Source organism: Dermacentor variabilis, chromosome 11, assembly GCF_050947875.1.
Source record: "Dermacentor variabilis isolate Ectoservices chromosome 11, ASM5094787v1, whole genome shotgun sequence".
NCBI lineage: Eukaryota > Metazoa > Arthropoda > Arachnida > Ixodida > Ixodidae > Dermacentor > Dermacentor variabilis.
The window spans coordinates 90,920,272-90,992,360 of record NC_134578.1 but is presented as its reverse complement, the minus strand read 5'-3'; positions in this window follow the sequence as shown (position 1 = coordinate 90,992,360).

The following is a 72,089-nucleotide window of genomic DNA, read 5'->3' as shown; positions in this document are numbered from 1 at the left end:
ACCTAACAGGGTGGAAATCATGCGAGGTGTTAGGGCAACGGCGTTGTCGGGGACTACCGCCAGTCCCAGTTGTTCACGCTATTGGTTTGGTCGTTGAAAGTACAGTGTTCCTTGCCGTTCCCAACGTCAGCCTGTTGAATAAACTTACCCTGGAAGGGTAGTTGCAGGTAACCATCTCTGCGCTTGATAATTGAAAGATTGCTGCTTTGGATGCTGATGTTTCATTCTACGACGTCAGCTTCGCTCCTTTGCCTCTTCACGACCTAAAGATGACTAATCCTCCCGACTTCATCCAGGTGCCAGCTATCGCTGTCCACCACGTATTGGCGTCCTCTCTTGACTTTGAAGACTGCGTACTAGGTAAAGCACCTTTTGTGACTCATCAAATCTGCACTGATGGAAGGAATACTATACGTCGATGTTCACGACACGCATCCCTACCCGAACGTAAACTCAACAGCACGAAACTCTCCAGACTAATCATAAAAGATGTAATAGAGGCTTTGTTTAACGTGTTATCGTTTGAAATCCTTGCAGTCATTCATATGCGAATCGCTCCGTAACAATCTCTCAATTTGGAAGAGAAGGTCTTCTTGGCGAACCGTTCCTCAATGAGGAGGAAGTATCACGAAGGGGAAAAATCCCCGACCAGGATGAATTTATGAACTGTGAAGCGCTGCTACTGAGAAATCCCTGTGTAGCTTCCTTTGTAGCTTCGTTCTAGTTTCGGCTAGATAAATATTTTCCTTTTCAAGAGATCTTTTAAGCAACCTGCCGGTGGATGCTGCGTATCTGGGTCTCTTGTAAACAATTCTATGAAGAAATGTTTGGTTAGGTGGCTTCTGTATGTCGTATGATGATGTAAATGGCATTACAGGGTAAGGTATGATGCTCTGAGCGCAGAGCAATGGTCCACACCTAAGCATAAAATAAAAAAGTCAGTTTTGCCCGAAAGGGAAAGTACCGATTGCGATCGAACATTAGCACACAACTACACAAAGTAAGGATATCAATTTTACCAGCCGTATAAACTTGGGAACATTCGCTTACCAAGTGAATTAACAAACATGTTGTCAGCGCGCACAAGCAAACATGGGCACATCCTACTCGATGAGCGCGTACACTCGCTCCCAGGATGCCGATGTGGGCAAGCGCGGCCGCAGGAGCGAGCAAAGTGACCTTCGTGCAATCTATCGATTCCGCTCCAGAGCGGCGAGAAGAGAGCACGCACAAAGGTATGAACCATCTGCTGATCGCTTTCAACATGGAGCGCGCACGACCGCGCGCGACCGCGCAATGTACGTACTCGTTGGCGGAGTAGAATCTGCCCCCTCCCTGCCGTGCTCCCACCTCGTTTTCATCCATACATAGCTCACAAGATTGAGCCGCGATCTTCAGTTCCCCTTGGGCCCAGTCGAGAAACGCACTGTTGCAGCCGGACCACAATCCCGCCCTCCCTCTTTACAGCGCATTCAAGCGCGGAAGAGGCTACCGCTCGTGTAGCAGCCCTAGCGCGGTGCTCTCCAGCTGTGCTCCTTCTCAGTGATGTAGAAAATGGTTCCCGTTCACATCGAAACCCCCCGCTCTCTCTCTCTGTGTCTCTATCGGAGTGTGTCACGCGTTCACGACGGTAAGATGCCGCCCTGTCGCTACACAGCTGCCTACATTGAAGACAGGAAAGCTCTCGCTGGACGGGTCAACGATAGTACCCACACGCCTGAAGCTCGTACCACACAAAGCACGTGATAAGACGACGGCCGAAGCTCCCGAGGCAAGTCTCGCTCCCCTGCGTGATTTGTATCGGCCACAGCACTAGCCAAATGACGTGGAGCAGCGTTCGAAAGCTCTAAAGCGGAGTATGGTCACACAAAACAAACACGCGGATTCAGGGACTTCTGAAGAATACAATGCTCGCCTCTTCAGTTTCAGGGCTGCCATGGAAACCAGACCGGATCGACGTAATTCCGCGTGAAATAAGGTGGGATTCGGATACGAAATCAGGTAATAATAAATAAGAAAAAGAAACAAAATAAATACATAGAATCAACAGCTACTCATCGAAGCATTTAGAAAATCCTGTACGTCTACCTTGTCTTCTTCTTGGTCTCTTCTCGGTCGACCCTTTCTTTCTTTATCTGTGTATGCGACCCTAAATCTTTGCTTCTGGAGCTCCACCATAAGCACAAGAAGCAATTCTAAAGGACATTTTTTCCTCTACGTTACTTGAAAAGTCTTCGGATATATTTTCCTTTTGGTTCATGCAGCATTTAATGTCGCAGGAGGCTTAGATTCGTCTCAAGTCTGTACTTATACCATTACGGCAAGTGAAAGTCCGCTGCCACTTCGAATGACTGATGACGTTTATAATGGCGAGTCGCACATTTAAAGCGGCTGCTATATTTTGTTGCTTAGTGCACAAGGCTTTTTAATGTACCTTCATATTTGCTTCCTTTTTTTCGCAGCGTTCGAAGAGCCCCGCTTTGTCCAGGTTGAAGAGCACAGTGCAGAACTGGGTGCCTTTCACAAGAAACAGCAGGAGCGCTTGTATCGAGTCGACGAGGCGACGGCGTGCGACTTTCTTTACGTCCATTGGCATCGCGGAGAAGTATCTCCATTTGTTCCCCGGACAAGTTGAATCATCGGATGCGTACGCGGCGTACATGGCTCTGCCGGCCTCCATTTTGATCCCTAAGGCCTCCCCCTACAAGGACGTCTTGGAGAAGGCGTAAGCAGCTCCGACGTCATAGGGAATAGTCCACTTCAAACCGATTCTTTCGAGATTTTGTACCTTCATAGCACAAAAATCAGAGCCTCTACAAAGCTATTAATTGATACAGACTCAAATATAGGGCAAGATTTGTGCCGACTTGAAGAACGCGCAAGATATAGGGCTTGGGAAAAAGCAGTGGTGCAACGTTAGGTCCACGATATCACTGAATGAGAAAAGTAAAATGAGCACATTACTAACCAAATAGCGGACAAACCCCGTAAAAATTAAGGAGTAGGCAGAGGGACTGATGTTAGAGAGAAAAAAAACGGTTGAGCTCTAGTCTACGAGCTCATTGTTAGGATCAGGAGAACGAAATATACCCCAATTAAGGTTTTTTAAAGGCGGCTACAGCATTTGCAGGTACGACATTACTACAACGCGCAGGCAAGCACTCGCAACTATAAAAGACCTAAGAAAGGAGCGCCAGGGCAAACATGTCTTGAAAACTTAAGGTCAGGCCTGACGGACTGAATTCTCACAATTTGCCAAGAAGAAGAGAAAGAGCCTACATTCAAAATTATGGCAATAAAAAAGATTGAAAGAACTTAAAACCAGAAAAGCAGAAATCCTGCAAGCACAGAACATTGGCACTAACAAGTGGAATGCATCAAATTAAGAAAGTTAGAACGGTCACTACCAGTTTCAATTATATCATAATGGGATGAGATTCTTTCCACACGCTACTGTGCATGATGCAAAGAACCCATGCAACAAAGCTTCGATGTAGTTCCAATGAATAAATTGAAATTTCTTGGGTATGGAAAAGCGGCATTGGTAGACTTTTTAATAATGAGGACTGGGAAACCGACCGGCAACAGGATTAAATAATTGTGCTTATCAAAGATGGCAGCAATACTTTACCCCAATAGACGTGAAATTTTAAAACGCTATACCGCGTGACTTCGAGAATACGAGAAATACTAAATATTGTAACATTGCTTAAGGATAAAAAAGAACAGACTATGAAATTGGAATATCATAGGCTCACTAGCATGATTTCAGTCATGTTCAAAACATGACTGAAAGCGACACTTAGGAATTTATCATTTCACTTTCGCACTCAATAAATTGCGAACTGAGCGAATTCTCACCAATATGTACGGCATTTAAATATTTTGGAAGATCTTCAGATCAGGGACCGACGCTACTCAAAATTGAACTATTGTGTATCCGAGGAGTAGAGATACGTTACCGTTAGGAAATATCTGGAATGATTCTAAACCTTTATCAAAGAAACAAAGTTTTCCCAATAGATTTCAATACATGCTTTACAGACGCTTCGAAAATTTTAAACCGAAATTCGATAGCTGCGACAATAAGCGGGCAATATTAGCCAGGTCTGGTTTGCAGATAACATTATCCTGTTGGGCTATGCCACTGATCTGCAATTTAGGGCGCTTGACAGCGCATCGAGCGCAATGGTCGAGTGACGTCACTGGAAGTAAGCTGCCTTGTGCCGCAAGCCGGCGCTTTGCCACTCACTAGTGGCACTTCACATGCACGCTATCACGGCATTCTTTTGTTATCCATAAAATACCTGCATGCTGTGCCGTTAACTACCCTAGGAAGCCGGATAAAAAACTCCCACTTTCCCTCGAAAGGCGAGGCACTGATTGCGATAGCAAATTAGTGGACAGCTATACGGAGCAGGGATGGTAGTTTTATCGGCCGTATAAACTTGTGAACATAGGCATGCCAACTTAATTAACAGGGATTCTGTCAAGCGCGCACAATCAAACATGCTCACATCTCTCTCGATGAGCGCCTGTCAGAACTCTGGCTTGAGGAAACGCGGCAGCCGCAGCGAACGAAGTGATGATTGTGCTGTCTGTAGCTTCGCAAAGGAAAATCAGGCATCCACCCATTCGGAGCAATTGCTACAAAGGAAACCCAAACGGGTTCCTAAAATAAAAGCCTGACAGATGAAAAAACAACAATGGTGGTACTATGTCTATAGCTCGAAATTAGAGTGAGCGCCGAGAACACACAGCTAGGAACACAAGCTCCTAGACTCTGCCCCAAACGCTGATCGCTCTCACCAAGGAGCCGCGACCGTGCGCGGCAGCCACATATACAGTGAGCTCTCACTTGAATGAACTTTAAGGGACCAAAGGAAATAGTTCACTTAACTCAAAGTTCACTAAACTAAAAATTCGCTAGAATGTTGAAGAACATAGGGCACAGCCGACATCGAGTCAAAAGTGTGAAATGCAATGTAAGCAGTTATTTATATATACATACGAAGTGCGTAACAGTTACGTTGTTGCTTATCTCATAGTGTAAAAAGTCGAATCTGTAATTATCATTTGCACTAGTGCTCTTAAAGCGCAAGAAGTAACAAAGCTGTCCAGACAGTCTTTGTTTTTGTGCACTTCCTCTTGCACAGACGCGAAGTCTCGCAACTTTCCAAGGCATTCTACAGTCTCGGCTAGAGTTACAGTATTTCAACCTGTCAACATCCAGCTGGTGACAGATCTCTGTCCACATACCGGGGTCGATCACCTTATTGCACTGTTCCTCTTGCTCACTTTCTCCTCACAGTGGGTAAGGGCCGGATGTATGCCAGCAGTTTCTAATTGTAGCTGGTGCTACTGTCCACCAGGGGCCTCAAGTTCGTTCACCTGAAATATTCGCTATTCAGAAATTTGTTCAACTGAAATATTTTTGCGTAGTATGTATGAGGAAACCGCCAGGGATTTTCTAAAAAGTCGTTATTCTGAAATATCCGGTAAACCGACGTTCGTACAACTGAGAGTTTACTGTATATGCATTTGCAGCCGGAGGAAGACGCCGCTCCCCCGACCCCGGCGCCTCGCAACGTCGGGTGCCTCGCGCGCGACCGAAGACGGCGCGCTTCCTCGCCGCTTTCGCCTTTCTCGTGCGGGCGAGATCGAGCCGCGGTCCTCGGCCCCCCTCGCACGCTCTCGCTCGCACATGCAGCGCAGGGCGCGCGGCGACCGTGTTGCCACCCTTGGCCTTTATACGGAACCTCATGGCGACGGGAGAAATGCGCTCGCAGTGTCCACATAATTGCTATCGCAATAGTATTTCGTGTAGACATCCACATTTGGCCTTTGCGGCGCCGACAGCATCGCTAACATGGGTGGCTCGCGCTGGAAGCACTGGCAATTGAGAAAACGTTTTGCGGAAAAAGAAATATTGCACGCGTATTGGCATTACCGTAAAATCGCTCACCAGACATGAGTAGACAAGAAAACCCCCTAAAGGGCGGAAAACCATGAAGAAAATTGCTACGGCTGCAGTCTTACCCAACCAAGCAAACTAGTAAGTGCAGCCTACGTGCGACATCCGGGAAAAACCACCGCGCGACGCCGCACTTCCGCTGTATTCACCTACGCCCCGCAGGGCGAGCGGCATCAAGCAAAACATTGTGCAGGTCAGTGGGCTACGGTGGTGGTGAACTACGACGAACGTTTGATGTCTTTAATCCAAACAATCCTTATTGCCTTGCAACTAACTAAGATGATGAGGATACTCCAGCAACGGAATTAGCATTCGTGATTGGAAGGCTATCTCCGAGTTGTTCAAGGGTATAACTATGAACGACGTTGTCACAAAGAGGAAGAGGACTATAAAAAAATTACAAAAGATTAGAAAAAGGAAATCTCGGCTGAAGCGCGTATAGCCAACAGCCTGAAGTTGTGACTGATAGCTCACCAAAAGCAATGCAACGATGTGCATACAAACAGTGCCTTTAATCCCACTGCCACGCAATTGTGTCATGTGAGTGCAGAAACTGTACGTGCAGTATAGAACAGAGTGGACGGAAAAGGTTCCACAATACAGATCGCTGGCGAATATTTTGATCCTGTGTTGGGCTTGAAATAAGCAGGCGCAAATAATAATTTATCTTGAAATCATGGTATTTAATAGCGACTTATAATTGGCATAATTCTATGCACGATTCATTTTCGTGCCAGAATCACATTTCCGCCAGAATATATGAGGCAACATTTTGAAAAACAACCAGCACAGAGCCATGGCGGCGGCATTTCAATTTGGGCAAAATGCGAGAATGTACGTGTACTTAGATTTAGGTGCACGTTAAAGAAGCCCATGTGGCCCAAATTTCTGGTGTCCCCCATTATGGCGTGCCGCATAATCAAGGCGAGGTTTCGGCGCGTAAAACCCCAAAATTTATTTAATTTAACAAACACGAAGCACGAGAAGATCCCGGTGATCAAAAGCAATCGAGATGCTTTATAACCAGAGGTCTTCGTCGACCGATAAAGCTCTGCTAGTCTTTAACTCCACAAAACCAGGCGTATCTATATGTGATACAGAGCCCTTACACCCATTATATCGCAAGTCAGTATGCAACATCAAACATTTTACGCTATTACATTACACTATGCCAATAAAAAACTAGCACTCTTTGAGAAAAACAAAAAGTAGAAAGCAAGCAAGATTATGAAACTCGAAGTACAGCAAGAATATACTACACTGTTTGCATGCAGAGTAAATTATTGTAGACAGAAATATTCTAAAACTGCAGTATAGCATAAAAATAGATTTCGAAATTCCATCAACTGCTCATAATTGAAATATAATCTAATTCGGTATTGTTTTCGAAATAAAAAGACATTTTAGGAGCCCTGTGCAAGAAATTATTTTTCGTACTTTACGGATATGGATCTGTACGCGCAGATATCTTTTACAAATATCATAGGCGTCAGAGCGGGAAATTACGTGTATGCCTATCTGCTTAAGGGGAGTCTCTATTGGTGGTGCTTGTTGAGTGATTAACCATTTACATATGTAATTCACAACGTTTGTTTACGAAGGCTGACGTTGGGGTCGTTTATATGAACAGGTGGTGAATGGTGGTACTGTGGTTATAAAGATGTTTTCATACGATTCATGTTATTACTTCTTGGGCAAATCAAGGGTTTATGCTTTATTCCTAAATACATGTATTTATTTGAATATATATATATGTATATATATATATATATATATATATATATATATAGATATATATATATATATATATATATATATATATATATATTAGGTACAAGTGCCGAAGGCACATTAGTGATCTGATTGTTGAGACAATACGGAAAAGGCGGGTATCTGCCGCTGCCATGGAAATCAGTAGAAATCTGTATACACTCGCGTCGTCGGAGCATCGCAGTCAACTGTAGTGCTTACTTGTTATTAACACAAAGAAAATTTCCAGAAGTTTCTGATTCGTCTACGTAATGCTACTGCTTAGTGCAGAGAGCTTTCCTCCAAATTTAAACTGATTGCTGCTTCCTGCTGATCGTACTAAATTTAAGGCAAGAGTGCTGCAAGAAATGTTCTTTTCGTATGTAGCCATGCCGGCCACGGGGGCCACATTTTGGTGGGGTTGAAGTGTAAAATGGTCGATGTCCCGTGCATTGTGGGCATGTTAAAGATACCCAGGTGGTCAAATTTTATCCAGAGTTCTCCACAACCACGTGCCTCATAATGAGAATATGGTATTGGCACGTGAAACCACAGAATTTTCGTTTTTTCGACTGATGTTCACGTTACAGGTCAATCAGGATGATGGAGGCAGGACTAATCGACCAATTCAGTGATCGTTACTGGTACCGTGTTCTACCAGTGGCAGACAGCACTCCCGCAGAAGACGTCTGGCAACCGCTCGAGATGAAGGAATCATTGCTGCCGTTCGTCATCCTTGGCTCTGGTCTTTGTGGGGCATTGGGGGTGTTCGTATCCGAAATGTTCTGCGGCATTGTGAAGAAATGGCAACAGCCGTGACCGCTATGCATAGCCTACAATGAACAATAGTGAAACTGCCAGTTAAACACTCACTAGCAATTTTTCGCTCAGTTCAGTGCTAGAAAAAAAAACTATTTTGGCCAATAACTATGCTCCCGTGCACTTCACCTATGAAAACATGCGCTTACAAATTACCGCTCAATTACAGCGCCGATTTTTAAAGCTGTGAGTTTTTCATGTTCCCCGCGGGTTTAGAAAATTCCTTCTCTCCTTTCACAGCGTTTCGGGATCTCGTGTGCACTAATCAAAAAGATTGAGCCAGCAAGAGCCCAGGTGCATCTTGGAATACTAAAGACATAATGCAGGATTTCAATATGTAGTTGGGCAGAAGGAATTGGTAGGCGTATTCGCAGTGCAGACTGACGTCTCGTGATTCCTATAACCATCGCAAATCCAAAGCGCAGCAATCGCTCCGCGGAGTACGATGTAACTTCCTTGCAAAAATATTAGCGCAGAAGCAAAAATGAATGAAAGGCTAAACCGCCTACACCACCTATAATACTCTTCCGAAGCGAGGCATGTAAGATATCAATATCTGATTTCAGAATATGTAGCACAATGTACGAGGGTGATTCCAGAAGAGATCAGCACGGGTCCGAAAATTCACATCTTAGATTCCACTGAATCTTTTCTATTTTGTGCGCATACCACTCAGCGGCACAAAAATGAGCTTGGTTTCTTTACCAAACGAATACTTTTGGAAGAAAGGAATATCGAAATTCTTCAGTGCGGAGGCGCCATTTTCTTGCACCAGGTATTCTCACAAATTCACAATGTGAAATACAAAATATTACGGCTACAAAGAATATATTTCTGTCCGTAAAACGTATACATAACGAACGGTCAGCTAGCGTTGTTTGAGGTTACTATGCAACGGAAGTGTTTTGCAAAAATTCCTTAATTTTATGCTTTTCAAGAGTTGCTGTATTTAAAAATTTTTATGCTAGACCAATGAAAGTAGGCTTTTGAAATTTGGTAGGCTATAGAGCTTAACCTATTTAAAAATTTTGTTCTATATTGTTCACAAATTACCACTTTTATAATTTCCTTCAGATGGGAAGCTTTCACGAATATGAACACTGTTTGAAAAGAAGATAAGGAAAGCATCGCCAATTTTTCTCAATATCTCGTAAGCAGCTGTTCATAGATGCTGCAAAAATAACATTAAAAACACATTGTATTGTTTTGTTTGTAATTACAATATAGGTGAGAGAAATGAGAGCTTCGCAAGGACGCAGCAAGGTGCTAAGAAAAAGGGACATCGGGGTAAAAGAAAACATGCACATGCCTTTACCTTGCCTAAAATGAACCGTGGTTGGGACAGAAAGGAAATTTTGGTGAAGTAGGGGCGCTATAACGTAAAACTATTCCAAAATTTTATATTCCAATTCTGCTATCAGCCCTCCATGATTGGTCAAAAACTTTTTTTCGACCACGCCCACTTCACCTGTCTGTCACGCGACGTCAAGAAAACCGCGATACCTCCCCATCTGAACGATGTGCACACACTGATTATGCATGATTTGACAGAAAAAAGAAAAACAGTTATTTTTGACTCGATCCCTTTTCGCCATTAGCCTTCGTCTATTGGTAAAAAGTTTTCGGGCTGCACCCACTTCACCTGCGGTCACGCGACGTCACAAAACCGCACAAACTCACCGCGTCAAAGTGACGTGTTCGCGATAAAGATGCATTAATATGCCAAACAAAACTGAATTTTCTTCGGAATAGACGCAGGCTGCCCCGTTCCGACAGGAACAAAAGATGGCTGCCGCCGATCGCTGAGACGCTGGCTACTCGCACCTGCCGGAGGGCATGGGTGTATTTGCGCATAATAAAACTTCTTGCGTGGCCGTGTAACGCTTTCGAGGCGTTTCGGCACGTTTACCACCTCATCCTGCTAACTCTTCTTTTCTGAGGGTCAGTTTCAGCGTCATTCTTAAGCTTCCGTTGCATGCCGCCGTGATTTTCGACCAGCCACCAAAGCTATGTAAGGGAAAGCCGACCAATCGCACACGCCGGCACCACCCTCTTCATCCTGTTATCGATTTTCAGTGCACTGGCTCTGCCCCAGTGAATCCCTTTCCACTTGAGCCTTCTCCTCGACTCTTGTCAGCCAATTAGATACAAGCCGCTCAGTGTAGGCAATTTTATTCGTTTTTCAAGCAAACAAAAGTGACCTCCTATTAACGAGGAGAGAGTTTGATTAGTCTGTTCAAACAACCCTGCGAGTGACCGCCCTGTGCTTGCGTCGGTGGTTACGCAAATTTGAAGTCAGGAGATTGGACTAGAAACATATTGGAATAGTTTTACGTTATAGGGCCCTCGAATTATGACTTCAAGCACGCGATTCCACAATGTCTAACTTTTAGAAGTAAATTTCTGCATAAATGCTTCTCCTTGGCCATATTTAAATCAACATTTTGTTCGCGCTTTAAAATGAGGCAGTTTCGCCCGAAAGGCGAAGCATCGACTCCGATAGTAAATTCGTGCACATCTGTACTGAGTAAGGATAGTAGCTTTATCGACCGTATTAGATTTTTTACATACATTTTACATTTTTGCGATATAGTGGATAATCCACTTCGAAATCCTGGCTGTGACGAAAGAAAAAGTTATTGGCTTCAACGAAAGGATGATATGCTTTGCTACTGCATGCTCTATAAGCTTACAAGTCACAGAAGTAAGTGATATGGAACGACAGTTGCTAACTTGATTTCGACTGCCGGATTGAAATGCAATTAAGCGCTGCGGGTTCAGCGGTGTGCCTAAACGGACTGTATTAGTACACATGCGCAAGCGCGTCCGAGAGCTAATTTACCAAAAACCAAACCACACAAATTTTGTATTCAGGTTCTAGAACACAGCAGGTGAATAACACATATCGACTGCGTAAAAAAGGTGTAAATATCGGAACAGCTGAGCTTGATCACGAGCGACTGAACAAATCGCTTCCGTTTCTCATGGCTTTCGGACCAATCAGTAGCCCAGGCAGAGCAGGAGTAGAAGGCGCCCCCCCCCATCCCCCTCACTTTCCCTCCCCCGGAGCCTTGCACGTGAGGGAAGAAGGCGAGTTTGGCCCCACTTTCCACCCTTTGGTGTGCGAGATTGAGCCGCGATCGCATGCGCGCTTTCACTCAATGGTGTTGTCTCTCTAGACTTTATGCGGAATCTCGCGGCGACGCCAACGGCCAGAAAGCGCCTTGGAGTGTGCATGCATATAATTGCTATCGCAGTGACTCCTCTGCAATTCAGTAGAGAGAAGTCTGGGATAATAGTATATAATTAACAAAGGGGGAACTATTGGAAATACAAGGCACTAAGATTGATCACGTTGAATAATACAACTATTAGGGCATATGGCTAATCGACGGCTAAACGTATTTGGAAGAACATGAAAAAATTATGATTGAAAAAGTGAAAAGGAACTCAGCTGTACTGAAACACAAGGCACTGTGAACTATATTAGGTACACAGGTGGTTAGACAGGTATGCAAAGGGCGTATGGTACCTCGCATCACATTCGGAAATTCAGTACTGTGCATGAAATCGGAAGTTCAGGCATGCATGGAAACACGACAGAGAAGTGTAGGCAGGTTGGCCTTAGGAGCGCACGGGAACACCCCTAATGAGGGAGTGTAGGGGGACATGGGATGGACATCATTCGAAGGTAGAGAGGCAATAAGTAAGCTAAAATATGAACAGAGACTCTCAGCGCTGGGGGAATAAAGGTGGGCTGCAAAAGGGTACAAATATCTATACATGACGAGTTTGAACCCAGAGCGGACACTCATAACTAGGAAGCTGGGGATTAGATATTTACAGCCGAGGGAAGCGGTCCAACGTGGTTCTAGTGTGGGAAAGGAGGTGAAAGAGACGGAAAGAAAAAGGTGGGAAGAAAGGATGCTCTGAAAGCCAGCGCAAGCTATATAGGACACAAAACAGTGGATAAAGAGAGAACTATTATTTGATAACTCGCGGGGCAGCTAACTATTATTGGAAGCTAAGACGGCGGTTTTGAGAACCTCAAACATACAGGGCTAAATTTGAAGACGTGGACCTTTTATGCGCAGCTTGCGGAGCCGAAACTGAGACCACAGAACATATGGTGCTGAGATGCACAGACCTTCGCCCGGCTCTGGCCGAGGGAACAGTCACATATATGGAAGGGGCATTTGGTTTTCCCGGGGAAAGAGGACAAACAGACGAGAAAATAGTGGCAGTTACGAAGGCGAGGCTAGAGGATTTGTGGAGGATGTCAAGGGAGAGATAATACCATAAATCGGGAAGCTAATATTTTTTGTACTATTCTAGATATTTATTTTAGGGGGAGTAGGGGCGCTAAAACTAGTTTAAGGAGAACGGAATATAAAGAATTTTTAAAAATAGGAAGGGGAGCAAAAGGCTAGGTGGCGCCAGCCGCCGCCCGTTACAAAGGCTGTAGCCGCCATCCATCCATCTATTCATCCATCCACCCATGCAACGAGTTGGTAGAGTGTACTGGAATGGGGAGTGGGTCCACGGGCGGGCGTAGCGGACGGAGCAAGTGAAGCAAAATACGTTGAAAGTTTCTGGCGGTATGGACGCAGGGTTAAACGGAAGAAACTACTTACACTGCAGCTGTTTCGGGTGGGCTGACAGTCACTGATGTGTGTTAAAGAGCTTAGGAATAGCCATTTCAGTCTGAAGTTTCAGTGGGAACCGCCGCATGTTGGACTTGCAGATAATGAAGCAGCAGATGAAGTTAAGGCTGCCAGTCAATCACCTATTATGTAAAGATAAGGAACTTCTGAACACTTTGTATATCACCTCACGATCCGAGAGTGGTTCAAAGAATCCACAACGCGGAAGATACACGTTGTTTCATAGAGTAAGAACTAACTCTGCAGACACCCCAGCTTGGGCGTTCAAGGTTGGAGAAGCTTCTCTGTTCCGCACTCAATGTGACGAAATTGGCGACGCAGAAATATTCGTCTAGTCCTGTCAATACTTCAAGGAAAAGATAAACGCTCCAGTGGAGGCCTTCCAAAGAAGAAACTTTCCTTATGAGTGCACGAAATGAGTAGTCTTTCCAAAAACACTTAAGTTCAGAGAGAAGTGTCGCGTTTCTCTCGAGCATTTCTAAAAAAACTGCGAACTTTCCCTCAAGTAGTCCTAAGTGTTAGGGACTGTGAAGTTCTCGTTATTTAGTAATCTTACATCCTTTTTTTAAACAGGTGGTCTAACAGAGCAATCGCTGGCACTATGTGCTAGCGAAACCTGCCCTAACCAATGTCGTCTCCACTTCCAGCACTGCATCGTAGGTTATACAATGGCGTTTCTGACGGAGTGATGGCCAGTACGACAGCTTTGCAGACGTTTACCAGCCGTAAATTCTGTTGGTTGTGTACATGCACAGGAAGTTCACCCTTAAATCTGCAGGTAAAAGGGAACTACAATCCTACCAATAACAGAAAGAACAAATTATCTACGCTGTAATCTATGTACACTTGCTCATTTAAAAAATGAATCATGTAAACGTTGCCCCTTTGTGTATATTTATTGCATTGAAGCGGTTGAGTATTGTACCAAACGCAATTTCATGCATACATATTACTCATAACACTAAAGTTGCTTTCTGCAGCAATCATGGTAAAGTTAGACAAGTCAGGAACATATGCACCTTCTTGTTACCACGATGTCCCTTTTTTTAATACCTTGCTGCATTCTGGCGAAGCTCTCATTTCTACCACCTATATTGTCAATACAAACAAAGTATTCCGACATGTTCTTAATGTTCTTTTTCCGGTGTCTGTGGACAGCTATTTACGAGATTCTGACACAAGTTAGCAATGTTCTTTTTATTTTCATTTTTAGATAGCATTAATTTTCTTGAAAGTTTCTTATTATTTGTGGTATAGCAACAATATTCAACAAAATTGTTGAAAGCGTTAAGGTCTCTTAGCCCACCAATTTACAAAAGGCTACATGCATTGGTTTAGTATATGTAAATTCGTAAATATGGGATTTTTAAAGAATGTTTAAAATTAAACAATTTTTCTAAAAGACTTCCGGGTCACACAGTAGCCTCTAACAATGCTAGCTGACTCTTCATTACCTATAAGTTCTATACAAAAAAGGTCATACTTTGTAGCCGTAGTATTTTCTACTTCTCATTGTTGTGAACTTGCGAGAATGCCCGATTGCATGAAAATGGCCTCACCAAACTGGAGAATTCCGGTATTTCTCTTTCCTCCTAAAGTATCAATTTGGCGAAAAAGCCAAGATCACTTTCGCGCTACTGAGTGATATACGCATCAAATATAGGATATTCAATGAAATTTAAAATAGGTATTTTTGAACCCGTGTTCATCACCCGTGGACTCACGGGTGCGTCAGTTAAACGACTCAGAAAGGGTGTATTAACTGAATGTACAATGTAGACTGCATATGTAACAGGCATGCTTCGGTTGTTTAAAATTATGATGCGATAAAACAGAGCTTTAGTGGACAGCTGTACTTTAAGTGCATAGCGCACAACGGCTACTGGTTTAGATGGCATACGAATGAAAATGTTTTGGTTGAGGAATTGGGAAGTTGACTGTCCAATACGTCTTAGGGCGTAGGAGACGTTAAAGAATCTGTGTGACAGGCAAAACACAGAATATAATTGTGCTCCCAGCTGTTTCCTTTTTCAATATATATCATCGAATCGCTTCTCACTCAACCCGTAGATTGATTGGAGTTAGAGAGATTCAACAACAAAGACACTTCACATTGTTGTATATGCATTCATATGAACTTAAGATCAGATCGTCATAACAGTGACTGTGTACGCAGTTTGTTCGTGCTCGTCTCTCTTTCTCTCTCTCCCCCTTCCCGTCTCTTTTCTTTTCTCTCCCTTAACCCTTCCGCCAACCAATCCGAACTACCTCTATGAAACCTTTCTGTCCCTCTATGCATCATCTCTCTCTCTCTCTCTTGTTTGTTATTTTAGTGAAACTGAAGTACGCTTTAACCCCGACACGTTGTTTGCTTTGGAAGATGTTTGCTGAGCTCTGATGTACCAAGGAAAAATCTCAACCACATTATAAAGCGAAGTGGTGCTGTTTCTATGTTGACGTAGACAGCAAAGCACTCTAAGCCGATTTCTGATTTTACTTGTACTTCTCCCAATTGCAAAGTGTTTACGAATAAATGTGAGATGTGAACTTGTGTGTGCTATCGACCCCCTGGAAGTGAATTTTCCCGTTTTGTGTCACTTATAGGCACATTTTAAAAGTATGTGGACAGAAATCATTATCAGCATAATATAGATAGGGACTTAATTCGACATGCTGAACAAAAATAAGAGAACTTGAGATTTCGAATCACTTTTAAGTTTACGCCTTTAGTAAACGTTATGAACGCACCCGTGAGGCTCGAAAGAACAACTCTTTTGAGTCTCTCCATGATAAATGTCGCCACCCTTAAAGTGACAATAGTTGCTATTGCTGGGGTTGCTAGTGAACATCTATCCGAAATTATCTGCGTAAAGTTAACATTAAGCTACCCTAACATTGCAAGGAACTTTTTTCACAGACTTATCAACTGAAAAACCTTGCATAGATTTAGGGATCGCTTGCACAGATTCAGTGGGAACCCGATGGCCGAGGAAAGTGACGAAAACGCTGATGCTGTTAGCTGCTTGACTCTTTATCTTAAGCCCAATATTCCGCGTCGTTTCCTTGCAAGCCCTTTGCACGTTCAAGAAAGTGTCACAAGTAATGGATAACAAAGGAATTACTAGAGGTATGAAGCAACGAGGTCAAATATTTGAGTCCTTTATAACCAGCTAACCAACTCGAAATCATAAGATGTACAAAAAATGCGGAAATTTTATAGCGAACAAACTTCGCTAGAATAAGCATCACTATCTCTTCAACCTGTATAACTCGTCTGAGGGATGCGCTGAAGATGTCTGGAAGGTACATAATCCGACGCTTGGTAATTGACCAGTGCCAGTGGCAGAAACTTAGAAGGTATTCTGGTTGGGCGCCAGCTGAAAGATTGTTAACAATCATGCGTTCTATTTGTTCAGGTCAAAACACTAGCGCAAACCCAAAGTACATGAACTCTCGTACTAATTAAAGCTTTTTTCATAAACCTATATAGGAAAGCGAAGTTATGGCTTACGTTCTGGAGTTAAGCAATAGTAAGACAACTGATGCATCAGCATTTCCAGTTACCTTAGCGAAACAGGTCACTGATGTTCTAGCACCTCATGTCACACAATTATTCAACGTAATTTTGCTTATATGATCTTGTATCTAACATGTAAACTGCAAGAGTTACATGATCATGACAAAAGGAAAGAAAATTACATGGTTTACTACAAACTAATATCGACTTACCTATTTTCTATAAAAGTTCAGATAAGCTATTTTAATACGTTTGACAAAATTTGAAGACTACCACAATTGCATGAATTCGCCACAATACCGTTTTCGTAAAGAAGAATAGATGTTTCTCCCGAAAGGCGAAGCATCGCCTGCGATAGAAAATTAGTGGACAGCCATACGAAGTAAGGATAATAGTCTTATCGGCACTATAAGCTTGTGCACAGGTGCACTAAATTAACAAGCACGAACACATCTGACTCCGTGACCGCGGATAGTCACCGTCGAAATGTGATAGTCACGGTCTTCCTAGTTTCCTCGTTGGTGCCACGAAACTAGGAAGCAGCAGCGAACGAAGTGACATTCGGGCTGTCTATCGCTTCAACGCAAAGCGAGCGCCGGTAACACACAGTACGCACACAGCTTCAAGCGCCACGATTGGATGCTGCTGCTGATGGTGATGATTGATGGGCATCCCCTTTGGAACGCGGCGCTGACAGTCACCTAGGCTGCTTGGTCTGATAAGGTAGGCTGTACATTTTTTTCATTGTAGAGTTCTCGCATACAACGCGTTAATTTTATTTTTCATCCTCAAGACAATCCATTACTTTCGGGGTCAATCCAAGGCCTCATGAAGGGGAGAACCCGGCGAGCTTCCGGAGTTAAAATCGGATCGCGAGAAAATCCACATAACCAAGTGATGTCACGTCCTCGGCGCTCGATCTTCTGGGGCTCGCACAGCAATATCCAATGGTGAGCCGGCACGGCGGCGGATGCACGCCGTGGCCCACTCCCAAAATTAGATTAAGGTAGGCTATTGGCCATTAAGGTCTCTTGAGGGGAAATAAAGTGAATTGAGACGGATTAACATTCGTACAAGTCAGAGCAAGGTGCATTAAGGTGAATTAATGTTGGTGCAAAATAGAGCAATGTGGATTAACTTCGTAAAAATTAGACCAAGTTATATTAAGGTGCATTAAGGTCGGTACAGATTTGAGCAGGACGGTTTAGGTGGAGTTTTAATTTAAGCTCATGTTTAGACAAGTCGAAATGCTTTAGCATTCAGATCACACAAGGATACGTAAGTGACTGTCATCTTTCTGTGAGTGTTCTAATTTTGTAAGTAAGGTACTGTTGAGTGGTATAACACGCAACACTGCCTTACTTCATGGCTAGCCGGTCCTCGAGCCATCGCGAAATTGTGAAACGAGCACAAAGTTTGCAAAGGTCTCACGCGTCGCAAGTGGCTGGCCGCCCCGGCGAATTCAGTGATGATGACGCGGCGCTCCGCTAAAATTAGCGGCGCTCACTTATGTATGTAGGCAAATTTCATGTTGGGAGCCCTATATGCTCAAAGCGCAACTCCGGCGATATTTAACCATATGATGGTAATAGATTATTTAAGTTCCCGACACCTTCCTCTCACCCGTCTTATAGAAGAATTATTTCGCAAATTTGAAAATAAATTTAAATGAGCAAAAAAAGTGCAACAACGAATGCGAAACTTGACTAAGCACCCGAGCGAAATTATTCGTTTGACGTCATGGGTGTGTCCACCAGGGAAGGCGCGCAAGGCATGCCGGTCTTGCCCACTGGCAGCGAGGAGCAGACCCTCGGCTGAATCGCGACCACGCCGGATCTTCGGGTGCCAATGCCAGCTGCACCAGCTCTTCGGATCTGTCAAATATTAGCAGGTATGATTCTGACAAATTCGATACCTATGAATCGCCGTTCGCATTCGACCCACCACCACTAGAGCCAGCGTCCATGCGCTACATATTGTGCTGCAACATGAAGACCAAGGGTAGCCCAAACCACGGATTTTATACGTGCTGCTTGCTATTTTAAGTGTTATACGCCTTCCCAGGGAAACACTTCGCGTGCTTACTGTAAGATGTGGAACACGCCTTTCCGCGTTTGTATCTCGCAAAAACGCCGTTGGCAGTCCATAGCACCGAACGGTGCATTTGTTTACATCTATCGGCAGGTGCAGCGACCAGCGGTTATTCGCTTGAGATATAATACTAGCCACTCATCGTTGACATCAAATTATGTTAGGACATATCAAAACAGGCAGATTTTGTACATTCAAGCACCGTTGCATCACTCCGAATCGCGCTGATAGAAGCGACCACGCACCTTTGAAAACAGTGAGCGGGAGACTGTATACAGGAGCGTTGTGCTGCCTACTTATCATTCTTCGTATTCTCTTCATGCCCACAATATATTCAGTAAAGTGGGCATAGATGAAGACTTTGCGCGTGTGATCGTTCATTTAGAGAACGCGTAGTCTTCTCGCGGAAACGCCGATGCCAGTATAGACACCGTTGACAGCTGAATGAGGTGGTTGTTTACGCTGCTGTATCGAAGGGGCCTACGCCCGATGCCCATTTGAGATACGAGGCAAGCAGTGCACCTCGCAAGCTAAATATTGAGTTGGCATGACAATACTTAAAAATACATCCATCTTGGTAGTCAGACTTTTTTTAGGGAAGTGCCGGTGAGTGCGGCGAGCTGCTTCCCGTCGAAAACGCCAACTTACCTATGTCGATACTGCTCCGTGTTGTCGCTTCTCGCTTTTTGTGTGCACTGTTACGAAATCAGGAATAGTTTACTTCAAATCCGTATGAGCAAAACTGAACTACAGAAGTAGTTTTCTTCATTCTCATGGCTTCATTAGCTTCACGTCAGTCGCACAGGTCCGCGAGCAGCAGACGCATGAATTACGCGACTGTGGCGTATAGGATTACCCTCGACTGACTGCGATCGGCATCGGTTCAAACTGTATGTGCGGATGGCGAGGGATGAACTTCGTGCAGCCTATAACGCAACGCCACTTTCCAACCTCACCACTTGCCCGTCGTCAGGGGCCGCTAACTCTTGTGGCAGCAACTTCTCAGGTGCAGCAACAGCTCACGAACGCCGGCTCCTCCGCGCTCTCGTCGCTGTCGTCTGCATGATCCCGGCATGCTCTTAGTGGGACTGCCCTGACCTCACACACAATGTTGCCTGTGACTGAGGAGCATGTAAGGAACAGGGTTGGAGGCAATTTATTAAATTCGTTTGTAAAACATATGTGCAGCTCTGAAACCTCATTTTTGAGGACATGCGGGAGTGTGCAGAGGAACGTACCCAGCGAATTTCATCGACATTCGTTCACCTCGAAAAATCGATGGATTTGCGCTTTAACGAAAACAATAAGGCTGCGCATCTGAAGTATCATGTGATTCACTTCTAAGCAATGTTACTGCGTACAGTTTCCCTTTAGCACCAACAGGTGGTGCAATAAATACCAAACATTGATTGAAGTAATATACTCGGCAATAGGGATCTGCTTCACAAGAAGGGTGTGACCTTTTTTCCTTTCCTCAACGATACTTACGTTTCTCCACAAGCACTTTTTTATTTGCTGGACATGACTTCATCAGTTGTTGACCCAATTTTAACAATTGCTTGCACATACCTCTCAGGCGTATCTGGAGGGCGGGGGGGGGGGTTATTTTACCCACTCTCAGAACTTGCGAGGGAGGCGCGGGGAAGGAGAGCAAAGAGGTCATTTGCTCCTCCACTTTTGAAAGCGAGAATACGGCGCCTGGAGTCCCGACCAACATTACGCGAGTCTACAGAAAGCGGTTTGTAACCCTGATAATGGGGCTCTGCACCAGCTACAAGTAGAGTATCGGCCACATTGGTTCTTCAGGGCACTCTTAACCGGCACATATATAGAACCCAGGGTCAATCAGTTCCCAGGTGGTAAATTTCCCCACCTTTATTCGTATGCACTAGTATTTCAAGAATTGATCTAGGCATTGATTCGGGCTACTTGTGTCATATTAGGAATCTCAATAATACAATTGAAGTACCCAGTACTTTCAAGACTGCTTTCATTTATTTGGCAATTAGAGGTGTTCTCGCGGTCAAACTAGAGGCCGCACGAAGTGCTTGCATCTCGCTGCCTTGTGACAGCTAGTGCTCGTGGTCGTCTAGTGGGATGTGTTTGTATTTACTTTGGCGTGCGTGACACGATGCTTGTCATAGGTGTATATACGGGCGTGTGTGGACAGGGAAGCGAAGCATGCCACTAACCTCCCCCCCCCTACACACACGCTACTCAAAGCGAGCACTGCCGACTGCACACTGACAAATCCAACAAAGCAGCAGCTGACTCCCAGCGTTCCCTCATAATTGCGGCCACATAGGTGCAACTACATTATTACGCATCCACTGCTTAGGCAGCTAGAATTGTCGTTCGGGAGTCACTGTCTCGTGCTGTAGGAGATAGCGCACGGCCGGCTCCACTAAGCAGTTAAGGGTTACAGTATTTTACAGTGGCAGATGTCAGCGGGACGCTTCTGAAAAGCCTGCATTGCCGAGAAAGCTGCCGCTGCGTAGTCCACAACAAGTTTTATCTACCATCACTTACATCATCCTGCATTTGTTGGAGCTGTCTAAGCTAACCATCTTTGAAGACACAAAATCAGATTTGCTTGTTATAATTCACGGGTATTTAATCAGTGTTGCAATTAAAGCGATATTGTCGCTAGATCTAGTAACTTTTTTGTCTGTTTATATACGGCAATGTTTTTCACTTCGCAATATCCTGGTTTCTGGTTACACGAATGAACAATTGGTGATATCTTAACGACTTATAAGTTAGAAAGGTTGCCTCGAGAACGGGCTTCTAGAACGCAGTTTAATATTCAAAAGCTACATGTAGGTGGCCAAATGTCGCTGTACAACCGTGACCATGATGAACCAACGGATGCCTTCACATTGTGAGTATGCTTCACAGCATAGTGGTCATCATAGGCTTCATATTCTGCTCACAAAATTCAAGCTCTTTTACGTTATTTCCAGAATCTATTTAAATGGATTTAAACCCTGCGGGTTCAGCGGTGTCCCTAATTCAACTGTATTAGCACACGTGCGCAAGCGTGTCAGAGAGCTAATTTACCAAAACCAAATGACACAAATTTTGTATTCAGGTTCTAGAACACAGCAGGTAGATAAGACATATCGACTGCGTAAAAAAGGTGTAAATATCGGGAAGGCTGAGCTTGCTCACGAGCGTCTGAACAAATCGCTTCCGTTTCTCACGGATTTCGGACCAATCAGTACTTCGTAGTGGCTTTCAGGTAGATCCAGGGTAAACATCTGGTATTTGGCATGTACAAAGCTCATGTAATTGTCATCGCCGTGTTTACATGAGGCGAAGTGCGTTGCGCGGAATCTATTTCTCCGTCAAAAAGCACGAAAAATTAAGGCATAATTTGTAGACTAAGAACATTTTGATGCTAGGAAAACTACGTTGCTTGTGTTCTTTTGAATCATGTGGTTTGTGTAAGCTTCCAACCTGAAGGCAATTAAAAATTCAAGCTGCCATAATCCGGTATTTAAATATTACAAAAAATATCGTAATTTTTAATACAAATAATAAGCATCGACTGCCTAATAGCTGAAGGCAGATTCGCATTTTTACACCAGGCATATTTATTTCACGTTTGTACTGAATAGGCAGTCCGCTATGCAGGGACAATTAGAATCGAAAACATCACTGCAACGGCCATGAAAAGAACTGCACGAATAGCCGATTGACATATTTAGAGCCCAGTGGCAAACAAGCTATCCGGTAATGAGATGCTGCTGTACGACTAACTATCCAAAAACGCAAAATAAATAGTTGAAAAAGTATCAGAATTTGTGGAAAAGGAAAGGAAAAGCTAATGAAGTATTCGTGTGCACTAGATACAACGAAGGGCCTGTTACAAGGGAACAACGCTGGTTGTCACATAAAAGGTACAAATGCCACATGATTAGACTGCAAGAAAGACGAGAAGCACACGAATTAGCAAAAATAGCCTGTTGTATTGTAATTGAGGCAAAGAGTAGGAACCGAGGGGCCCGGCTTTATAAAACAGTATTTTTGAAGGAACGCTAGCACATATTTGTAAGCCAGAAGCATATAGAACCAACAGATAACGAAGAAAAGGAAAGCATAATGGAAATTATTTGTTGTTTCTATTTGAAGCGTAAAAATGAGAAGCTAAAGTGAAATGACGGAAAAAACCACTTGCTCACGGTGAGGACAGAATCCACAACCTCCGCGTTACGCGCACGTTGCACTACCAATTGTGCTACGAAGAGTGCAGTTCTTGCGTCTGTTCATTATTGGGAATTTATGTATGTGTATAAACGGTCTAGCCCAAGGAGTGTGAACTAGCGTCACACTTCCACCGCGAAACAGAAAACAACGCTTGCATTACCGATTTTGTTTCTGTATGGCGTCAAAATCTTTCTCGCTGTTTTAATTCTGATAACTGCATGATAAAGCGATATACATGTTTACGGGTGCTTTCTGTCTATAGCGCAGGCCCTTACAACCTTAGAGATGTAAGCGTGAGATACAGACCGATTTGGCACCCTTAAAGATTCTTAAGGGTGTTAGTTGGTTTACAGTGTATAGTCCGCGACACTTTGTTCAGCAGGTGGAGAACACTAAACCGATTTTAACAGTTAGTTGCTGCGAAATATTTGGTTGGTTGCAATATTCGAAAATACCGAACAGTTCATATTGGAATGTGGATAAAATATTACACACCAGCTATTCGTATTCGAAAGTTCGAATACTCGCTCAACCTATAGTAAATGCATTAGTAAAGCTAAAACCCTTTATGCCCAGGTAGTAAATTTACTGTTTTCCATCAGCTCTACGGACATTAGGCCAACACGAAACGTCTAATTAAATGATTTACTTCTCATTAGTTTATATTAGAGTCTTTAGAACACCTACGTTCTTAAAATGCACCTGACAGTTATAGCAAGGATAGTAGTGACTTAGCTCATGGGCCTCTTGCATTTCGCGCCTCTCCCTGCTGCTATCGCACTTGTCATCAGAACCGGAGGGATGAGCAGCGGCTACTCGCACGCTTTGTGTGCGGGATTATCATAACAGAGAAAGTCCGCAAAGGAACACAAGCGCCCTGTTAAAGGTTAACATTTTTACTGCTTAGCAGTAAGAGTTTTATGCTTCCGATAAAGGAAATGGTTATCGCATGCGTCAGATGCACTGTATGTTCCCTTGGATCTTTTTCGACAAATAATTTGGCGCTTTTCGATTATTTGAGAGTGCGGACGGGGCTGCTGTCTTTGAGCACCCTTATTAAACGTGTGTGAGGATTGTTTCGTAGTACAGCCCTCTTGTTCTCCCCGTGTCTAATGGCACTAAAATAGTGTTCGAGTTATAGGGACACTGCTTGCCTGTGAAAACTGACAACGCAAATGAATACTGACACGGGCACTACACAGATATAAAATTAGCACGTCAACAAAAGCCTTACTGGTGCTGATACAGTCTTAGTCAAGTCCTGGTTGACCTCTCGGATATAAGTGGTACTCATCGGCGTGGCGCACGTTTAAAGGCACATATGCGGGCTCGGAAGGAGGGTCATGTGTGAAAAAGTCATATACGCCACAAAGAGCAGTGAAGATCCGCATATGAAAGATGATAAGAATGCGGTATGCTCTTATGCGGCCAGTAGATTATCTCCCAAATATAAACGGCCGAGGACCCTGCGCTGCATTTCTTGCCACGCCTCCACTAAATTGGAGCGAATATTTAAGTTCTTTGCATCAGAAGCTGTGATTAGCAGCAGTTACATCTTACAAGAATAAGAATGTGCTATCTACAGTTATTGTTATATTCCGGTTCAATTACGGCAGAAGGTAACATACGCTAACGGTATTAGTTGCCCTTCAAAAGGTAGGACACCAAAACAATTACCATAGGAAGATATTTTGGCTGCTCTTATTTTGGAATGGGGTACTTAAACTTATGCATTGTCGTTATTCTTGCTCGCTTCGGACCCAGGTGATAGTACATCATGGGCCGCCATTGGGTGTGTCATGCTGCTCTTGAGATCGACGTTCACGAGCAGATTCAGCTTATGCCACCCGACAGTTTCCCTGGTGGTAACAGAGCAAACTGTGTTCCCACCACCATATTTTGGAGAATTCTTGTGGTCCCTCAAAATCTGAATTTTTCTGTTACTCGTATTTAACGCAGGGGATGGCTTCAAGCAACAAAAATCTTCAAGAAGAAAAAGAAAACGTTTGTTGGAATTGAGTAAATGCGACACCTCTGCCCATATATTTCCCTTGGAGTTAGCTTTAGCCCAAACAAAGTTATGTCGCGTGGCCATAGTGAAACTGATTTCAATGCCGCATTCAAATCAAAAGGAATTAGAATTCGTTTTAGATGATACGGTACTTGCACGAAGCTTCACATTTCAGAAAGTAGTAAATGACACAGTCCGAATCAAACAGTCTCCATGCAACTCCACAACAAAGACACCCATTGCGTGCGGTGGCTCTACATCAACGCCGGACCGCATTGTAGGTAGCAGCGGACTACTGTAAACTCATTGTGGACGCATCTAATGCAGTGACTTCATCCCTTGTCACCATCGCGCCCCCGTCACCTGATGAGCGACTCGAAGTACCACTTACGATGCAAGCGCTTGACGCTGCGATTTCGGTTTCTCGACGCTCATCGGCACCAGGACCACAATGAATCACATACGCTGCACTCTGCCACCTTGGCACCGAATCACGACGTCTTCTTCTATCCTATTATAATACGATGTGGCAGACAGGAAATGTTCCAGATTGTTGGAAATGCAGTCGCATTGTCGCGTTGCTTAAACCGGGGAAATACCCTAACGAGCTTTCCTCCTACAGACCGATCGCCTTAGCCAGTTGCATCGGCATAGTAAAGGAATGAATGGTCTTGTCTGGGCTGGAATGGTTTCTGGAGAGAAATAACAAATAACAAGAAAGAAGTCGCCGTCGGTTAGCTGGTGCTGTTTTTCTGGATATTAAGAGTGCATACGACAATGTACTGCATTATGCAATCCTTGATTCACTGGAAGATTTAGACGTCGGTGGTCGGCTAAATGCATGGATTGTTAGCTACCTCAGTGGCCGCACGGTGTATATGTCGACAAATGATGGCGACACCGGACAGTACCATATACATCAAGGTGTTTCACAAGGAGGAGTTCTCAGTCCAACTCTTTTCAAAATGTTGCATTGATTTGCCTTGCATCCAAACAGCCTAGCACGGTGAAGATAAGCACATATGCGGACGACATATTCATATGGACATCTGGAGCCACCCGTCCCCAAATGCGTGCTAGGCTTCAACGTGCAGTGACACTCACAGCTAAGTATCTGCGGCGTCAAGGCCTCCAACTCTCAACAGAAAAATGTTCCGTGATTACATTCACGCGAAAACAAATGACCAGGTATCCGATAATCGTTAACGGAGTAGCGATACCTACGGTTACACACCATAGATTCCTTGGCTTAGTCATAGACCGGAGAGTATCTTTGTCAAGACAGGTCGCCGATCTGAAGTCAGAGCTGAAGAGTTTTGTTCATGTCCTTGGCGTCGTTGCAGGAACAAAATGGGGCCCCTCGAAGTCGTCATTACTCCAACTGTACCAAGCACTATTCTTAGGGTATATACGGTACAGCATTCCGGCGCTCTCAAGCATGGGACTTAGCTGTGTGCGCGCTGGAGAGCATTCAAGATCAAGCATTGCGCACACGTTTAGGCCTCCCACGATCCACGTCAACCAAAGGAACAATAACGGAAGCTCGTGCTTGTCCTATTGGGGTATACTTGCTCTGCGAGCCTCTTGGAATGTATCTTCGCGTGTTCACCCGACACAGGCACCATCTTCTGTCATCGCTCCCGGCCACCCACCCAGGTTCCAGCTCTTCAAGGACTATATCGCACCATCAAAGCGTTTTGCCGCCGAGATTTTCTCCCGCCTGTATTGGAACCATACCCCCGTAGGTTCTGCCTAAACCTGTCGTTACATTGCAGATACCTGGAACTACTAAAAAGTCATCCGTTGCGTCTATTGTCCTCAGGCAACTCACCCTGTGGCACGTTTCCGCAAAGTACGGAGATACTGTACACGTGTATACCGATGGCTCTGTCACACCATATGCCTCCACTGCAGCTTTCGTCATTCCACATATCATCGCTCGGCGGTGAAAACTAGACCATAGCTCAACATCAACTGCCGCAGAACTTGTTGCTATGCGGGAGGCACTTCGATTTCTCTCCGAGGAGCCTCCTCACGCATGGCCGATATGCATGGCCGCATTGCCGAGCCAGCTCTTCAAATGATTGACTGTGTCCTCAGACGGGGCCCTATTATTCCATGGCTATAGAAATTACAGACCGCCTCGATCACGCAAATAGAAATGGCCACAATGTCACCTTTCAGTTGATACCCTCACACTGTGGCCTGATCGGGAATGAACAGGCAGACGCTAAAGCGAAAACTGCTTTAGATAATTCTTGTGAAGTACGCATTCCGTTCTCACGTACAGACACAAACGCCCTACTTCGTCGCGTAAACCGCAACTCTACGTTAGAACACTGGACCAAACCAGATCGACGACACAAGCGATTATACAGATGGGACTAAGAAATGAAATTTCGTATGCTTCACAAGCTCAAAAGAGGCCACACGAGCATGGTGCACCGAATTCGCCTTGGTGTCGCATTCACCAACCGTTATAGCCATATGCTAGGTGCCAGTGATACTAGCCAAAACTGTGAATGCTCTGAGGTACCAGAAACACTTGAACAAATATTTTGTGTGCATCCCGCCTACGCACAAGAACGACAGCAACTTGTCTCTTCCATTGCAAAGATCCATAATAGACCGCTATCGGACGAGTTTCTTTTAGGTCCTTGGCCTAATGCAAACAGCGCAGCCCTGGTAACAAGAGCCGCTATAGCTTTTCTTCAAGCCACTGGGCTGAACGCACGGCTTAAAGAGGCCACAACTCTGTCAATTTGTATATACGCATATCTTCCTTATACCATCATCATTCATCAGCCCTTTCCCTCCCCGTCCCTCTTCCCCAGCGTAGAGTAGCAGGCCAGTGCAGGCCGACCTCTCTGCCTTTATGTAAATAAATTTCTCTCTCTCTCTTCTTGCTCTGCACATGGGGAGGATGATCATCCCGTATGCGACATTTAAAACGTGTGGACGCCGTCTCCAACTGCAAGTCATGCAGCTCGTCCCACGGATGGGCTTGAAGCAGCTCGCGGATCTAAAGGGAGGTGTCGCAAATGTAGTAGCTTCCTTAAAGATTTCTCGAGTTAGCCAACCCCCTGAACTCAAACTAGGCAAGCCAGTCAAATTTACGTAATTGTTCGATGCAACAACCTTTTCGTGCTGATAATTGTTTGTAGACATTGCCAAGCGGCAGATTGGAGATCAATAAATTTTTATAAGCGTAAGAATTGGTTGCGTTTTATTTGAAATTTGTATACCCACAATCATGGGCTAATGCGGTACTCAAATGCTAGCCTATTTTATCACACGCGCTCAATTCCTCATGAAAACTGTATCAAATTACAGCCAATTAATTGGCTTCTTTATTTTCTTGCACGCATCGCCAACAGCAAGAACGGCAGCTCCAAATTGTCTATACAGATCTAGGTGTATTGGCAGAAGTACAGTGAAGCCTTAAGGCACCTTGCATACCTCCTTGATAAGATAATGCCCTGTCCGTTTTTTTTTCTCATGTTGTGTCTATTTTTATGGTGCCATTTAATAGGTAAAATGACCAGCTACCAACTCACCCCGATAAAGGTGCTTAGGGAGGCCGAATCGATCTGAATACATGTATTCAGACGTATCTTAATTGAAAGAAATGGCTTCAAACAGCGCAGCAAACATATCGGGTCTAAAACATCCCTAATATCATGTGTTATCTAAACATGATATCGACGCGTGTGTTCTATATAGACTACAACGAAGATAGGGACATTAACCGACTCATCTAGTTGGTCAGGGAGATTCGGCGAGGACCAAGAAGACGTGTCTCTGGCCTGTTTGTCTTGAACAAGTTGCCCTGCGGTTCTTGAAGAACATCTCCCTGTCCATGTCCGTGTTGTACTCCGACAGTGGTGGAGGTGCGGGGTACTGACCGCACCTGATGCTCCGGAGTCCTACACCCTAGGCTAAGGGTGTAGTAGTAGGGCTCCCTTGCTTTCTTAAGGTACATTTTTTCCTCTGCCGCACTCCCCACGATGTATAGGACTTACGAGTGAATAAAGCCAATGCGTTTCGGGATTGCGTCGGTTCACATTCTTGGCCTCCTCAATCTACCACGTTTCTACCATTTTACCTCCCTACCCTCTGCACTGTTGCACGTCAGTGCGAAAGTAAATGATTCAGTTTCTACAATTCTGTTGCAGGAGTCGCCGATAACTACAGTTGTCAAGAGGGTATTCCCGAGGACATGAACACAGGAGCACGAGGAATCTAGCGAGCATAGAAGCGACACAATAAAAAGGTCATCAGTTTTTCGTGCCGCCTTTTCCCTCTGGCACGTTCGTTCCTGTATATGCTCGCTCTGGACAACCTCCTGTCGCAACATTCAAGATCACGACTGCAGCATCAGTGGAACACTCAAAGGAAGAGGCAATAAAGGCTTCTCTTTAAACAACTCACTTTTTTTTAATGTTCTCAGGCACGATGGTTGTAGTGAAAAGGCACCTTCCTTTTTGCTCGTTCTGAGGTGCGCTACAAGCCTAAAAAAGCCAGCAGCCAGGAGCCTAACTTGTGTCATTCTTTAGAGCACAATTTATCAATAGAGCGAGGCACTCCTGATCTACCGTTGATCAAATGCTTGTTTAAAGCATAACTGCCAAGCCTCCCAAGCTTGTCGTAAAAGTTACAAATTCCAGCTCGATGTACGATTTTCCAAAAGTTGCTTAATGGTTTATGAAATATGGATTCAGTTGGAGACAACGTTTTGAAGGTGTACAAGCACATGCATATGACAACGAAATTTCGATATTATCTGTGTCACCCTTTTGAGGTCGCACAAGGTATGATAGAGTCATACTTGCCTCAAGCAAGTTCATTCCGAGAAAACCTTGAAGCAGTTGGGATCGACCAAAACCAAAATAGCTGAAAAAGGAGAGTGATGTTAGAATTATTTCTTTGTCAGGCTCGATCAGGCTAGATCATTCTTTATAAAGGGCCTCAATTATTCCCTGGAAATAATAAACGTCTGCACTACGGGCAAACAATACTAAAAATACTGGATTTTTCTCACGTGCTTGTGTGAACGTCTATGGTTATTAGTGCACTCACTATTGCACCACACGCGGCAGCGAACTCAGCGCTAATTTCCTTCTTTTCTTGCCTCCTCTCTCTCGCTATCATCTTTGTTTTCCCCTTTCCCATTCCCCCGGCGTAGGGCAGACAATTGGACGTTATTCTGGTTAACCTCTCTGCTTTCTGCTTTTCTCTTTCCATTCCCGGTTTTCAAGTTCCCTACCTATGCCTTCACGTATTAGGTTCGCGGAGTTTTCGAGTATTTGAGTTAAAAAGCTGACAACTAAGGTTGACGATAATGTTCTCTGGGCGTAGGTAGAAAACGTAAAGGTGTTCCGCAGAGTCCTATGCTTGAGGCTACGTTCAAGTCTTGCTGTCGGTCTCCACATATGGGCCTTCGTGCGAAAGGGTTGCTTTTTTCAAACAAATACGCATATATAAACAGATCATGCGTAACCTAAGCGGCATCACATTGTGCCATTTTCCGTTCTAGTGCTCTAAATGCAATAAATGTTCACATCGAACGTGTCAGATTCAACACCTCATAGATGTAGAGCCGGCTTTCAATGCCAGTTAGTATTCAGAATATACATGATTAAAAAGTATTTAATTAAGATAAAGCTAGACTTATCGCCTAATTTGTTTACATGCAAAATATATTTCATTTATTTAGCTCCTATGAATATATCCAGGTTGCTGACGTTAGCCTAACTAGAGAATAAACTGAGACGCTTCACTTCACAAAAAAAGAAAAAACTTAGCAAGACATAAATAATATTGCGTCGCTGTTAATATTCTCAATCGTGTTTTATTTTTCTAAGTTGTCGTTTCGTTCCGCGAGAAAAATTTTAACACCGCTCGCCAGTGTCAGCAAGTCTAAACATGCTAGCACATAATGAACAGCCAGAAATGAGCGACTACAGAAATACATGAACCTATTACAGATTCATGGCATATATTCATTACATATATGACACATATTCTTGACGTCACGGAACTAAAAACTTCAAATCCGGGTAAAACAAACAAATAAAATGGTTCATTCTTTTGGGCATTGAACAGCACGCAATTGTACAGCACATTATCATTATCATTATCATTTATCATTACGCGCGGCGGGAGAACACTGATGATGCCTTGCCATCGGCGCACCAGATGGGCAGGAGAACGCTTTTGCAAAGTCATCCACGTACATTAACGGTCCATTGATGGAATGGACGTCTTCTGGCGATGAGCTTTTCGGGCAACGCGCATAGGTTGTCAAAATATAGAAGAGCTGGCTGAGCGAAAGGCGCAGCAAGCTCCACGCCGGCTTTACGCTGTGCCAAGCCGGCCTCTTAAATGCCTTCAGGACGGATGAGAGACCGAGCGCAGTGACAAAGGTAGTCCTATCATGTCTGTTGTCTGGAGTGTCGATGCCGTATAACGTGTGGTAGCACTGCCTCAGCCGCAACATATTTGCCAATGTCCCCGAAGTCCACGGAATACGATAAAACAACTTCAACCACAGGGCCTCTGCTAGTGTACGGCCAAGCGCCGCCGTGTTTGTTAGGTGAACGTTTTCCGTGCGCGCGTGGATAAAATTGTAGATTTCGGTGGGTAGGTAGATTCGTCTGCGGCCAATGAGGGTTAGTGGCCTCTAGTAATCCACGTCATCTTTGACTATGAATTTAAGCACATCCTTTTCAGCCTGGAAGTTGTACTCGCGGCCTTGTAGCAGGTTCTCAAAGAAATCACGCGATGGCTTCGGAATCAGGGTTGTACTGCGACGAATTTCGGCCGGAGTGTAAAGCGTTAGGCTCTGGAAGAAGCACTTGAGAAGTTTGATGTCGTCGTCGTCTTGAAAGAGGCCGCTCGCATGGCACTCTGCTCTCACGGCGCCTTGTACCGCGGGGAAAGTGGCGCGAGCGTGGGCGTCCTTTTCGGTGCTCGTAAGTAAGTCCACACTGAAGGAATGCGAAAGCTGGAATACTTTTTCCATACTTCGTTTGCAAGTCTGGAGCCCAGATTGCAGTGTGGAATAAAAAAAAGCGTGGAATTCAGCGTTGATGCTCATGACGCTGTGCCAAAGGAAGTAAGAAGCTATGACACCTTGTTCAATATCGTTGTTCTGCAGAGTGGAGAGGATGTGATGCATTCTTCCAAGGCGGTCTGCACCGTAAGCTGTGAATAACTGTGCCTTGCTTAGCGGGTAACCGGTAGAGTCCGTTCCTTCCTCGAGGTCTTCAATGCGCCACACTTCTTTATTGAACTTGCTGCGGTTGGCCGTTGTGTAATTTGTGGGTTCTATTTCGCCGGTATAGATCTGGCTGCTTATGACGGCTGTGTATTCAAAAGCACTTTTGATATTCATGCTCACGTTTAGGCCGAAGTTGAGAGTGACTACAGAAGCAGTTACTATTTTACTCGTGAATGTGCTATCAATAAAAATTGCGTTGTAGTTAATGGAATGTTCATCAAATTGGGGGTGGTATAACAGATGCAATGCTGTGGTGATTTGGTACTTGGCTGCTACTGCCGTCGCATGAACAAATGCTTTCTTGCTGTCCATCCTGTTTAGTAGACTCCTATCCTTACGAACCAGGGTGTCAGCTATGTCGGAGACGAAGTCATCGATTTTTTCCACCTCTTTAACGCAAGACCTGAAGTAGTGAACGAGGAAATCTGCTCGGCTGCGCTTGACGTCGGTTGGCATTGCGCCGTTAATCACGATGCGATCGAGCTCGCTTTGCACACTGGTAACCTGCCACTTTCGAGATTTGATGACGTTGGAGCAAACGTACGCGAAGAAATCGTAGCATGGGTCGACACTGACGTTCACGTACCGCAAGGTCTGCTGCGCTTCTTTCGGGCAACAAAACGGCTGTTCGTGTTCGTCGATGGCTTCGCCTCGCCAGCGTTGCCAGTGCTTAGGTAGATGCTCACCAATATCACCAATGCGACAAAGACAACCACCGCAGCGGCAAAGGCGCAGAAGACGGAGCATTGCCACCTCCCGGCTTCCGTGGATGCCTCGTTTATGACGACAGCAGTGTGGGACCTGGAAGAACTTAAGTTCATGGAGGCTGGTATGCGCAACTCCTAGAATTCTTCTTCTTCTTCTTCTTCTTCCTTCAAAATTTGGCCCGTAAGGACAAGGGGTGGATTCGCCATGCTTCTCCGTTGAAACATAATATGAACTTCTTGCTTCCTGTAAATCATTCATTTGTACTATTCATATTTAATAGTAAATACAAATTATTTTCTATTTCCGTTTCATGAATAGTTGTCATGCAAATCATTACGAAGAGTCTTTGTTATGAAAATAATGCTATTCAGTGTTATTAATGACGAAAATGTAGTTAACATGAGAATCTCGTAGTTGCAATGACGTATCCGTGGACTATCAGCGTCAAATAAAACGTCGCCGAAGAAAAAGTGAAAGTATAGCGCGTGCCGTTCAGTAATCACAATCGACCAGAGCGCGAATCCTGTTTGGTCGCAGTGCGCGATCCCCATATAGTGAGATATTTTTGCTTCTGTTGTGGTTCTTAAGATTGGAAGGGAGAAAATAAAAGAAAACAGAACAGAAAATATTGCAGTTTATGAGCAGTATTGTCGCCGAAACCATAAGTGCCGTCGGCGACAAATGAAACGCGAACAGCGGTGAGCGTGCTGCACTTTGCGCCATCATAGAGATTGATTCCCCCGTGCGGTTTGCAGGTTGTGCGGAAATTCGCTCTCTCTGTCGGCAAACTTACGCAGTGCGGCCAAACTGAATGTGCGCGCCTGTAAATGGCGATAACTAGACGGCGTGCACTATACCCTTACTTATGCCTGAGCCACGCGCTCCGCTGCTCACATTTCATTTGACGCTGATAGTACTATCTGACACACAGCCCTTTGGGCTAGGCCATGGTAACTTGCACCATAATGTAAAATGTTAATCCCCGAGAGATGAAGGCCCATACTCGCTAGGGCCATACTCGATAGGCGTGCATGTTGGCGGCGGATCATATTTGACTGAGCCTTGTGAACGAGGTTGAAAGTTTCTCAGACAAAGCCAAGTTCCCGGTTAAACAGCGACTGCACCGAACAATTCGCAGCATAGCGAATAAAGACAAATTATTGAAGACCCACATTCGCTTAGCGAAGTAGCTTGTGTTGGCGCAGATCCCATGCTCAGTTATCTTAAACTTCTAGGCTTTGTGCCGCACATGACAGCTGTTAAAAGCGTATACTTCTACTTATTTAAATACATGTTTGCTATCACGAACCAAATAAGCATCGGCAACAGTTGCACGAGATATGTATTCCACACACGATCGCCGACGGTGACCAAATGACATAAAACGGCGCCCTCTTACGCACAAATGTATGTTCAAATAGCTATGCGAATCATCCATGTCAACGTAGCGATGTGTTGACGTGGTTACAGTGTACGGTTGTGACGCAGTGTAGTCGGGTTCGTTTCCCAGTGTGCCCACGTTTGTTCAATGTGTGTTTCGATGCTTGCAAGATGATTGTTAGACATTTCCTATCATGTGCTCCTAAGCTATATATATATGAAAGCTCGTGAAAATTCCTCCGGGTGGCGCCTTTTTCATGAAAAATGCCCTTCAGACCACATAATCTTGAGCCGCATAATATTTGAGCAGCTTAGTAAGCCGCACGGATTTGATCTGAAATACAGCATAAACCTTTGACGTTATGCGTGACATTTTCCAAGCGGCCCCCTTCTCTGCAACGAATGGGGCCGCTTAAATGAAAGATGAAGTGACTAGTGCCAGAGTGGACAAGGTACACTAAGGTGGCTACAAGATTGCGCTTGTCCGTGTCGCCTTTTCAGTGCCTCTCTCCATGGTAATGAACGCGTTAATGCGGTAGTCCGAGGTCTGACTGGCCGGGCACCATCGGAAGAGCTGTCCAACCCAGACGACGCACCGCCAGAGCCCCCACAGTACACTGAGACGCTCGAGTACTACCGACAAAGTCGCCATAACTATCCCCCTCCTCAGAGCAGATGCCGCTGTCTGGCGGCAACTGCAGACCAATTCATTTCCTTGTCTCCACATGCTACATATATTTCATCCCACCCTGTACCCTTCATATTGTCCCCACTGTGGGGCTAAACCCACGGTGTATCACTCCATATGGGAATGCCCTAACCCTTCAGGTGTTCCTCCTATACCTAACCCTACCCTTTCCTCTTGGGAGTCTGCGCTGCTCAGCACAAGCCGGCAGGAACAGCAACGGCTGATCCAGCGGGCTCGCGAAGTCGCGCATGGCAATGGAGCCCTGGACTGAGGGCCCCACTCATCGAGGAACCTTTCTACTCGCTTTACGAAATCAATGTTTATTCTCTCTCTCTCTCCCGCGTTATATGCGTTGTTTTAAGGAAGTATTGACTAAGAGTGTACAGACATGGTAGCGGCATCGGACTGTAATTTGAATATACCAGAAAACATAGTTTTCTTAGGCGGAAACTCAAACACAACTCCTTCTTCCAGCGTTTCTACCATTCATCGAGCGGTGCGGTCCACTCCGTTCCTTGCAACAACACGTTCAAGATGGCACTTGCCTCCGCGTATTCGCAAGAAAGCTGCGGTAGCAGGGAAGCACGACAAGGAGTTAGGGATCTTCTAATACTGTCGCGTTCCGCTCTGAAATGCTAAGCTTAAGGAACCTTTCAAATTTTTACTGGTTTGGAGCTGACCGCCAGTTTTCGTCGCAAACGGCACAGCTTCGTTGCCCCGATTTAGTAGATTTCACTAACATGGCTCCTTATGTTATTCGATATACTTACCGCTGATGATTTAGATATGTAAAGTCCGGAAAGCACCGTAGAACTGACTGGATAACTAAAATTTCATTCTTGATTTATCTGGTTTGTTATACTGAATACAAGAATTATGTCTGATTTGTTAAAATTTTTCATTTATCCCTCAATTCTTAATTGTCTTAAAAATGTCGCTGGGGTAAGCTGTCCTGCTCGGCTATATACATAGATTTTCTTTTCACAATAAAATTTTACCGGAGAAAACCCGCACAGTGATTCGTTCGGAAAGGCTAGAGGAAATACCCCTGATGTAGACTAGATCAAAGAATGTGGTTTAACGCTTTCATTTACTGCGTGTTAACTTCTTAACTATAATTTTTGCGAGAACTATAACTGCACAAGCACTTCAGCTGCCGTGAAAAAGGTTTCAGCACACTCCGCTACAGCTGTGCTACGGCGCCGTGTGGTCACAATAACGACGACTCATGCTCGGCCTGCGTGCGAGAGATAGAAGACTTCCAGGGACACCAGCGACGCGCAGTGCGTTTGGCTGCAAGAAGAACAACGCCAAGTGGACCCGTCATCGTGCTCTCCCCAATGAGCTCTGTAATGGAGGCATGATAGTGTCCTGCTTTCCGCTGCTGGCTTGACCGCTGTTGTTATGTGCGCACGCTGTATTCCTGCCGCACCCGTTCAACATACCACAAGGTGATGGAAACACAGGCCTGAGCTGAACGGAGAGTAAACGTCAAAATAAAACTTCGTAATCCTTTGAATTCCCGCTTGAAAATGCGAACCAATTTCCATTGGCCACGCCTCACGTATAACGGACAAGCGACGCCTTCAAAGCCGCTCGCGTGTGTACCGGTTGCGCTGCCTCGTCTTCCTATGCTACATTTTCTCTCTGTTGCCCTTTCCATATCTACGGGAATTACAAACGAAGAGTGGAAAGGCTGTTGTTTACTCCTTTCGGAAAGGCATCTGTTCTATCCATTCTCTGCCTCTTCAAATTATCACCTCTCTACCATTCTATGTACTTCCTCTCTCGACTGTTGCACGTCAGTAGACAGGTAAATATTTCGATTTCTGGAATTGTTTTGCTGAGGATCATTTGTAATTCCGGCCGTCAAGAGGATATTGTGGCGATGCCCAGGAAACACGTCGTGGTTCCTCTGTGGCTATGGTGTTGGGCTGCTGAGCACGTGGTCGCGGGATCGAATAGCAGCCACGGCGGCCGCAGTTCGATGGGAGCGAAATGCCAGAACACCCGCGTACTTAGATTTAGGTAGGGGTAATAGAACCCAAGGTAGTACAAGTTTCCGGAGACCCCCACTACGGCGTGCCTCATAATAAGATGAGGGTTTTGTCACGTAACACCCGTAATATTTTATTGGCCAGTAACTCTAGAGGGCATTGTACCGACGTGATGAAAAGTCCAAATGAGTTTCTCGCGTCATTTTGCGGAATAACGAACCCTTACATACAGCTTTCATTGATTACGAGAAAGCGTTTGATTCTTTCGGAACCTCAGCAGTCATGGAGGCATTGCGGAATCAGGGTGTAGACGAACCGTATGTAAAAAATACTTAAAGATATCTACAGCGGCTCAACAGCCACCGTAGTCCTCTATAAAGAAAGCAAAAAAATCCTAATAAAGAAAGGAGTCAGGCAGGGAGATACGATCTCTCCAATGCTATTGACAGCGTGTTTACAGGAAGTATTCAGAGACCTGGCATGGGAAGAATTTGGGATAAGAGTTAATGCAGAAAGCCTCAGTAACTTGCGATTCGCTGATGATACTGCCTTGCTTAGTAACTCAGGGGACCAATTGCAACGCATGCTCACTGACCTGGACAGGCAAAGCAGAAGGGTGAGTCTAAAAATCAATCTGCAGAAAACTAAAGTAATGTTTAACTGTCTCGGAAGAGAATAGCAGTTAACGATAGGTAGCGAGGCAATGGAAGGGGTAAGGGAATACATCTACTTGGGGCAGGTAGTGACCGCGGATCCGGATCATGAGACTGAAATAATGAGAAAAATAAGAATGCGCTGGAGTGCGTTTGGCAGGCATTCTCAGGTCATGAAGAGCAGGTTGTCATAATTTCTGAAGAGAAAGTGCATAACAGCTACGTCTTAGCAGTATTCACCTACGGGGCAGAAACCTGGAGGCTTACGAAAAGGGTTCTACATAAATTCAGGACGACGCAACGAGCTATGCAAACAAGAACGAAGGCGTAACGTTAAGGGGCATAAGAAAAGAGCAGATTTGGTGAGGGAACAAACTATAGTTAATGACATCTTAGTTGAAATCAGGTAAAAGAAATGGGCATGGGCAGGGCATGTAATGAAGAGGGAAGGTAACCGATGGTCATTAAGGGTTACGGACTGGATTCCAAGATAAGGTAAGCGTAGCAGGGGGCCGCGGAAAATTAGGTTGACGGATGAGATGAAGTTTGCAGGGACAACACAGCCACAATTATCATATGACTAGGGTAGTTGGAGAAGTATGGGAGTGGCCTTTGCCGTGCAATAGGCGTAGCCAGGCTGATGATGGTGATGATCGTCATCATCATCCTCATTCTCCCATCATCAGCATTCTCCCATCTCCCGTTGCGTCATGGAATTTTCACGAGCTATAGATTTCGACAGCTTGCACGTAATCTTGACGTTAAGGGTGTCTGGGTAGCAGACGTGGGGGTGTTCCGCAGAGTCAAATGCTTGATGCTATGGTTAAAGCTTGCTGTCGCTGCCCACGTTTAGGCCTTCTTGCAAAAGCGCTACATATTACGAAAAATATGAACTATTGAACAAAGCGATCTCTACGCAACAAACACGACTTTGCTTCAGTTTCCGCAGTAGTGCTCAGAATGCGTTGCATGTTAACATCACACCTAACAGATTGAACAATTTAAGTACTAGCGACTGCTGCCGAAGTCACAGTTTGTATTAAAGATTTACGAGATAAATAATACTCTTTTTAAATAAAGCCCGAAGTATTCGTGAATGTCATTCCATGCAATATACGTTACGCGTAATATTCTCCTATAAATATATTTAAGTTTAGGCCAAATGCGCATGACAACTTGATAAACTGAGAGGCTAGACTTTACAAAGGAAAAGAAAACAATAACCAAGACGAAAAAAATCTTACAGTGCACGTCACAAATTCAATAGCATTCACTTCCTTGTAACCGTTTTGTTTTCGCGAGAAAAAAAGATTAGCACCGCACGCCACAATGAGCAAGTGTAAACATATAAATGCACCATAAGAAAAGAACAGCCAGAAATGGGCGGCTGCGGAAGGATATGGCGATAAAAAAGATTCGTGACATAAATAAACAGGCAGTCTCATGCCACGTGCCCAAAATATCAAAGTCAGCTAACGCAAAAGAATGAAATGGTTAATGCTCTTACACGTTGAACAGCTCGCAACTATTGAGAAAATATTGTCAATAGTTTTGTCGGTGCGCGGCAAAAGAACAATTACGGTGCCTTGCCATCGGCGCATCAGATGGGCAGGAAAAGGCTTTCGCAAAGTCCTTGACATACATTAACGGTCCATTGATGGAATACACGTCTTGCCGCGATGAGCTCTTTGGGCAACGTGCATAGGTTGCCAAAAGATAGAAGAGCTGGCCTAGCGGAAGGCGTAGAAAGCTCCACGCCTCATGGTCACCTCCTACTAGGTACTACCATTGGCTACCAGACCGCTGGCATCGATTCGAGGAGGTAAGAGTCTGGCTGAGAGGAAGGACGCACCGGCGCATATGAAACATTGCGATAAAATACGCAAGTCTTGCGGGTCCCTGCGCAGGCGCAGGCGGGTGGCCCTGGGGGGCGGTCCGGGTCTGGGTAGGGGCGCTCCTTGCAGACGGTAATTTGTTTATTTCCGGAGGCAGTTTTCAGAGTTCCTTGTTGCTGACTTTTCACCCCACCAACTTTTCTATCCAATTATTCATTTCCGACATTACAAGCTAACTTCCGCCTTGTTTTTTATTATATATTGTTTTTTCTCTTAATTCATTTTGGTTTGCCTCTGAAGACCCTATTCATTTAATTTCTATTAGGCTTTATGCCCGTTATACCTCACAGGTGGTGCGGGTTTCCCCCAACTTTATTTTTCCTTTTCTTTCTCCAACCTGGGGACATAAAAAGCGATGGAAATAGTCGCCTCGCCGTTGCCTTTGAGATGGGAAGGAGGCTCACGAACAGAGTAGAGGTCTGATGCTGGGGCTGGCGCGTGCTGATCAACAGCACGGGTGGACGCAAGCAATGTGTGATAACACACGGAACAACGCGACGGTTCAAATGGCGAGAGCTGTTGTGAATGAGCGCTGTAGGCGATGTAGTGAGCAAGGACGGCTGCCCCCAAGTCCGCGTATAGTTCGGGGATGGGGCATGACAGCCGGTGCCTGGTACACAGGCAGAGCCTGGAACACAGCCGGGTCATGGAACCTCGTTGAGAAGGAAATATCTGTCTAGCTGGGCGAACCTTAGGTGCAGCATGTTGATGTATTATTCCCGGACACTCTAGAACCCCGAGATGTACGAAGAACTGCGTGAGGGCACGTTATTTGCCTCGGTAGAGTTGGTGCGCTTAGGCTGGCAACGCTGGGCTTGCTCGTCTGGGTCACCAATATGTAGGTGGGCGCCGGCAAGGCTGGGCTTGACCGTCTTGGCCACCAATTTGTGGAAGGCAGTGAATTGAGGTAGTCGCCATAGCCACGGTTTATTTAGGCGTGCCAGCCAAGGTGCAGCGGTATCTGAGGAGCGGCCGCTCTGAAGGCCGCTTGGAAGTGTGAGCGAATCCAAAACGTGGTGCATCATAACAAAGCACCTCTCAGTCCTGTCACAAAGGAACAATGGGAGAGACTCACATGCTCTCGTTTTGATAAGCAACTTGAATATGCACACATGCTCCTACATATATTATGCACTGTAATACACGTGCCAAAATCCCATACACCTAACTACGCATAGAGGAGCGAGAACTATGTGCACGTCAGTGGCCAAATGCTTAGGGTTTCTGGTCGTTTTGCTGAGAGACACGTTCGGGCTCACTGTGAGACGTATTTTTGCTTTCATTGGAAAATACCGAACCGACACGGGACATAAAATTTCCTGCTGCAAAGTGCTTGGCATGAAGAAATAATTGTTTGCATTAAAAATGTCCACATCTAACGCAAGCAATATTTAATAAGTGTGCTTTCACCACACACCTCATGTGCTTTGTGGTGCAGCACATTGCAATTTTGGTGGCTTTGGCACATGGTTGACGTGCATAACAGTAAAAAAACCTTGCAACAACGGCGACTTTTCCACAAAACCTAGATGCATTGCGGCGCAGCACATTGCAACTGCGGTGGTTTCAGCACAGCTCTAATGTACATAATGTTGCAGCACAATGGGATACGTTTGTACAAAACGAAGAGGCTGTTTACATGCACTTCAATAATTTTACGAGCAGCTAGAGTGGTTATAAATGTCATGACCATAATGTTCTTTTTCCCTTTCTACACTTCATAATGCCGATTTCCACATTATAGTAGGGCAAAATAAGTAGTTTTTTATTTTCAGCACCTTTTAAATGCAGTGTAATTGCGCACACAGTGAATTATTGAACATATGAAAAAGTAGCATGCTGTAACTCAATATCTGTACTCAATAGGTGTTGCCTCTAGGCTTACTGAAAATCATGTTTCGAAGCTTGGAGAACTTTCTCCTACTGAGTGCACATAAAAGGTATTGCCAAATGGTGGGCCCAAACGCTAAAACTTCACTCACGGGATGCATTGTTAGTGTTCACGAAAATGTGGGTCGAAAATGTGGGTAATGACCCTAAGCCATCCTGCATCATAGTCAGCTTGCAGTTGTGAAGTGGCCTGAATTATCTTAAAATAAAATACATGTTATAGTTTCTACCCACAGTTATGCCCATTCACAGCACAACAAGTGCTGCATAGTATAGTTGTGAAAAAAACAGCTCCCAAGAGAAAGGTGTTCCTTTCTGTGCAACTTCTGTCACGTATGTCAGGCCTGATAGTCATTCACGAGATCACGAAAAAAGGTCTCAGACTGTAAGACACTGAGGCAAAAAACTCAATTTGAGCATTGAGATAATTTGGTCACCAGGAAATCATTACTACTCAGACATGCCTATTTTGTTTTATCATTGAGTTTCAGGTCCACCTAAATTATTGCCGTTATTATAGCCATCAGAAATATGGCTGCATTAACTTTTGTATTATTCAATCACGCATTCAAATATATAGGGTTGCATAGGAGTGAAAGGTCAAAAGGGCAAGGGAAGAGAGGTGACGCATACCGTTTTAATATTTCATATTTTAGTGAGTTGCAGTGTAACGAATACTGGCAAGGAATAATTGAGCGACAAGGCCACTGGACAAAGGAATAGCAAATTTAGCTGAAGCACGACAGCCTGCGAGAAAAAAGAGGCAACATTCATTCTTGCGCTTCCTACAACCAATCAGCATTCTTGGACAGCGTGCTCAACTTCTTGCAGTTCCTTTCAGAAATACTCGATGTGCAGCTGAACATCCCCTTATAAACTGCTGCGAAATAATGATGTTGCAAAGAGTCCCCTACACTTTCTCAATATTCACCATCTCCATCCAACGGTTGAAATGATCCGCTATGCGAGAGGCATATTGGAGTGCCGTCTCTTTTATGCGCAAGCGCAGCTGGCCAGCTCTTCAAATCGGCGGTGTTTGTCTCAGGCAGCCAAGCAAGTGAACGAGGAAGGCGCTTGGAGGTGAAGAAAATCGCGCGCCGGGGATAGTACGAAGGAGTGCGCTTTGTATGCGGCAAAGTACCGCCATCTAGAGGAATGTGTAGGTAACGTTGAGCGATTTGGAGATAAAAAAACGAAACTAAGCGTCGCGGAGTAGGAAGGCAGGCGGATGGGCTCTGTGTTGACCTACTCTGGCACTTGCTACTGGTGTTATTTGCGATGCATACGGGGTGGATTTGTCTCATGGTAACGTCGCCCTCACACGCCGTACGCTGTGTGTGCGAGTGAAAGCGTGCGACGGTGAGCCGACGAAGGCGCCACAAACCCGCGTGGGCAAGGGAAGGAAGCACGTCGTATTCCATTGCTCGCGTTGCACCATGGCACCGAGGGAGGGGATTCAGTGGGGGCGTTGCACATGGGCCGGGCGCGTTGACGCGCCCTTTAATTTAAAAACGACATGCTTGAGGGCCCATTATAGGTTGGCCGACGGCTCGTAGCTTTGCGTACGCTCTGTTCTCACCGCTGACTCTGCGTTGAAGCGATAGACAGCAGGAACCTCACTTCGTTCGCAGCTGCTGCCGCAATCCCTCACACCAGCGTTTTGACAGCGTGTGTCCGCGTTCATCGACTGCGGACATTTGCTGTTTGCCCCGGGCGCGCTGTGACCATGCAAGGTACTTTAAACAGTAAGCAAGTGTTTACGACGGGGCGTCCTACTCCGGCGGCTGCTGCCTGCGGCACGGCCGCTCGAGCCCTGTGTTCAATACGATCTGTGATGCGGACAGTGTAGGCATAACGACGCACCAACGGCCGATAGCGTCGTGTGCGCTATAGCAACCATACGTTTGCGCGTCACCCGGGTTCACGAAGTGAAACGTCCCTGTAACTTTTTCCTCTCGTCTCGTTTCCCGAAATCTTGCGGTAACCTTCGGCGGTACACCGTAATCGCCGCAACAATGCAGCCTTCAGCTGATCGCAGTGAGCGGCAGAGGTGGAGTCCAGTTACCCGACGACCGATAAGGCCTCTCCTGTTAAGCTCAAACTGAGCAAAAGTGCACATTTGTTTCGTGCCGAACCTTGAGACGCTGCGAAGCGCTCAAATTATTATAAATTGACGTCGAGGTCATTCCGCGTCTTATTAAATGGTGGTAGTAACTTGTGTGGACTACACTATTCCAGCACAGCGCATGAAGTCGCGACGTCGCATGCAGAATGACCACTATTGTCCTCGTTTGCACTGAGCGCCCGCTCTTCAAGATCCAGCTGCAAAACGCGTTCATCGGCTTGTAGTCGCCTTACCGCTAGCTCCATTGTCTCGAGCTAATCATCACAAGCTTGTGGGTAGAGATCCCTTTTAACACTAGTTAAACCTAATCGTGAGTGTGGCATCATCCACGCCCATGTCGTTGCCAATCGTGTGTAGTCTCTCAATAACCATGTGGTCAAACCGCAAGTCTAGCTGTCGGCAAGATGGTAAAGTAAATCCTGACAGGCTTGCTGAAATTTTGTGCAACTATGTGGGCGCAAGTCAGCCAGACGTACTCAGCAATCACCCAAGGCAGAGAGGAACGAATTTATACACTCACAGTAGATATCGGACCAGATGCATGAACTAAATACAGACAGCACATCAAATGGTTTTGCCGTGCTACTGTCACTAATCTTCAGTTCATGTTCTGCATCACTCACAGTTCCGATTGCAGCCATTCGTTACGAGCTGCAGTGGTGTTCTAGAGGCAGCAGTAGGTTGCTGCGGCAGTGACAGGAGCCGGGGCGCAGCGTGGTCTCGGAAGGTAAGCACAGCGATGAACGCCGTAGCCTTGCAGGAAGCGGGGCCGAAGCCCGGCCATGACAGGATTCGCAAGGTAGGCTCCCAGGACAGCGCTGTTAACCGTGGCGAATCCCGGTTCAGCAGGGGTAGGACCGGTAACTTCGGGACATTGCCCGCCGCTCGATCCACAGTGTCATACGAGAGCTTCTCCTGCTGTCTCGCTCGGCTCAGCTTGTCGGCCCCGTCGCTCGCGCCTTTCTCACGGAAACTGCGCACCAATCACGCTATACTCAATCTTATCGGCCCCGCACACCGACAGTAGCATTGGTCTCGACGCCTGTGCATTTCAAATGTCGTCCTGCTACTGCAAACCCACACAGTGCTCATATTGGTGACTTGCATTGTCCTGGTTTTCTCTAGTGCCGTTTCCATCTTGTAAGCTATACATGAACTGAAGTTCACTGTTTTTGGCATTCACAAGGAGGCATGATTTGTGTGTATCCGCTGTTCAGTATGGGTGTTCTCATCATTCTCATGCAGCTGGTGTGAAGGGCCTTATGCCAATTGACGATGGTAACTACCTAATGTTTCCATCTTTGGCAGCCCATTGCATGGAAACATTGACGGGTTCTTTTTCACTTGGTGTGGCCGAAGCGAATACCTTTATGCATAAATTTGTCTAGTATAGGCGAACTTTTGCAACAGTTAGAATTCTGTCGTATGAATGCTTCCGCCGTATATTTATTATAATTTGTAGCAGTTCTTATCTGTGAGGAAACATAAACAAAATAGACAGTATTGAACATCATGTTCCTGCGAAAATTTTATTTACTGCCTCATCACTATATATCTGTTTAGCTCACATTATGAGAAAGATGTATGTTCAATTGGATATGAACGATATCAGCTGCATGAACGTACACATTTGAAATGCTTGAGGAGCCTGGAATCACATTATTTTCAATGCTGGTAACATCCGGCAACCTTCTGGGTATGTGCCACTTTGCAAGGTTGCTACATTGTTACCGTTAACACAGTGTATTGATGATTCTATGCAACTTTTATTAGACACAACGTGGGTGTCAGGTTGTTGTGACCTTTGTTCGTAACATTAACTGAACCTGCAACTGTACAACGCCTGTAATACGTTTCATGGCATTTCCTACAATCAGACAGCCTTTACACGACGTTCTGCTTACTTGGTTGCCTTATCAACAAAACACATTTTTAGCAGGCGTCTTTTCTCACCCAAGACTTCATCAAATATGTGTTTAATGTTTACTGCTCAGTGTAGCGACGCCAAGGACGGAGCTTTCTGTTAAGCAGCACACAGGGGCAACCACTCTAGTATTGTGCAACTTATAATACTGTCAACAATTACTACATACCTTAATCGTTCTAAACAAGCTTGCACGATGTCATTATAAATTGTTTAGGGCTAGCGGTGGGCGAATGTTTGAACCTTACCAATAAAGAATCGATTGTTCTGCTAGACGATTCAGTCCTCGAATTACATCGTCAGAATTTGAAAATTCAGATGTTTTTGAAATGTTTTGAAATAATTCAGGCCTTCGACAGTGCTACATGAAACGTGAAGCAAAGTAAAAATGCTACAATCTTCAACCCACTCACCCTGGACATAACGCAGTACAACACTGGTTCGCTCCTGCACCAGAATTTTCGGGCTTACCGATGATTATTCGCAAACAGTTTTCTTTGTTTTGAGACGGCATTTGGTAGGGAGAATTGTTGGTACTATTTATGTATATTGCGGCAACTGTCTCGCCACATTGGATTAGGCCCCAACATGCTTCCTGCCAACATGATATCATTGTGGTGCCATCTGGCGCAACTATTCCAACTAGGGAGAAGATACGTTTTCATTGCAATGATACGGACACTCTACGCATGTTCGTGCCGTAGGTGCTGCCACCATCGTGCTGACCCAATCGTTGGTGCGTGAACACCCCCCCCCCTTTTACGGTTGTAAGGTCTTCAGACGCCATAGTTTCGCTGTAAAAAAATTGGAGGACGCTTAAGCTTCGCCTTCAAGAGTGGAACGCGATAGCGTACCGGTCGACCCGCCAAGGGGTGTAAGACAATGCACTACGGCGCAGCGATTACTTATGAGGCGCCCCGCATCGTACTTTGCCCCCACCAATCACGCGGTGAGCGCTGAGCAACGCAGCGTTCGGCGCGGCAACGAAATGTGCACCCTAGCATGCGGAACGAACCAAAGAACTTGGTTTCTCGGAGGGAAAAACTATCTGCGCGAGCCAAACGTCGTGATCGGCACGAACAGCCGGGCCGCGACGAGCCTCGTACCGGTCCCCGCACGACCGCGAGAAGCGGGCGAGTGGCGTATCACCTGTTGGGGCAGCGCCGTACATTGCGAGGAACGGGTCTTCTGCGTTTGCCGCAAGAGGGCTCTGCGTGTGCAGAAAGCGCAGAAGAAATGTAGTGGAAACATACTTCGCTACGCGTTTAACTGCGACTTCTGTAATTTACATGCTCATAATTAACGATATACACCGCATTATAACTTTCTACGGCACGCTTCTAAGGCAACAGCGCACTCACTAGAGGCGCTTTTCTCCCGCTTAGAACTATCGAACTCATGGCTGAGTGGTAGCGTCTCAGTCTCACACTCCGAAGATCCTGGTTCACTTCCCACCCAGTCCATCTTGCAAGTTGTTTTTGTTTAGGAATCGCCTTCCGCGAGTTTTCGCTCACGACCAACGCCGCCTACTCCGACGTCACCGGCTCTTCTGTGTCACGAGCTTCTTAACACTCTCGCGTTAAAACGACGTCCGCGCGCAAGAAGACGCTCTCCCTACTGCTGATGGCATAAACCTAATATACACAAACACTTGCGTCGCTGCTTCGCAGCTATGTAGCTATCACCCCTTGGTTCATACAGTTGTATGAGTGGACAGTAAATGTCAAGCTACGAAAGCCAACAGTTTTCTTCAGAGTGCATCTTGGTCTCGGTCTATTAGTGTCGGCTCCAACGCCACTGGCGGACTCCTCATCATGCAAGCGTTTCTACATAGCAGCGGCCAGGGTGCTATTACTGCTCCATACAAACCGTTTCCTGGTGCACACTGTCGAGCCGACCTATCTCCCTGCGTGTTGCTACAACACCAACCAGCGAGCTCGAGCACACCATTAAAGGTGGACACGCGTACATTATTTTCGTTTTTCTGTCACTGGCTAACAAAAGGTAAAAGGCATCTCCCAGCGGTAGATGCGCCCGTAGGTACGAAAACAGTCTAGATTCTTGTAAACCATTCTATCTGTTGTGTATGCTGTCGCCGAACCTTCTGTAATCGGAATGTATGCGCAACGTGAACACTTTTTTACTTTCTTGAATGTACGCGAGCGCCACTTAGAACGCTGTCGCCTTCAACGTGTCTTGCATAAAGAGGCGACGCGTACGATCCATAGATACGATTTCTACGATCGACGCAAGCGCTCATCAGTATCGTTTTGCCCACAGTTTTGTGAGCGCTGGTTCGCCCAGTAAAGAGTTGGCATTGGGAATCATTGTTGTGCCTTTGTCTAGTTCTTTACCGTCCCGTCAATATTGCTGTCAATGCTTACGCCTTCGGGCGAAAGATAACTTGCGCGATCTACCATCGTCGCAGACAAACCGCATATCCAATTTGGACGCAACGTTATGAGCCGATGTGTAATGTCTAACAGGGTTGCTTTTTGAAACATTTGCATTCTAATTTGCTACCGTGTTTGCGCCGAAAAGCCCGAACTTAGCAAACAAACGGCTTAGGTGCCCTGATATGCGCAAGTTGTGAATTTAATAAAGGACGCTTTACAATGGCACATGTAATAATAGAAACTTTATATTATTCGGAATACCAGCATGGGAGAACTGTTTTATAATAGTGATGAGAAGGCTGTGCAATATTCGCAAGCTATTCAAACAAGATTTTGGGTTTTATGGTGCCAAAACCACGATTCGATTATCAGGACTCCGGAATATTGTGACCACCTTACAGTGGTTCTGCAAAGTGCGCCCATAGAAAGTACACGGGCGATTTTGCATTTAGCCGTCATCGAAATGCGGCAGCCGCTGCCAGAATTTGACGCCGGGCCTTCAGGCTGACCAGAGCAGTGCTAAAGCCACGACGCCCTCACGGCGGGTACTTGCGAGGTATTCGAATTGAATTTCCATATTTGGTTCGACTCGATTCCGAAACCATTTTAATTGTATTCGATATGGTCTCAAAAGCTACCACTTGCACACATTTACTAATGCGTTTTTATGCGCGCGCCCATCGATTTACTTCGGTATATCCACCTAATGCACGTGGCGATTCGGCCAGCGCGCGTGCGTCAAGCAACGTGTTTGGGCGCTCTCGACTTTCGTGACATTGGGCTATAGTGCAGGAACGTTCTATGGCCTAGAGAAAACGACGCAATGGCGTGCAACAACCATTACCTTTCTCTTGCAGAGTGGTAGCGATAAGCTGTGCACAGGTCGGTTCATTTTAGGCGTCATCCTTTGATTCAATAAACGATTACGGACCCTTTAATGCATTGCTTTGTTTTTTATTAATGTAAGGACATCGATCGCTAATATTGTACCCGTTAAGCAGTGTCTCGTGGATTGCTATATGATAGAGCTTGATGCGCAGGATGGTATTGAAGCGGCAGACCGTCGCGAGAGGCTCGAAGGAAGCCATGCTTCCTAAAGTGGTGTGGATTTTAGTCGGAATAATTGCAGTCACTGTACCCGAAAGGCAACGGGAACTCTTCGGTAAGCGTTTCAAAGTCATTTGTTTGTGAAAATCATTTGGAACGTCTATGCGGTCTCATGCCCGATTTACCTTCAATCTCTAAAAGCCTGATAACAATGCAGATTTTATCTTGGGTACCAAGATTATGCTTAAAACGCTTCTTATGTGCGCTACGCTTTCTACAGCCAAGCTGGAATATAGAGCACGAAGGGTTGAAAACGTTCCTTGGGCGGTCTCACGGTTTATGGGAGAACTGCATCACTTGCCGAGTTTATAATTGCAGAAAATTGGTGGCATGTTAGGAGAAATGTCCGTACAAAGTTACGCGCGCTTGGGTTATTTAGGTTTAAGAAAAATGTGATGAAACCTGATGTTTTGACTTTTTAAAGGCGTTTGCAACTTCTCCCCATTGCTATAGGAGGGCCGAGCGTGCATCGATTTAAAATAGCAGATAACTGTGCCAAGTTATTCACGATATGTGCCGAAAGAAAGCTGTAATATGTAGGTTAATTATACGCTTCGGGAATATTTATTCTATGCTTGTATCTGCATCCATGCGCAATACAAAACGGATAGCACGTTTCCCCGCTCATACAGGTGACGTGAACAACATAAATGGTACATATTTGTACGTTATTTCATGCATGTATGTTAATCTGTTGAAAGGTGGAAAGACTGGCTCAGCCAACCTGTCTTTAACATCTGAGCTACGCATTTAAAACGGCCCATCACCGACAACGCCACCGTGCAAATAGTTACCGCAGCAGTTTGTCGGCGCTTTGATGTAGGAAAGCTCAGGTGAACGATAAATGGTGTTTTCGAATACACAAAGTAATTAGCACTTTTGTTGTAAATCCTTAGAAGCCCAACAGCTGGGCGCATACTTGGATGAAGAACAATCCTTATATTTGCACTTCTGGAGTGTTTTCTCCCACTTTGCTGTTATGCTTATTCAACGAATCTTATGAGTAAAAAGTGATTTCATTCTGTCTAAACTCAGTTCCATACATAGCAGTCAACGCTGTGGAAGCTACGCAAGAAGTTCGGTCAAGAATAGTTATCACTCCGCGCGTTCCGTCTATGCTTCGTCTATGCATCGCTGCGCGCCAACAGCATTCGCTAACGCGAGCATGGACATGACCCTCCCAGAGCCAGGATTCAAATAAAAGAATCGAAAAGAACAAGAAAAATAAAAATGACCAAACACCATTCATTAGCAGCCATATACGAATGTATGTTTTTTTCTAAGGATCATAACTTGTTTCATTCAATACCGAGCCTATTTACTAATTTATTCATTTATTTATTTATTTATTTATTTAGTTATTTGTTTGCATGTACCTTACAGGCCTTCGAAAAGGAATTGTGTAAGGGGGGAATACAGTAACATATTTCTGTGGAATCGGGAAAAAAGAAACATCAACCTAATGAAAGGAATACGCACGCGACATGGAAAATTAATGCGACATTAGGAAATACAATATGTATAGCAATAACAATAAACGTTAAACACAATAACTTAAATGCATCATAACATTATAAACGTTTTTGCATGTGTACAGTAGTAAGTATAGTAAAAAATTAGGATTACTGAAATTCCCTTTCTGCCACAGTTTCCGTCAAGAAATATCGAACTATATTCAAGTACAAACGAAGCCATTGCAAGAAGTCTCTCTAGCATCCACAGCGTTGACTGCTATGTATGGAATGGAGTGTAGCATCCTTGGAAGGAATGTGACGGCACAGGAAAAAGAATTTTGGGCCGATAATTTTCGCAATTGTCACCCTCACCCCTTTTGTGGCGGAGAAAGGAGCCACCCTGCGACCTACGGAGATGGCTAGTGCACAGAAACATTGGATACAAGACGATGAGGTCATAATAACGCGTGAATCTACCGATTTTATCCGTTTCTTTTAGAGCGCAGCTCTTTGGCGTCCGTTCCTGGGTTTCGCGTCGTCGTCGGCGTTGTCGTCGGCCTCGTAACCAGCTCCGCCCCCCTTTCATCCCCCCAGCGCTAGCAGCGACCGACTGATACCGCTGGATGCCGCTGACGCCGCTACAGAGTCAAGATAACGTGACTGCATAGAACACCGTCGCCGCCATGCAGAAAGAGGAGGAAAGGGTACCCCCCCCCCCCTGTTCTTGTGTTGCGGATAGGGTGCTCTTCAGTTGCCGACGCGCCGGTTATTTCACGTAGGCCCCGGCACGTCGACGAATACGTGACCACCTTCCCACGGCTACACCTGGTTCTTAGCGCTGCGGAAGCGAGGGTATCATATTGTTTGTGTCGGCATCGGCGGCGTTGTCCCTGAAACCAACTCCGCAGCTGGGGTTGACTCACTATCAGCGTCAGCGGCATCAGTCAGTCGCTGCTATCTCTTCCCTCCTCCCTTTATCGTGTTGTCCGCTTGCTGCGCGCGCTTCTGCCCCCATCGTTTGCCGCTGGGTGTACATGCCGCCCCCCTCCCCCCTCTTCCTGCGAGTCTCCGGTTGTCAAAGCGCCGGCTCGAACTTAATTCCTTTCTTCGCTCCTCCTCCAATGCAACCCCTGTGCGGTGGCAATCAGAGAGCCAGATCGGTGGCGGCGGATCTGTATATGTGCACCGCCCGAGCCGAAATTGCCGCTGCCGTTCGCCCTGTGCGGTGGCAATCAGAGAGCCAGATCGGTGGCGGCGGATCTGTATATGTGCACCGCCCGAGCCGAAATTGCCGCTGCCGTTCGCCACTGCGAAATTATCTGCCAGTTCTTTCTGAGCCATGAGCGAGACGACCGATGGAAGTCCTCCGTCTGCTGCTGCTGCTGCTGCTGCTGCTAAACGAGCTGCCAGAGCAGAGGCCCAGCGCCGTCGCCTTCAGAATCCAGAGGTGCGTGCCGCCGAAGCAGAAGCTTACCGTCGCCGCCGTCGAGATGATCCAGGAGTACGGGTAATATAGAAAAAAATTCTGTGATAGCGCATACATGTGTTGCTCGATTTCTTTGCCTCAATCTATCGAAAAGGTGAAACAGCTTATTTGCTGCGCTCAAATTTCGCATTAGGAAGTAACGTAATCGTCGGTAATTTTTTTTAAAATACATTTGTTCAATATAATACCACCAGAGTTCTTCATCGAAGAAATAAAACGAAGGACCCCTGCCAACAGAAGTGCTAAATAATGAATAAATCTAAAAGTCGTTTCGGGGCTTCGCTACGGAAGCCTTATTCACAATGCGATGACGGAACGTTCATGAGAGCTTATGTATACTTCAAAACGTGACGTAAGCAGCGAGTCTATGACGGGGGGAGGGTTCCCTCATTTCGATTGAGCGTGTGACGTGTTTTTTGTATCTTCAGTGATTCCAGATACAGCCGCCATTGTAGGTTTCTTTCTTGGCCGATAATTCTCGAGCGATCCCAGTCGATCTTGTGGCCCGTTGCATCCGTATGCTCGGCAAGGGCATTCGAAACTGTACGTTATTTTTCGACATCTTTCTGATGCTGCCTCAGTCTCTGTTTGAAGTTGCCCGATTCACCGATGTATACGCAGTCGTAATCTGCGCAGGGTATCTTATAGACCACGCCGGGAAACGATTCTCTCGGAAGCCTGTCCTTGCCGCCGACGAGCGCTTGCCTCAGCTTACACACGGGCACGTGTGCCACCTCAACGTCATAACTGCGTTGAATGCGAGACAAGGTTTCGCTTATCCCTGGAACGTAAGGTATGGCTGCACGCTTTCTTGGTCGGGGATTAGCCGGACGAGCTAGATTGGGCAGGCGGCGACAGACGGACAGACGGCGACTGACTGTGACGTCCCTGAGGTTTGTAAATCCTTTGTGAGCTGACATCCGTTCACTCAGCACTTCAGCAGCAGGCGAAATGGACATATCCACTTCCTGGACTCTTAGAGAAATCCTCTCCTGGTACGACGGAATGAATGTTTTTCCGTTATTGATAGAGCATGAAGCACACCAGAAGGGCTCAGGCGCGCTAAGATAATGTTAGTGAGCAGTGGGACTCATTTGTTTAGTCCTTTCTCTTCCGGTGTCTGTGTCGCGAGAGCCGTTAGAATATTTATTTTTATTGTGGGGTTTTACATGGCAAAACCACGATCTCATTATCAAGCGCGCCATGGTTTGGGACACTGGAATAAGTTCGACCACCTGGGACTATTTAACGTGCATCCAATGCATGGCACTCAAGCGTTTATTTTGGCATTTGGTATAAATGCGGCCGCCGCAGCCAGGATTCGACCCGCGATCTCGTGCGTCGCAGCGTGACAACAAAGCTAGAATATTTTCTGCCTTGTGATGTTCCCTTATGCAAAGTAAACCGTGTCTTACCCTCCACTTGTCGGCGTCCTTCTTTTCACCTTTCTGTATCCGCTCGAGTGAGACCAATGTAAAAATTAGACTAAATAAGACAGCACGGCTTCTGCACGGAGCATGCTACAACTGGAGGTGCCCAAGCCTTTCCGCTGCACCCTCGTTTGCCAAGAAGTCAATTCGATGTGGTCGGGCTCCCGTTAGCCATTTTGCTTGCTGACCCTGTTTCGGAGTTCCGCCGCCAAGACGCGTGGGTGGAGCAAGAGGAGCAGAACAGAAAAGCCTCCATGTACACTGGCAGAGTCGCAAAGGAATATAGAGTGGATGTTGCCGACACTGTTAGAGTGAAGAGGCCTACAACAAACTTCAAAATTTGCCGTACGTTTAGTGGCCGAAGTTCTCGGCACGTAAGGACCGTCGTATTTCTGCCTTGATGATTGCATAACGTGGAACGCTTTGAAGTGTTGTCGTAGATGCCATCAGCCTCTGTTGTCCGTTACACGTGCGGTGGAATAAACGGCGCCGCTGGTCCATGCAGGCTCTCTTCTATAGGGGAGGGCCTCGTCTGCAAAGCGTCAAACGAGATTTTTACCTAGGCGGATGTGGAGTAGTCGCCCAAGGCACCAAAGACTTGCAGTGTACCTGAAAGGATTACAGGCACCGGCCATTCTTCTGAAGCAGCAGAACCGAAACTTATTGTCCAGCCTCAAAAGAACAGACGACCCTGAGATTGCTATGGCTACCACATGCGGTGTGCGACATTTGTTGCCACGAAAATTGCGTGCCGATTTTGTCTTGCGAGAGTTATCGTTTTTATGATTTCTCGTTATAGAAATACCACATGGATGTAAGTTTTTATAACGGATTATATGGAGACTTTATCGTAATTTCACCCACGGTCGTTCTCGCCGTCGCCGTGATGTTCCATATAAAGTCCTAGTAGAATAAGGTCGGAGCGATGCACCGTATGCAGTAGGTGAAATCACGTGAGGGTTGACCGTGAAGGATGGTGGCGTGATCTCGCGCGCCCAGGGCAGGAAGACGCGGCGGAAGCGTGCCTTCCATAGCGCGCAAGGCAGCAAGGGGGAGTGGGTTAGAGAGAATTGCTGGTGGCTTTCATCTCCGGCCGCGGCTGCGTATGGCGCTGCTGAGAGCGTCGCGTGGTCCCCATCTTGGAACCAATCGGGTGTGGGTTTAAAGGTTAGGAGCTCCGAGGGCTGGTGGCTTCGTGTGGGGTGTGTTCTCACTGCTCAGTTCGGGTTGAAGCGAGAGGCAGCACGTGAGACAGTTCTCTCAATGCTACTGCTGCACTTTTTCACAGCAGCGTCCCATAGCGTGTCACCGCGCTCATGGAGTGATATGTGTTCCTGATTGCCTGTGCACCCGTGACACCATGATTGTCAATTTTGTTAGCAAGCGAATGTTTACAAGTACATACGGCTGATAAAGCTCCTGTCCTTAGTTATTATAGCTGTGTAATAATTTGCTGCTGCAATCGTTACTTCGGCCTTTGTGTGAAATTGAGATAGTATTTTCTGCATTATGTTCTGTATATAGTAAGCGCACGTTGCAGTCATCAGTATATAGGATTCTGTTTAGATGTACTAATATACCAATATGGTTAACATCGTTTCTGTAAGTAACTGGATATGTTGTCAGGATGTTGTGAAAGCGTGTTGTGAGCACAATCGCTATGGCCCCAGCTTCATGCCATGCACACAAGCATGCCCGACGGCGCCAATAAAGTTTGTTATTTGGTAGGTTCACCGGTTGTCACTTAAGCGGCACTATTTTGCTTTTGCAGTGCCAGAAGGTATTGCTGACTTCGTCGCTGAGGTGATGGTACATGTTTTCAATGCGACACGCGTTGAAATTCTAGTCTCATCATATTCAGGTAAGCTCCTTCACTATAAATAACAGGATCCTACGGGTCTTTCTATGTACAATTTGTGTGTATCACGTTTATCTACAATGAAACTTAAAAAATACTTTGCGCAATTTAGACCATTCAGATCACAGGTATACTGTTTGCAGTCCGCACGAGTTATGCAGGCTATATATTGAAGTGCGATTAGTAAACTATATTGATTAATTATGCAAAGCTTTATGTATTCTTCATCTGGTATGTCATAAATTACATGTCGCATTAGATATATCATATTAGAAAAGTTGCATAAAGCACGCAGGCATATAACTGAAAATTGTTTCCATGACTTTATACTTTACATGATTTTTTTATGCAGAGAGCGAAGTATGAGAAAACAAATTTATGCAACTCGAATATCGCCAATTCGGGTGAAAACTCTCTCAATTCTGCTTCGAAAGAACGAAGTAAGCATATATATAGGAAATAAAAATAAATGATAGATCCCATGCACTGCGGGAGTCAGAGCTTGGGCAAACCGATAAGACAAAACAGCGCATTACGATGAGAAAAACGCAGCGGGCATGGACGATGAACGTGCCTCGTAACCTGCATGTAATGACCATCAGCCACTGCGGCGTACCTTCCAGCGCAAAATAAAGTTTTGGACAAGGGCGACATTCTGAAGCGATAACTTCTCATGATTCTATCATCTTCGTGAAATATGCCGTGTCTCTGTCCTAGACGCGTCGAAGAAAACGACCTAATGCTTTCCTGGCGCTGTGAAAATATAGCGAGCGTGGTACAGTGTTAGCAACGCCGTAAGCTGAAACCGCATGCCTTTTCGGTCGTCAGCGAGAACGCGACAATGCGAAACTTCCAGGATACTCCAGACGCAATTTGTTGGCTCTACGGTACGTGATTCGCGGAGGGCAACACCATCTGGTGCTGCTGCAAGGATACGAACATCATTACATCGCTGGACTGAAGTCTCCCCTCTCGTTGGTGGACGCGCACGTAGCCTCGGGACAGGAACTGTTCTTGTGGCTAGAGCAGCTAGAACTTCAACTTGCACAGAAAGCCAACTATGACTACGAAGAGCACAACAAGTGAAATAGCGGACTAATTAGCAAAGAAAGCTTCGCTCAATAATGGGTTCTAATCCACTGAGTGAAGTTGGTTGGCCAGCGAAACTGGGGTATCAACTGATCGTACAGACCAGTGTGGCACAGCCTGGAACTGGGTCTTGCCGAGCCTCGGCTTGACGTCAATGCGCATATTGACGTTGCTGTTCATTTCCTAACTAATCGTGTTCGCACTGCTCTACTGGCGTCTTAACTGTGCGTGGCTAGCTTTTGGTAGAACCGCTAAGTTGTATGTAGCCTGAGCGGGAAGGCGTTGTGCATATTGATGCTGCTGTTCCCTTCGCCACTCAGTGCTTTCACGCTGGTTTTCGGGAGCACTAACTATGCGTGGCATTTTCATGGCGCTGTCAGAAGAGAAATAAAATCAGTTGCTAGGCTAGTTCTTTTATATATGAACGTATGGTTACGTGACTCTATGCTTTGTATGCTACGATTGCTTCTTTGCTTCCTCTGTAGCTTCCGCGAAGAAGGAATTGTAGATTGCGGCAGCTGCGGGCAGCTGCACTAACCAGGAAACGCGGGCGGCGAAAGCTCTGCGTGAAAAGGAGCTTTCTGGTTCTTTTTGTTCTTTTACCCCTCACGGCCAACGCAGGCGCTCCCGCGGATGCGAGCGCAATATGGTGGTACTCGCGTTGGTTGAGTATTTGCCCAAGGACACGAAAAATGCACTGAGGGGCAACGATATTGGTAACGCCAGAATCCACTACTTGAGCTGGCAACAACGTCCAAACAAACAAGGGTAGCTAGCAAATCCAGGTATATGGCGGCTCTATCGCGTGTGCAGTGGTCATGCTTATCGTTTGTGTCGTCTAATGAATGCGTTTCGTGGAAACCTAAAAGGTCCTTGCGGCCAATGACTCTATCTTGATCGGTATGAAGGATCTGAGTGATGAATTCGCGGAAATAGTTGTCCTGTGCGTGCCAATGTCCGACCTGCCCATATAGCCGCATCAGATTTTTTTTAAAAGAGAGAGAGAGAACTACTTTATTGAAAATGCCTGCAGAATCGGTTAGGCCCCCTCCACGCTGTGAGGACAAGCTTTTGCCGCGACGCGGCAACTACGTCAGTCTCGTGCGTTGTGCTCCTCGAGGTCTTGGTCCCTCGCTACTTCCGCGGGTCCGAGAGGGCCGCCGCCCCCATCCTGGGGGTGCTGCCCCCTTCTCGGTTTCGCGCGGTCGCTGCCTCTCTAGAACTGCCGAGACCTGCTAGACGGCCTTGAGTTGTGTCTCTTAATCATAGCGCCTTGTTGCAGCCTCTAACTGCGGCGGGATCGTCGACTTCTCGTTGGCTTCTCGCGGATTTACGCTACAGTCCCAAAGGATGTGAGCCGCGGTAGCTCTCTCCTTCGCGCACAGTCTACACACGTCGCTCGCGTACACGATCGGACACACGTGCTTAGCTAGCACCAGTCTGTAAAACAGTGCCTCCTTCCGGGTAAGCCCTGGGTGAGGTGGCGGCATAGTCTGTCTGTTCAGTCTTTACAATTTCAGTATTTCGTTGAAGGTGGTCATCTTGTCCTTGGAACTGCACCGCGACCAACACTGCGAGTCGGCCGTGCTTGCAGCTTCGCGGTTGGTTAGTGCTGGTGCGGTCGAGTTGGCCGTCTCGTTGTGGTTCACGTTCCCGCGTTCCGACACGTTACTGCCCATGTGGGCCGGAAGCCACTTGATCCCCACAGAACTTTCGCGTGCGATGTCTTCGGCCTTGCGCAGTATGCGCGCGGCCTCACTGCATACCCTACCCTTGCCGTAGTTCTTCACTGCCGTTCTAAAGTCACACAACACTGTAGTGCATCCGGAGTCGGAGACGGCCAAAGTGATGGCCACCTGCTCCGCCCGGTACGCTTCTCGAGTCAGGACGCTCACCGCGGTCTTCGTTGCACCCGTCGATGCCTCGATGACCACTGCCGCGTATGCGTCGCTGCTCCCTCGATAGACCGCCGCGTCCACGTGGACGGCGCCTTCTGCTCTGGCGTGGAGGTCCACGAGAGCCCTGGCCCTCGCCAACTTCAGCTCCTTGTTGTGCTCGGGGTTCACGTTCCTCAGGATCAGGCACACCCTGAGCTTTCTGTTGATGCTATCTGGTATAGGTACGTGTTTCTGCTGCTTGCCTTCCCTGCTGCTGTTAACAGCGCAAAATGTAGACAAGAGACGAGACAAGAAGACACCACAAGCGCTGACTTTCAACAACTTTTTCAACTTTTTGTTGTTGAAAGTCAGCGCTTGTAGTGTCTTTTTGTCTCGTCTCTTGTCTACATTTTGCGCTGTTAACTGCAGGATGGAAAGCCAACAAGCCCAAGCTGCTATTCCCTCGGCTCGAGGCCAAGGTCCCGCAGTATCTTTCTTCCGGTTCTCGTGTCAGAGAGACGCTCGAGTTGCTCCGTTCGCTGTGCTTCGGCCAGAAACAACCTTTCAAGCGAGCCGGAGGTTAAAAAAAGGAAGTGTTTCTTTATTGCCGGCCTCCGCAATGTGCAAGCACTTGTTCGTGGGGTTGCTCCACTGTTATAGGTATGATAGTCGACTAGTTTTGACCTTCAGAGGCAACGTCCCACTGCGAGTCGTGTTGCAGTATATCATACAAATCATCTCATAATATATAGTTACCAACCTCTGTCGTGCTTTAGGAATCTACGTACGGATATTCTGCACTGATAAAACGAAGCCAAAAGCTCTAAAATTACCCGGAGACGTTGCTTTGGTATAAAAAGAAATGCAAATTCCATTAGTCGGAGTGCACCTTTCTTTTTATAGTTAGCTGATACGTGTGATAAGGTCGTCTGCCACCGAGCTTTGGCGCTTGTACGTGCTAGAAGTACGCAGTCTTAGAAGTACGACGCGGGCTCGGGAACACACCAGATACCTGCCACCCGTAAGAATTCTCAAATACAGTGAAACTTGATGAGTCAATAAGAACGAATCGGCCCAAGCTGAGCTTTATTAGTGAGCGTTTTCTTTAGGCAACGTCAGTTGTAGTAGCGTAAATTAATGTCCTGTAAATGAATTGAACTAGTTGGATTTGAATTTAGCCGCGTGCATAGTGTCGGAATGCACCGCACTGGGTGCAGGTGGAACGCTCCAAAATCTGGAACGAGCACTGTTTCAGACGCTTCCAAGTTCTTGCAAGTAAATAAACTGACAACTCGCCGCATCGAATGAAAAAACTGCAGGTTCTGCTTGTGCCGCCAAACTATATCATGCTATGGCAGCCATGTGTTGCTTCGCGGTATGACATTAGTCACGATCAATTTCGGACCGTCCATGGCAGTTATTCCTGCTACCCTGCCTGCCGACAAAAGTACATTAGCGGGAATATTCCTGCTACTTAAAGCATCTGTAACACTAATGTTGGGGCAGAAAAAAATAAACTAGAAAACAAGGAAATGAATCTGAAGCCTACGCCATTAAAGTTGATCAAAGCGCCTGCCTTAAAAAGTAGATTTTGCGCTCGGAAATGGCAGCGAGATGTTTAAAACAAACAAAAAGAACGCAGTGGTCTACTGGCCGGTAATGAAGAAGCCGACCTGAGTGAAGCGTTTCGAAGAAACCGGTATAGTATCTGTGAACATTTGCCAATGTGGAAGTTTCTTATCCAAGTCGCTCTTCGATGCGCGACGTCTGCTTCTTTCTAGAAACGACGAAATCATGCATTGCTGTCTTTCCACCACAATGACACGCCATAATAGTAAACTACAAAAGTATTTCGACAAGTGCTTTTTTCTTTCCTTTCCGGGCTCCTGCGCGGCGGCATTACAATGGTTTGTGAACTGCGAGGCATTCAGCGCATAGCGTGATAGGACACTCTCCTTTGTTTCAAACCTGAACCTGGATCGGCTGTTTCTCAGCGCGGCCATTAGGTAGCGACCATTTACTTGGAGTCGCAAATACTGCTTCGCTGTAGGAAAATTTCGCTGGACGCTTATAACTTTCCAAGAATGTAAAGGTGAATGCCTAGCTGGCCCTTTGTTGATCTGCTGTTGAACTTTCAATTGAACTTTCTGCTGATCTACTGTTGAACTTCTTGATGAACGCTCTGCTAACCTGCTGTTTAATTTTCTGAACACTCTACTCATGTGGCGGCACACATTCGGATGATTTTCTGCCGAGCTTTCCGCCGGTCTTTCTTTTAGGTTTTCATCTGACATTTAGATAAACTTCGCTAGGCTTTTAAAGAACTTCCCGTTGACGTTTATAGAGATTCTGCTGGCATTTATGAATTGTTCCATGGATGTTTCTAGAGCTTTACACTATAGTTTGTCCTACCTTCTGCCAGAGAAAGAGGTGGGAAGAATGAAATTCAGGGAGGTTAACCAGACTGAGTTCAGTTCCCTCCCCTACACGTGTGTAGGGGAGTGGGGAGTCAAATAGAGTGAGAGAAAACATGAGTATATACCGCACTTTCACATGTAATAAGTTAGTTGTAGGATGTCTATAGTCGGGCACTCAATTCTGTTGCCTTCACGTAGTGAAGAATTGCTCGAACTGCTTTCCGGGCTAATGAAATGTGAGCGCAGGCTCCCAAGATCTTCGCTTCTGTAAATGGCCTGTCATTCACTCTATTCAAGGCACACTGGAGAGTCTGACGTTGGTTATCAAAGCGAGAACAGTGTTACAGAGATGAATGACGGTGTCTTCACACTTGCACTTAGCGCACATTGGCGAGTCCGCCTTCCAATACGACAGCTGTAGGAGTTGGTGAATGGTACTCCTACCCACAGCCGACACAGCAGTGTTTCGTCAGGTCGTGAAAAGTTTGCTGGTAATTTAAGTTTCGATTACGAGTCCAGGCTGTGTAGAGTTCTGTGGTGTATGCCAGTAACTTAACGTAATGGTATGAGCGAGACTGCGAAGCTCTCTTGCAGCGTCTACTCTCGATAAAGGTATAAGAAGTGTCGGTGCGCCATCCTGGGCACGTCGGGCAGCGTCATCAACGAGGTGATTACCAACAACGCCACAATGCCCCGGCAGCCACTAAAAGATGATATCATGTTTTTATTCAGAAGCGTAATGGCAAGTTTAGTTGATTTTAGACACAAGCTGTTCATAATTGCCGCGTTGTAAACCTCGCAAGCTCTGGAGGGCAGCTTTTGAATATATTGCCCATTTGTTGGGCGGTTCTTTTTCATTGTATTCGACAGCAGCGCGAAGAGCGGCCAGTTCGGAGCCTGTAGCTGTCGTTACGTGTAAAGTCTTAAACTTGATGACAACCGATTGAGATTGTATAACAATGGCGCCCGTCGAATTTTCCGAGACGGAACCGCCCGTGTAAGCATGGATTCGGTTAGCGTATGAACAACGCAAAAGTTCCCATGTGATCTTGATAGCCACGGGGGTCAGGCTAGCTTTCTTCTCTATTCCTGGAACAGGAAGGTACACAGCTGGTTTTTTTAAGCACCACAGAGGGGATTGCGTTCTTGTTGCGCCTGAGAGCGCCAATGACGAAGAGTGCCGCTCAGCCGCAACTGATCTGGCGACCGCTGCCTTGGATCTTTTCTCAGCTAAGCGAGCGAGATGATGGCCAGGGACTCTGGATTTATGGCGAACATGCGCCCGGAGTGCGTCGATAGCTATATAGGTCATTATTGGGTGGTCTTTCGCCGTGACAGTTGTTGCTACCGTTGGAGCACTTCGAGGTAGCCCTAGACATGTCCGAAGGGCTTGGCCTTGAATGTTCTGTATGTCATGGATGTTGATTTTATTACCATAGGAGAGTACTGGTGTACTATATCGCAAGTATCCTAGGAAGAGCGCCCTGTATAGTTGAAGCATAGATGCCACGGATTTGCTCCACGTTTTACCGGCAAGAAATCTTAGTTTATGGGCGATAGAAGTAAGCCTCATTTTTAAGTATGAGGTGTGGGGGCTCCATGAAAGGTCTGTGTCCATAATAACGTGTCCATAACGTAGTACCAAGTCATGGGCTTGTGGGTAAAAGCCACTAAGGCGCACTTCTCGGTCGAAATTCTGAGGCTTTGAGCACGCAGGTATGGTGATGTTAGGGTCACAGCTTTTTGGAGCCGTGCACGCACCTGCAGACGTGTAACTGCCGAGGCCCATATGCATATGTCGTCAGCATATCATCATCATCATCATCATCAGCCTGGTTACGCCCACTGCAGGGCAAAGGCCTCTCCCATGCTTCTCCAACAACCCCGGTCATGTACTAATTGTGGCCATGCCGTTCCTGCAAACTTCTTAATCTCATCCGCCCACATAAATTTCTGCCGCCCCCTGCTACGCTTCCCTTCCCTTGGGATCCAGTCCGTAACCATTAATGACCATCGGTTATCTTCCCTCCTCATTACATGTCCTGCCCATGCCCATTTCTTTTTCTTGATTTCAACTAAGATGTCATTACCTGGCGTTTGTTCCCTCACCCAATCTGCTCTTTTCTTATCCCTTAACGTTACACCTATCATTCTTCTTTCCATAGCTCGTTGTGTCGTCCTCAATTTGAGTAGAACCCTTTTCGTAAGCCTCCAGGTTTCTGCCCCGTAGGTGAGTACTGGTAAGACACAGCTATTATATACTTTTCTCTTGAGGGATAACGGCAGCCTGCTGTTCATGATTTGGGAATGCCTGCCAAACGCACTCCAGCCCATTCTTATTCTTCTGATTATTTCCGTCTCATGATCCGGATCCGCCGTCACTACCTGCCCTAAGTAGATGTATTCCCTTACGACTTCCAGTGCCTCGCTGCCTATTGTAAATTGCTGTTCTCTCCCGAGACTGTTAAGCATTACTTTAGTTTTCTGCATATTAATTTTTAGACCCACTCTTCTGCTTTGTCTCTCCAGGTCAGTGAGCATGCATTGCGGTTGGTCCCCTGAGTTACTAAGCAAGGCAATATCATCAGCGAATCGCAAGTTACTAAGGTATTCTCCATTAACTTTTATCCCCAATTCTTCCCAATCCAGGTCTCTGAATACCTCCTGTAAGCACGCTGTGAATAGCATTGGAGATATCGTATCTCCCTGCCTGACGCATTTCTTTATTGAGATTTTGTTGCTTGCTTTATGGAGGACTACGGTGGCTGTGGAGCCGCTATAGATATCTTCCAGTATTTTTACATATGGCTCATCTGCACCCTGATTCCGTAATGCCTCCATGACTGCTGAGGTTTCGACTGAATCAAACGCTTTCTCGTAATCAATGAATGCTATATATAAGGGTTGGTTATATTCTGCACATTTCTCTATCACTTGATTGATAGTGTGAATATGGTCTATTGTTGAGTAGCCTTTACGGAATCCTGCCTGGTCCTTTGGTTGACAGAAGTCTAAGGTGTTCCTGATTCTACTTGCAATTACCTTAGTAAATACTTTGTAGGCAACGGACAGTAAGCTGATCGGTCTATAATTTTTCAAGTCTTTGGCGTCCCCTTTCTTATGGATTAGGATTATGTTGGCGTTCTTCCAAGATTCCGGTACCCTCGAGGTCATGAGGCATTGCGTATACAGGGTGGCCAGTTTCTCTAGAACAATCTGTCCACCATCCTTCAACAAATCTGCTGTTACCTGATCCTCCCCAGCTGCCTTCCCCCTTTGCATATCTCCTAAGGCTTTCTTTACTTCTTCCGGCGTTACCTTCGGGATTTCGAATTCCTCTAGACTATTTTCTCTTCCATTGTCGTCGTGGGTGCCACTGGTACTGTATAAATCTCTATAGAACTCCTCAGCCACTTGAACTATCTCATCCATCCATCTGGTAGAACGTCGGAGGTCCAAGGATTGCAAGGTTGAACAAAGTAGGGCTAAGAAACCCACCCTGCAGTACGCAACGGCAAGTGCAATGGTCAGCGGTTCGCCCGTCTGTACTCTGCACAAAGAAAGATCTTTTGAATGGATAGCTCCGAATTCACCGAAACATGTGTCTACCAATTCCATTATTTTCCAGCACATCAACCATGGCTTCATGCATTACGTTATCATAGGCGCTTTTCAAATTGAGGAAAAGGGCAACCGATATACGCTTGCGGTGTTTTTTTTTTTTTGTGCAGGCGTCACGAGGTCAACGACGTTGTCAATAGAGAAACGGCCTCTTCTAAACCCAGCCATGGCCTCGGAATAAACGTTCTGGCGCTCAAGATACCACTCTAGGCGTGTGAGAATAACTATTTCCATGACCTTCCCAACACACCTGGACAGTGCAATGGGTAGGAAGGACACTAGGTCAAGTGGCCACTTTCCGCGCTTCAGGAGTGGCATCAAGCGGCTGGATTTCCATCACTCAGGAACGACGCCGTCATTCCATGACATGGTCCAGAGGGCTACCTCGGCCATCTTCAACTAGGTGGCATAAAGCAGCGTAGGTGATGCTGTCTGGTCCTGGGGAAATGAGCGCCTGCATGTGGCCAGAGCTGCGTCCAATTCCTCAAGTCAGAAGGACATATTGAATTCTGGGTAGCGTGTCGTAGGAACCTCACCCCGAATTTCGCTATTGATGGTGACCACACTACCCGCAATCTTCACACAGAAATCTTCCGCTATATCAACCTGCCAGCGGCCTTGATGGAGGGCTAAGGCGAAGAACGGGTGCCGTTGCTGTGGACACGAGTCAAGGCCGCGGACCGTCCTCCATAGGATTGACGGTGGCTTGCGGGCGGTGAAGTAATTCGCAGAACGTCTTCCACCGTTGTTCCTCCAGCATGTTCATACGAGGTTGGATTTTCTGTATACGTCGAGCGACTCCAAGGTCATGAAGTGACTTGCTGCGCCTGTATCGCCCCTCAGCCATATTGCGAATCGTTCGAAGTGGCTCAAGTTCCATGTCGAACTCCGTACATTTTTTAGCGGATGTAAAGGTGTACTTACACTATTCCAGTATACTTGCAATAAGGTTCTAAATGTGGGTAAATCCTTCTTTGCATGTTTCTTTGACCTTTGTCTTAAATGTTTACAACCGTACTTGTCGGGAAGTAGAAAAAGAGAAGCTTCCAAATCCAGTGATTCTTAAGTAGGTGGGAATATGGTCACTGCCATGAGTCTCCATGTCAGAGAAGCATCGAATATTTTTATCAAGATGCCGTGACACCAAAGTCAAATCTAAGCAACTGCTATAGGTTGCATCACGCAAGTACGTCGGGCTGCCATCATTCATAATGCTGAGTTCGGGTCGGAAGCGAATTCCAAAAGTTTCCGGCCCCTGGAATCTATTCTGGATCTTCCCGAAACCAAGTGATGAGCATTAAAGTTTCCCGTGATAATTTAGGATCCAGAAGTCACCGACAGGATGTCTCGCAGTTGGTCGCCGTCGAACCGACTATATGGGCAGATGTAGGCTCTGATAAGGGTGAAGACTACTTCATTCTTTGTAATGCGGAGACACATGTATTGGTTACCCTCATGAGGCTGCACCGAATGGGGAATGTAAGTTAGTTCCGTACGGATCTAAACTATTATTTTGCTGGATTGCCCGCACGTCGATGCTATAAGGGCTTCGTATCCAGAGAGTCTCAGCGCTTTTGACACGTTCGGTTCACATATTACCACTACAGGAAATCGGTTCATCAAAACGTATTGGCGGAAATATGAAATTCGGGATTTAAGTCCTCTTGCATTCCACTGCACAATCGTTGCACTAAGCAATTCATCACGCAGTGAAGGCAGTGAAAGAGCTATTGTGCTTGCGCAAGAATTGCAAGCACAGGGCTCAGGGTACCAACACTTGCACTGCGCTTCGAGCTGTTGGCGTATTCGAGTTGCCCACAAGCGTGCGAATCGCATTTATCAAAGATTTGAGCATTGTTACAATTCGGCGGTCATGCTCTGTCAGCTCATCTAGGTGAGGGGTGAAGCATTCTCGTGCCACTCCCTGTTGGGGGGTTTCCACTAGGCTTATCCTTGGCAGTGGTGGCCATGCTTCATCCGCGGCATTCTTTTCAGCGGCTCCATTGTCAATACGCGGTTTGGACACATTCTGCACTGGGGTTGGAGCGTAATCAACATCAACAGGCTTTGCGGCACGCGTATTCTGTCTGCAGAGAGCAGAATTTTTGATGAGCGTCTGCGACGGGAACGATGTCGCCTGACTTCAGCAGCTGCTTCACGATGAGTCGACCAATCCTTCATCAATTTCTTCAAGACGGAGACTTCTCTCTTATCTCTTGGATATTCATTTGACGAGGCGCCGTGGGGCCCCAGACAGTTGGGACACTTACAAGTTTTAGCCTGGCAATTGTCTGCAGAGTGCAGAGTTTAACGTCGGTGGTGGGCGTAGAATTTCCTGCGTGCCTTCCTTTCCTCGAGGTCCGCTATACTCAAGATTGACGACTTTTTCACCTACGAAATTTAGCTTGGGCCAAAGGGCACACCCCAAAGGGTGGTGATCTCCCTGTCGCTGTACAAGATCTCCCTGATCAATCTGTCGAGGGCCTTCAGCAAGATCCCGAACATTAACGACACGATCTCGGCGGACGACATCACCATCAGGTGCCCCAGCTGATGTGAGGGTCAGGTCGAGGGTGCTTTGCAAGAGGCCATCGATGTGACGGAGCGGTATCTTATCCCCACCTGGTAAGGTGCTCGCCCGCTAAATCCAAGCTCTTGCTCTACACGTAGAGGCTCACACGTGGTTCTCACTGGTCCCAGAAGCCAGAAACAGAGAACCACATTACGTTATTCGCCGGTAACGGCTCCCTAGTACCGCTAATAGACACTATCAGGGTCCTAGGAATGTTTATCGAGGCGAACGGGGCCAATGGAGCCGGCCTCAGGCGCATTTGTTCCAAGACGGAAAGCGCCCTTGGCCTGATCCGAAGAATCGCCAAGTACCGCGGAATCAGGGACGACAATCTGATCCGGATTATCCACGCCTTCGTGCTATGCCGCCTCGCTTATTCAGGAGCTATGCACAACTGGCTCGTGTCGGAGCGCAACAAGATCAATGCCCTAATCAGAAGAGTCTTGGCTCTACAACTCCACATCGTTCATCATGCGGACTTTTTGTTCCCTCTACAGGGCAACGATTCTCGTTTCGTCTTGAGCGAGCGACATCGTCTACTTCAGCGGAGCTATATGGCATTAAGGAGGCCCTTGTGTATGTACTTCGACAGCAGCCGCCAAAGACATGGGTGATTTTCGCAGACACAAAAGCAGCCCTACAGAGTATGTGGAACAGGCACAAGCGTTGCAATAATCAGCCAGCAGCGTTTGAGATTGCTTATCTTCACCACAGTGCTAAGATTTCTGGGCATGCCGCCATTTCGGGAGATGAAAGAGCGGACGAAGCTGCCAGGAATGGACTCCAATACGGCAAGTTCAAAAGAACATATTTTACAAAAGCCGACGCTTCAAACATGGCGAAAAAATATGCCTATCAAGAAAAAGACCGCATCTTGAATCTGCCGCTTCACCAAGATAGCTTCCTACGTTACATTGACCCAGAAATGAGACCGAAAATTCCGCGACCACTTCCTCGACACTTAGAGACATTGTACCATCGTCTTCACCTGAACGTGGCATACACGAACAATTATCTGTACCGCATAGGACTTACCACTAACCCATACTGTGATAACTGTCGCAACTTAGAAACAATTGAGCACATATTACTAGAATGCCCCGAGTACCGCGACGAGAGACAATTTTTTGAGCACCAAATGGACATGATTTGCCACGAACCGTTAACCTCACCGAGCATCTTAGGTCCAATGCCAGCCCTTCAAAACAGCGACGGGTTTTGGATTTATTGCTCAAATACCAGACAGAAATTGGTCAAATAGGAAAGCTTTAAAAATTGCATCCTTCCTATACAAAAGCCTAAATTTACCCGCGATGTCCCCTGTAAATATTAGTATCAGGTCAACTCGGACATTTCATATTTATTTTTATCCTGTTTTTCTCCCACTCTTTTCTGGAATATTTTAATCCCATTCCCCATCCCTATACAGAGTAGCATGCCAGCGGTTATACACGCGCCGGCAAAATTCCCTGTTTTTCTTATAAAGAGCACTCTCTCTCTCTCTCAGAAGAGTCTTCAAGCTTGCCCTAGGCCTTTTCATTCGAACGCACACAAAAGACCTCCTCAATTTGGGAATTCACAACACTTTCAAAGAAATCGTTGAAACTCGATTCTTTTCCCATTTTGTCAGACTCTGCGGTACCCCAGCGGGCCGAGCTATAGTTGGCAAGTTAGTACCCAACCCCACGATCATCAGTCCCGACGCTGAGAAGCTGCCCAACGACGTAAGACTCAAGATTTACATACACCAGATGCCACGCAATGTGCATCCCACCTACAACGAAAGACGAAGGTGCTCCAGTGGTAAAGCTTTTCTTGCCAGTGCCCGATTGAACAAGGACCGAACATGCTTCGTAGACGCTGCTTCCTACGTTCAAGAAGAAGCCTTCTCCTCAGAAGCCATCGACTGTGATTCTAAAGTCCTTAGCTGCGCTAACCTCCGCACTTCTAGTTCCTGCATTGCAGAGCAGGTTGCTATTGCTCTTGCATTGACGGACAGTGTACATGACACGATTTATTGAGATTCCAAGGCCGCTGTCAGGGTCTTTCAGGTGCGAATGGTGGCTCTCCAGGCCCTACGTCTCATCCAGAGTGCTAAAGACATAAAACATCACTCTTTGGTCTCGTTCCCTGTGCACCTTGGAACCATTGAGGGTGCCTCGATCAAGCCCAACGAGGAGGCGCATTCGGTTGCACGAAGTTTGACTGACCATGCGCTGGGTAACGCGTCCTCTCCTGGGCGACCCAAGCCTCTCTGCTCGTAGAACGAGATTTGCAAACATAATTATCTGTCAACAAGACCCCTGCCTTTTCCACACTCCTCGCTGTGCAGGGCCCAGGCACTCACTCTCTGACTTCTGCAAACAAGCACTTACCCGAGCCCCGCGGTGCTGCACACAATGTACCCCGAACGTTTCCCAAGCCCGGACTGCCCCCTGAGTGGTGATTATACGGACTTCGAGCATGTCCTGTGGGGCTGCGCCTCTGCTGGTCCCCCCTTCGCCCAAGAGGAAATGATGAAGCTCATTCGGACCCAGGAACAGGCCTCTGAAATCCTGGCAGTCCAGAAGGCTCGCAAAGGGGCCGTGAGGTTTCAGCTGCTGTTCCCCGAGTGGACCTAGCCAGGTGACGTTGAGTTTGCTCGTGTCCATTCTGGACTAAATAAAGTTGTTTCACTCACTCACTCACCAAATTTGCGCCACGCGCCTAGTCAGGGTACAGAAAGTCCGGTGACAACATACAACGAATGGAACCATCGATGACATTCGAGAAACCTCCGAAACATCTAGGCGCGCCCTTCGCTGAGCGGTAACGTTAGACGTTCGTTATTCGATGAAAAGCGTCCACCTGAGAAAGGTAAACAAATACACTCGTCAATATGCCAATGAGAAAACCTGTATTAGATGCATATGAGCATGTGCTACAACATTTACACTAAGAAATCTGCCTCAAACTCATGTTCTGAATTTCGCGTAGCCAAACTTAACAAAAAGGCGAACTAACAGGCACGGCAAATATTGTCTGAGTAACTGAAAACCACTACGAAAGGCATACTGTTGGTCACATTTGTCTAAGGTGCTTCGGCAGTATGGTTGTCGTTACGTGAAACACCTGGCAGACATTTCAGACTAGCGAATGGTTTTTGTTGAACGTAGGAAGCAGATCGTGGGTATTGGATGCAACATATTTAGATGATAAAATAGCAATGCTTATAACCAATATTTTTGTCATTATTGTGGCGCGTGCATTTAACGCAAACGCACTTACTCTCGACAGCGCATCTTGACTGGCAAATGATGGCTGCCAACTGCATGTGCTAGAAATGTTTTAGCCGTTCTAAGATAGGTTGGATTTTTCGAATAACAAAATATATTACAGCCAAAGTGCAAAGAAACTTGCTCTCAATTTTATTCCAGGCGGTATCCCTTCTCTGCTCACTTCAACCTTACACTCCTCTTCGGTTGTCACTACCACGATAACAATTTCATCAACTAAATCTGGATTGGACTTTATAAACCGTGTATTGCATGGGCTCCCGACAAATACGAAGTTCTACATTATATGCTTTTTATCGGAGGAAGATTACAGGATGCGTATTATTCCATCGGTAAGTCACTTTCTGTTTAACGATGTTCTTAGCATAAACGGGTAAATTGTCATCAAACCAACAGCAGCACAAAGCTGCAAAAGAAAAGCTCCATACGAGCTCTTCAAACGACAGCATTGCGATGAAGACAAATTCCTCCTGGACAGAGATTTGAACCCGGGACGAAATCCTTACCGGGCAGTTGCTCTACCATGTGAGGTAAACAGAAAATGACAGGTTGCTTAGCGAGCGCTAAATAATTGGCAACACGAAGCGCGGCGACACTGAATACGGCAAATCATATCAGCGGGCTTAATGGAACTCATTTGTCATTTTCATAGCTTCTACCCCTCAGGAATTTTCACCCATGCTTTTAGATTTGGCATGAAAAGACTAAACGTCTAAACCTTCCCGAAGTGTCCTTTACGTGCATTCAGTGGCTTGCGCAGGGTCGTAACTTGCTATAATATGCCTTCATCGAAGAACGAAACCCTCAGAGCGCTGACGTCATGGTTCCTTGTCGCATATGGCGATGTGTCGAGTTTTTCTTAACACCTATACGGCGTAAGTGGCGATGCTTGTGACTGTGAGCGACCGCCACAGCTGTAGAACTTTAGCTGCGCTTTCATGCGCTCGTATCGACGTGACGCGGTCCTGCTTCATTTGCCAGCAGAGTATGCAGTGAAGCGATAGACGTCTGGTCATAAGGATGACCCATTCGATCGTCTAGTTTTCTGAAAAAACAATCTTCCTTCACAATGACCTGGTACTCGGTGGCGTATACTGCAAATCGCAGCTTATATACCTTATTCTACCTCACTGGAGTGCAATGGAAATAATCAATTTATGTTAGCGCTCAAAATTTTCAGACGTTGATAATGCAGATCAGCGCGATCATAAAAATCGCACTTGAAGAAGTTCTGCAGATGAAGTTTGCAGCCTTATTAGGCGGAAGAGGATCTCCATGAGGTTACTGCAATGTCCTAATCAACGCTGTGAGTGCGCTTACATTTGAGGAAATTGAATGTTTAAAAAACATCACCTTTGCACCTTTGTGGAGGCTTCTTACTGGCGTTTGAAATTCCCTTTTTATGCATATTTCTTTAGACTGCCTACAACGCACCGTTCTGAAGAGTAAAAGTCTTCATTCATGTAACAATTTCCGTCTTGGTGAATCATTGTTTTGCAATATAGGTGTTACAATATTTCCTAACAGATCACAAAGGTTTGGACTCACCTGATTTACTCCTACTGGGTTGTGCTTGGTAGTGGCCACAACTTCACCAATATAGTATTGAAGCAGCGACCATGTACATTTTATCTCATCACTGCCACAACAGAGGTAAGATTTCATAGATCCGCTTACATTATTAACAGAAATAAAGATTCGGCTTGACAAGATTAGAATGAAAAATAGGAGGCGGTGTTATTTTGCCGTTGCAATCATAACTTATATTTATCATTCAGGTTTTCGGAGGCAAACGTTTGTCCTAATTGATGCATCTGAATGCAATAAATAATCTTATCATCCACAATGGACTTAAAGCACAAAATCATGGAGACAAGAGGGAAGACCGGATAGGACGAGAACTTCCTCGTCTTGATTCTTGAGTCGTCGTT